General features: G+C 46.0%; 5 protein-coding genes and 1 pseudogene across 8 annotated transcripts; 2 read left to right on the top strand and 4 right to left on the bottom strand.

Annotated features, from left to right (window-relative positions):
• Positions 1 to 11,329: 11,329 nt before the first annotated feature.
• tent5bb (terminal nucleotidyltransferase 5Bb) lies at positions 11,330 to 18,415 on the bottom strand. The gene is made up of 2 exons (XM_076171590.1): positions 17,944 to 18,415; positions 11,330 to 12,789 (listed from the first exon to the last, which is right to left on the bottom strand). The coding sequence occupies exons 1-2, from the start codon at positions 18,097 to 18,099 to the stop codon at positions 11,764 to 11,766; spliced, it is 1,182 nt and encodes a 393-aa protein (XP_076027705.1). The 5' UTR covers positions 18,100 to 18,415; the 3' UTR covers positions 11,330 to 11,763.
• A 15,103-nt stretch (positions 18,416 to 33,518) lies between these two features.
• Positions 33,519 to 40,869, bottom strand: LOC143016961 (palmitoyltransferase ZDHHC18-B-like). The gene is made up of 9 exons (XM_076171557.1): positions 40,107 to 40,869; positions 39,278 to 39,438; positions 38,588 to 38,737; positions 38,080 to 38,217; positions 37,682 to 37,733; positions 37,492 to 37,594; positions 37,298 to 37,410; positions 37,087 to 37,189; positions 33,519 to 35,044 (listed from the first exon to the last, which is right to left on the bottom strand). The coding sequence occupies exons 1-9, from the start codon at positions 40,352 to 40,354 to the stop codon at positions 34,661 to 34,663; spliced, it is 1,452 nt and encodes a 483-aa protein (XP_076027672.1). The 5' UTR covers positions 40,355 to 40,869; the 3' UTR covers positions 33,519 to 34,660.
• A 600-nt stretch (positions 40,870 to 41,469) lies between these two features.
• kdf1b (keratinocyte differentiation factor 1b) lies at positions 41,470 to 45,897 on the top strand. Of its 3 annotated transcripts, none has more exons than XM_076171552.1 (4): positions 41,470 to 41,689; positions 42,701 to 43,758; positions 43,848 to 43,934; positions 44,181 to 45,897. In XM_076171552.1, the coding sequence occupies exons 2-4, from the start codon at positions 42,720 to 42,722 to the stop codon at positions 44,228 to 44,230; spliced, it is 1,176 nt and encodes a 391-aa protein (XP_076027667.1). In that variant the 5' UTR covers positions 41,470 to 41,689; positions 42,701 to 42,719; the 3' UTR covers positions 44,231 to 45,897. The 3 variants fall into 3 exon arrangements, with proteins under 3 accessions (XP_076027667.1, XP_076027666.1, XP_076027669.1); XM_076171551.1 differs by having other exon boundaries at positions 44,136 to 45,897; XM_076171554.1 differs by having other exon boundaries at positions 44,096 to 45,897.
• A 56-nt stretch (positions 45,898 to 45,953) lies between these two features.
• On the bottom strand, positions 45,954 to 46,921 carry LOC143016969 (nuclear receptor subfamily 0 group B member 2-like; annotated as a pseudogene).
• A 1,438-nt stretch (positions 46,922 to 48,359) lies between these two features.
• Positions 48,360 to 51,471, top strand: nudc (nudC nuclear distribution protein). Of its 2 annotated transcripts, none has more exons than XM_076171588.1 (9): positions 48,360 to 48,568; positions 49,023 to 49,100; positions 49,179 to 49,394; positions 49,490 to 49,573; positions 49,669 to 49,782; positions 49,862 to 50,056; positions 50,148 to 50,231; positions 50,368 to 50,486; positions 51,143 to 51,471. In XM_076171588.1, exons 1-9 carry the CDS (start codon positions 48,494 to 48,496, stop codon positions 51,192 to 51,194), a joined length of 1,017 nt encoding a protein of 338 aa, XP_076027703.1. In that variant the 5' UTR covers positions 48,360 to 48,493; the 3' UTR covers positions 51,195 to 51,471. The 2 variants fall into 2 exon arrangements, with proteins under 2 accessions (XP_076027703.1, XP_076027702.1); XM_076171587.1 differs by having other exon boundaries at positions 48,362 to 48,568; positions 49,487 to 49,573.
• A 6,163-nt stretch (positions 51,472 to 57,634) lies between these two features.
• tbxta (T-box transcription factor Ta) lies at positions 57,635 to 60,024 on the bottom strand. Its single transcript, XM_076171586.1, has 8 exons — positions 59,840 to 60,024; positions 59,311 to 59,575; positions 58,988 to 59,122; positions 58,797 to 58,858; positions 58,638 to 58,699; positions 58,349 to 58,522; positions 58,139 to 58,262; positions 57,635 to 57,893 (listed from the first exon to the last, which is right to left on the bottom strand). Exons 1-8 carry the CDS (start codon positions 60,022 to 60,024, stop codon positions 57,635 to 57,637), a joined length of 1,266 nt encoding a protein of 421 aa, XP_076027701.1.
• Positions 60,025 to 69,700: the final 9,676 nt, after the last annotated feature.

Raw genomic sequence — 69,700 nt, 5'->3', positions numbered from 1 at the left:
TCAAACATTCAGATGCTGTGAAAAGGTCCCAACATGTCTAAGACGTCTCTAGATTCACTCTGTGGTCATGGTGTGTGAGCTCAGTATTCTCCTGATCTCCTTCTCATTATGACAGTGAGCCATCTGTGGTCCTCCAGGTGTCGCCTCATATTCTGCTTCATTCTGCTTCATGGTTTTCTTTGGTATTTGGCACAAATGATGTCTCAGCATCTGTAAGTATTCCAGTCCATCCTGGCTCTCAAGACATGTTGGACCTCTTCAGTGCTTCTGTCTCAGCTTTGTAAGAATACAGCCTTGGTACAGTCAGGGTACCACAACACCATGGAGATCCTCCCATCTCCCATCCTGGCACGATACAGATCCTCCTGCTGTGCTGCTGATCTCCAGATGTTCCTCTCCTCCCTCACAGGGTCTTTGTTGATAGATTCTAGTTCAGGTCTGTGTGAAACCAAACCTAACCAAGAGTTGACACAAACGTGGTAACAATTGAGTCCTAAAATCAGACATCACACTCAATTCCACCTTGATTCCATCATATAGCTTGAATTCTATACAGAGGATTACAGAGGAGAAGAGACAATCTGCTCTGTCTTTAAGTGAAGCTGCCCTACATGGGAGAATGTTCCCCTCCTTTCCTCCTTTCCTCTGTCTGGCATGTGAACGTCTCATCCAACTTAGCTAAGTATCTCTTTGGAGTATAATGACAGTGTTTCTCAGCAAACGCTACACTTTATATCACAGCTAGTGGAAAGACTCCATACTGTGAGACGCAGTGTTTACACGTGCAGAGAGACAAGAGCTCATCTCTCTGCTGTTACCGTGCATTTGACGTGACACACACACACATCTATGGTCACATAAAAGAGAGCAGATGGAGAGAAATGTGTGCAATGGAATGAAGTTAACTGCCATATTGTCTTTCTGTGACATTCTTTAAAGGCTCACTGTTATGGTTGCAGGCTTGAACGCTCTACAGGTTAGAACAACACACCAACTGAGAGAGCAATAAAAGACTATAACAGATCCGGACCCAGGCTCAGGCTCAGACCCAGACCCAGACCCAGACCCAGACTCAGACTCAGACTCAGACCCAGATCCTCCACCGGCAGCAGGTTTACATGTATGTAGAAACTTCAGTCATCCAAACGCCATAATCAGATTGAAATCAGCATCATTCAAAACATTCCAGACAACAGAACTAAAATGATGGTATTCTGTCCTTGTGGAGTGTGAAAGGTTAAAAAGAAATCTACAATCTGTTTCAATTTGCCTATAGTGATGTAGAACTGGACTCAATGGGTTTGGATAGTCCCTCACTTTCCCACTGACTTCACCACTGGGCCCCTTGGTGCCTTATTGAAGTGAAACAGAGAGGAAATGTTCTGTTAAACCTGCATGTGGAGGATCTGGATGTGCTGAATGTCAACAACCTTCCAAAAAAAGCACTGTAACCTTCTTCTACTTTAGCGAGCTGGAGGGGACGTCAGTGCACGACCTCTGGGGACACAGAAAAAGCACTGACTGAGTGAAAACACCTCTGCACATGAACCTGAGAGCCCCTCCATGCCCTTTAATTAATACCTCTTCACCTATTTCTGCCTTTCAGCAACTCCAGATTTATATTCCCTTCCTGTGAGTGTGTTTCATATCCTCCCTGACCTGTAAGCTCAGATGACATTCACAGTGTGCAGTAGCTGAGTTGTTAAGTGGACACACAGTCACGCACGGCTCCGGCCAAGATTGGCTAAATTAGATCTGCAGGGATCGCGGCTCCACACGCCTCGCAGATCATGAGTCTGCATATGGCAAAACGCTTTAGACCATAAAACATCATTCCCTTCCTGTGTTCTCTGAACCGTAATGATAATGATAATACACAGTTAACAGGGACCATCACAGACCTGATTAGAGGCAAAGCCGTTTGTGCTCTCAGCCAATCAGATACTAAGATACTAAGATAGACGCTTATTTCCTCATTGCTCCCATTTATAAAGCAAAGTAGTGGAAAATAAGTTGTTAAAAATAGAAACTCCATAGATTGACTTTGTTTTGATCATCCTGGCGTACCGTCAGAGGCACGCCAAGCACAACACACAGTTTGAGACCCACTGCACTACATAATAGAAGTGCAGGATAAAGCACTTCAGAGCTTTTTGTCCTTCTTTTGTGTTGTTTATGTAACTCAACACTCTCTGCATAGCTGCTTATTATCCACGCTGAGATAAAGCTTAGTCCTTTATGTATATGCGGCCCTATAGAGTGTTTTTCTCCCATTGCTATAATTGTGAATGAGCCACTTGGGGGTGTGGGACTGGGTCAGGAAATACCAGTGGCTCTCCTTAGGATTCCTCTGGCTGGGAGGCCCTCTGACCGGCCCGACTGGAATCTGCAGGGAAGAGGAAACAGGTCTACTAATGCACCTAGTGATCCCAGTCATCAGGCTGAGAGAGGGAGAGGGGGGGGGGGGGGGGGGGCGAGAGAGAGTGAGAGAGAGAGAGAGAGAGAGAGAGAGAGAGAGAGAGAGAGAGAGAGAGAGAGAGCCAAATACCTTTTTTCCCAGAGAGGAACTAGGACTCAGCATTCCTGGCATTGCCACCACTTTTCAAACAATCCATACTCTATCCTGTGTGTGCTGGGAGGGAGAGTGAATGGCCGCACTGTGTGAGCCTCACACTCCCAGTTTGCCCAGCGAGGGAGAGCAGCCAACGTTACCGGTGCGCTCCGAGCCCCCGGACCCGGCCCAGCCTCCGTCCCTGGCCGCTAAGCTAAACACCAGGCTGTCTGAGACGGCACTGTTAAGCCACCGCCACACAGGCCTGACCGCTGCTGAAAACACACTCCAGAAAATAAACAGGCCCGGGGCCCAAGAAGAGCAAATATTTGATCCATCTGAGAAAGACGAAGAGGAGGAGGATGAATGTGTGAGAGCTTTGGAGAGGAAGAGGAGGGGGAGGGATGAATGGAGATGAAGGCTGAAGCCATTGTATGAATCAGACTTTACTGTAAAGGACCCAGACATTAGCAGCAAATAATAATAGGAAATATTTTTAAAACAGAGGAAATGGTGGAGAGTTTCAACGTTCCAGAGTGAGTTTCATAAAGATTTGTATCAGGTTGGGTTTAAAATAACTGAGATGAGGTTGAAGATAATTCAGCTGCGGAGGATAATGAATATGAGAGGAGAGATAAACAGAAAATGGGACTCCTAACATCAACATGGACTCAACTAAACAATGTGCACTTACTGCTATTTTTGAGGTCAAATATTTAAAAGAATACAGAGATAAACAGCTGAGCCTGATGGAGTGCTGTGAGCTTCACCGCTGCCTGGCTGTGTGTTCAGGGCAGCAGACTGATGCTGGAGTCTGATGTGTTCGGCCTTCAAATGGCAAAACTTCACTTCATACATTTCTTCACTACTTTACTGTACAACATCTATCCATCCACTTCAGTGAACAGTTGGACTGAATTGTGACTCACATGTCTCCTCTCTTGTTGTTTTGTTTTCCCCTTTGGTGCACCTGCAGAGCAAGCCCTCTGTTTGTGTCTGTGTGTGTGTGTCTGTGTCTCTCACTTCCAGGTCTTATTTTAAATGCAAATGAGTACAGGTCAACATGAGGATAAAGAAGCCTGGAGCCAACTTATTAGCATCACACTGTCATGTGTCCATCACATAAATCATCTAAAGTGCCGCATTGTATCAAAACAAATCATTCCTTGCTTGTTTTTCGGGCCGTTGAAATAAATGTTACAATTTCTGTCATCTTTACTCGTCAATTTCTTTCATCTTCTTTGGTTCAAATCAGCAAATTGTCCCAGTTTAGCTGTGTGTGTCACAGTTTAGCTGTGTGTGTCACAGTTTGGCTGTGTGTGTCACAGTTTGGCTGTGTGTGTCACAGTTTAGCTGTGTGTGTCCCAGTTTAGCTGTGTGTGTCTGCTTGGTTGGGCTCATTGGAGAAGTAGTTTAAGAGGTATTATTATGATTATACAGTATATTGTGATGATGAAAGTGTTTTGAATAGTAAGAGGAAGTCAGAGGAGTGTGGACAGTAAGTGGCAGAGGTTTACATGTCTGTCTAACAAAGTAAGCAGGTCAGTGACGCAGTAGAAAGCAGCGATTATGACTCAGCTGGTGTGAGTCCCTCATTGTGTGTGAGCTGCTGCTTTACAGGGAGTGTGTTACACTGCACACCTCCACCTATTCACCAGGCTGCTCCTTGTGTTCATCCTCGCTGCATTTCCTGTACGGAACTCATCCTGCAGCCAAGTTACCACGCCAACTCTGACTCTCAGCGCCCATCAGGTCTCCTGGGTCAAACCCAAACAATGCCCATCATAGGAAAATACCTGATGAGAAATGAACACTACTCACTGAAAAGGGCACACTAGAAACCAGTTTGAAATGTCACCACGGCAACAAGGATATTGTAGTGTATTTATCATAACAAAAGCATCTCTCACAATGCCTGGTCACAGCAGGATGAGCACAGGTGTAATGACACCAGGACACATGGCTCCGGTCCATTTAGATGAGTCAGCGTGCAGCAGACCCTGACACCGGCTCACCTAAAGGGAACCATAGCTTTGTTACAGTGTTACATAACTAGTTACACCTTGTTGTTGGCGCCTTTTAAACATTAACTGGTTAAACCTTTTGGATGTCAACATTCATTTCCTCAAACTAAGAGATGGAGACTTGCAGTGTGATTGTTGTCATCAGGGTTGTCATGGAGAAGAACTTCAAGATCCAACCGTCTGATTGTTCTTAGCCAATATCAATGCAGGGTTTAGTCATTATTTGTTCTTATTTACATTGAAATCCAACATAAAACATCATTTATTGTCCATAACTGTTGAACCTATGTCCGAACTGTTTGGTTCTGCTCAGTCAGCATCATCACAGCTGCTTGTTTGTGGCAGTTGCATGTTTCTGGATGTACTCATGGTGCTGCTGTGTCAGATTGTGACCCTGTTGCTGCCGTCTGGGCTCAACTGAACTGAACCTGTTGCCAGTGAATCATGCGATACTCATTGGAGATCAACTTCATCAAGATTGGTGTCATAATGATGTCAAAGAAAGAGGAAAACAAAAATCCTGATCCAATTCATTCAGCATCATTTTTGCATCTCATCAGTTTTTCCTTCCAACCCGTCTCAAAAACACCAAAACGAAATCTGCTGACAAAAGAAAATGTTACCAACCCCAATAAAACATCACTTTGGTGGAAGTAATTACAGATTAATGAACTTAATCTTGTCTGACGTGATGGAGGGGTTGAGTGTAGATTTACCTCTGCACCAGGCAGCTCCACGTCCCAGAGAGGCTTTGGGTGAAACAGAAGCAGGCTTGTCCTTTCCCACCTCCACCTCCGCACAGATCAGATGTCGTCCCCCTGCTCCAGGCCAGTCAAACCCCAGCCTGTGCCTTGTGGCCATCATCCGTCTTCCCTTCCTCCCCCTCCTCCTCCTCCCCCTCCTCCTCAGCATGGAGCCCTGATGCTATAGCCTGCTGAGACATATTTCATAAGGAAACATCAACACTGCCAGTGGAATGTGGCTTCTGTTTGCTAGTCTCACTATACAGTATGAAACTCCCTGCAGCTCCAGCGCTTGCATGCAGGAGGTGAATATCCTTAAAATAATACAGATGCTTTCATGAGATTGGATTAGCACCATGCTTCTTATACCGTTACAGTTCCATCCAGACCTTTAGACCTAAAGCTTTACATGATCGTTCCTATACCTGCATCATTTCTCTTTGACTTTCATAGTGAAAGAGATGAAGAGCTGGAAAGGTGATACATTTTTTGCAATCCAAATGTGAAGGGAAACATTCCTCAAAAATTTTCCAAATTCATATTCCCAGCTCACTGACTCATAATTGCCTTGGACCTTCTTTCTGCCCGGCCTGGCTCCTGTGTGCGTATCGTTTGGCTACGGCTGAATTCAGCAGACAACCAGATGTGCGGAGGCTTTTCTTGTGGGGGAAAAAGGGGGGGGGGCTGTGTGTACCATGGAGTATAGACCTCACGGGGAAGGAGGCAGAGGAGACACGGTATAGTTAGTCTATGCGGTTCACGTCGTTACATAATGCTGTTACATAATCTGTCTGGAACCAACGGATAAACAAGGGCCGCTATACGAGACCGACCCAGCAGGGTGCAGGCAGGACTTGGGCTGTTTGAAGAGTAATCAATCATTTAGTAGAGTAGAGAGCTGATGTGCTCCGCAATGAAAGTGTCGAGTTCACTTAAGGCCCTTTATACTGTAAATGACACAATGGAGAAGTAAAGTCAGAGAACTTGACTGGACGGTAGTTCGTGGTAGACCAGGAGAGATACAGGAATGATAGGTTTGGCCTTTGTATCAGAGCAGGAAGGAAGATGGAGAATGTTGGAGAAGTTCATTCATCATCATCACAGTATGAAGTGAATCAACCAAACTAAAACCTGCTGGCCCCTCATGGGAGGTTTGGATCAAATCTATCCGGGGGTCCCTGCAGTAGACCAGACTAACTGAACACCTTGGTGGCCTTGGAGCCTTGCATCTTCTTTTGCCCTGGATGTTCTACTTCATAAGTGGTGGTTGAACTATACTGAGCCCTTTAAGCTACAGAGCCAAAATGAATTCCAGGAGCCGTAAGCTATCAGATCTCCCGTCTCTTTGGACTAAGAAGATCCATATGTCAGGAGCGGAGGGCCGAGTTTTCCAGGTTCACTGCTCAGTTTCCCATGGTCCTGCAGTGTAGGAGCCTCTGGAAGTGTTCAAAGCAACAGCCCCCAGCCCCCAACCCCCCACCCCAACTCCCCCAATGCCCCTTGTTAACAGTCAGTGGTCCCATTTGGTACAGTGGTCATTAATATTTATGAGAGGAGAAGAGAGGAGAGGAGAGGAAAGCTCCTCATTGGGGCCCAAAGGTGACAAACAGTGTGACCTTTCAGACGGCCGGTGTTTACTGTGGCCGCCGTCAGGAAGCCGCTCGGGGTATAAGGGAGGAGAGCCCACCGACATCCCCCCCCCCACCCCCACCCTCCTTTACACCAAATGAAAGCAGGCTGGTGTTTGGCCCCAGCAGATGTTCAGTAATGGTCGTTTTAATGCCATAATCGTTTGCATTTAAGAGATTCACTGGCACGAGTTCCTGCCGCTGACTTCTTTTCATCCTATTAAAGCCTCCAGTACCGTTTCAAGACGTGACATTTCCATTCAGCGGATCCTTCCCCAAACGTGTGTCCCTCTTTGTTTATAGTCTACACCCTCAGTGGTCTGGGACTCTTTTAAAAATACAGTTCATTATTTTCAGTCTGGTAGTGACTCAACAGTTTTCAACAGTTAGTGTGCAGCCATCTGTGTCCCAACCCTTATTCGTCACCAAGAGGCAGACTGAGGCTTGTGTTCTCTGTCTGTCACGGCTGTAAATTATAGGTTCCTGGCTAATTTGTTCAAATAAAGCTGACAGCCATGGAGTCAGAGAAGAGCATTTCTGTTTGACTTGTTTTTTGGGGAAATAAATTCAGCTACTTAAGTAATTATACTGTTTGTCTTGCTTGACATTGTTGACTGACCCATCACAGAGCCAGTATGGACGAGTTTAGAGGGATTTGTACCGGTATGGTTTCATCTGATCCAGGTGTTAATGTGGACATGGAAGGTTTAGATCTGGGCTCAGACTGGGACTGAAAGGACAGAGCATAGAATGACTTTGACACATTCACACAGTTATGAAGACACAGAGGAAGATGCTGCCTCCAATACCTTTGATTTCAAGATAATGACAGTAGAATTCCAGGTTCATATTGAGCAAAAGCCCCTGTCAGAGCACTCATACCTTCTAGTTAGATTTCTTCTTCAATGTAAAGCAGAGTAAGTGAACTGACTTGTGCAGGAGCTGTGATGATGAAGATGATGATGGTGCGCATTTAGAGCAAATATTAGAGGGAAATCTACTCTAATGTATCATTCCTGCCGTTCAGTAACACATACAGTATAACTTGTGCTTGTATTGCCTGTTTGCATGTCCAGAGAACAAATAAAACACCATCACCATGGCGACGCCGCTCTGAATATCCACAGATATTACAAATAGAGATTGTGTGATATCTTGTGATGGCTTTACTAACAGCACGGTGATGGACAGAGCCACCCAGGCCTTTGAAACGGCTTTATGGGGAACAAACGTCCTTCATTCTTCAGCCGTGAAGACTGGAATTAGTATCAATATCATTGAGTCATTCTTGAATAAGATCATTTTATTAGTTTTGATTACATCTCAGTTGGGAGTTATTCTGAGCCTTTTAATTTCCACAGCTGAAGTTTAAATATTCAATCTCTCAGCCCCATATTTGGTATAAAATGTTGTTTTTGTCTGATTGGCTGATTTCCTCCTTAATCTTCCACTCCACTTCCCATGATAAATATTTCTTTGAGTTTCTCTTTCAGCGAGTTTCTCAAAAGTTCATTGCGTTTGTCTTTGAGGAGATTCAGCTGTCGCCTAACATCTCATCAGAAGTTTGTCTTGCTTGTGAAACCTCCTGAGGCTGAGGCTGCCAATCCCCCGATAGGAAGCAGAGAGTCAATGAGGCTGAACGGCTCCAGCAGCTTGGAGACCCATCTTAGTATCGCACTGATCCTGACCTCCTGCCATCATCCCACAGGTGGTCTCTGTCACGGCGAAGAAGACTCGTAATCTAATCAGTCAGCACACACGTCTGACCAAGACAACAACAAGCCACAGACAGAGAGCGGTCTCTGCAGAATACCGGCTCAAAAAGGCAGACCAACGATAACACTTTACCTATGGAGCTCCTGCGTGTGTGGTGGGAGTCTAACCCAGCGGGACCACCCATGTAGACAGGAGGAGACAGAGAGGAGGAGGAGGAGGAGGAGGCCAAGCTGCAGGGAGAACAACACAAACTGAAGCTTTTACCACGCTGTCACTCCATTCCTGCTGTTTGTTCCAGTCAAAATAAAACGAAGGTGCTCGACTGAGAAAAAACACAAACCTCATCGAGTCACGGACGGTGATGGATATTCTACGATGCTCCGCCAAGGCCCAACCGTCCTCTGATTTCACTTTTTCTTACCAATATAAATCCAGACATCACCTTGAAATGAGATCTGTAAAGAGAATGAATCACATAAATTCACTGCTGCGGGATTCTGGATCTGGATCTGTAACTGTAGGAAATGTGTCAAAAGAGTTTTTATTCATGCTGAGTGATGATCCTCTTTGTTTCAAGCCTATTTGTTACTGCTTAATGGTGCCATGAATGTTAAAGCACCAATGGGATCAGGATCTAGATCTGTGCTAAAGTAGATGTGATGATAGTCCATCACAGGAGACACCTACAAAAATGGTAACAAGCACACATTGTGCAAACTTTTCCTTCACCCAAGCCGCACCGATCAATCAATTTCCCTTCTCACTTGTTAGTACTGGAAGCATCACCTGGTCTTTGCTTTGGTTGAAGTCCCAACAAAGACCAACAAAGACTTGCGACTCACTTATTTGTGACTTTTTGTGTTGAAGACTGCTCCATGACAAAGATCCTTAAGTGTAAAAACGAACCCAGTGACTTTGCACGTGTTGTTGCTGGATGACAGATCCCGGCAACTAATAGAACGTCTTCGTCACGTTCAAAGGAGCCGGCTGGGCGACAACAACAGGCTCAGCTCTCTGCTGTGTTCAAGATAAGACAAGCTCCGTCTCACTCCTAACATTAATGCTTGTTTATTCCAGCAGAAACTCTCCCAGGGTGTCTCGTGTTTCCTCGAGTGTATCTGTAGCCATAGGGAGAAACGTCTGACAGCTAATCCAGAGAGGAAAATTTCCTTGGCTGCATTTTTATCTCGCTGCTTTAAATCACTCGGACAGGCGCGTTTGTTCCAAATGAACTTCTCTAAGGAATCATTGAGTGCATTGGTCAATGTTCCAGCTCATCGTTACGGCCAGGGACTCGCTACTCTCAAGTCATCTCTATCAGATGCAATAATCAGCAGGTGTTGACTAAATCTGAAGAATCATCCTCATGCTAAAGTGATTAGTATGAAAGGTCACGCATGGACAAATATTGCTCTAAATGAGGATGAAATACTGGACTGTTGTGATCATCCAGAAGTGTTGGAATGTAATCACTTCATCTGCAGAGAAGCCCGCAAACCCTCTTTACCACCTGGTCCTCAGCTGGCCCCCTGAGCCAAGACACACAGAGCGCAACTCATTCAAGAAAAGCCACAGCCGTCTCCTCTATCTGAACGGGGCCAAGTAGAGCCCTTGTTGGACGCACAAGTGGAATGAAACGGCTAATGTATAGGGCGGAGCACAGGGGAATCCGTTTTCGCAGGAAAACGCAGAGAGCTTTAAACAAGAAAGTGTTTGTGTCTGCCTGACCAAACGTAGACAACACACAGAGGAGTGTGTGTCCGATAGAGCGAGATAGCAAACCAGACAGAGATCATTGGAGACGGAGGATCTCCAGAGAGTCTGGGAGAAAACCGAGACTGTTTGATACAGAGATAGTTTGTCTTCATGACACACATCCCTCGACTCCCACAACTTTAAAGTGCGAACATTTGGTCCATTTAGATGGAGGCTACAACGGCCATTTCACTCCAATTAAGGGAATAAATGGATTTTTAAATGTCATATAAACAGATTAAATACTTGAACTCTGGAATAACTCAACACTAGTGTGCTCCAGATAACAGGATATTAATAATAATGATAATAAAGGTGTCTGCAGATTTTCCTCATGAGGGAAAACTCAACCTCTTTTATTTATCTGAAGGAAAGATAGAAGTAAGATAGAAGGGCGGAAAGAAATGGCTTTTATATTTTGGTAAATTCATGTGACTCACAAAGCTGCAGCACACAAGAGTCCAGCAGGTGAAGAGACGCATGCAGAGGGATCTTACTCTGATTGATAATGGATCATTTTCATGCTTGAGTGAATTCATTTACAGTAACTTAATATAATCAAAGTGATATATACAGTATATGATGTTTGAAAATCAATGCATTGTCTTAATTGGAGCGTATCTGATGGATGATGTCGTCCATTTATGACTTCATAAACCTGGATAACGTGTAAAGAAAGACCAAAGCAGGACATTTTTCAGTTTTGACACGTTTTAATGATTTAAAAACAAACCCTGACCCTGGACATAGAAAGATACAGTAACCTGATGAAAAAGATTCATAAACAGTTCTTACATAGCGACTGTTAGAGAGACGTTGCTCCGTTTCAGGCACTTGGACTTGAACCACATGTCGTCTTTGTTTAACATGCAACACAAGGAAGTAATTCTTTGGTCCTTTTCTCTCCCAGTAAGGTCGGCTGAAACCACAGACAGAACAGAAGAAAGCTTTCTGGTTCCTTATGAACTATTTACATTTCTATATAAACCCAACACAAGCTTCCATCAGACAAGAAACAGAACTGAGAGTTCCTCCGTCACATAATAATAACCCTTCATATGTTTCCATACATCACCACATTTGTTATGAACTGACAACACAAAAGGTCGCGTAATAATGGCTCCAATGAGATGTACAGCAGTAAGAAACAATATAAGTTAGTGGAATGGTCTCGATGTTAAGAAGATTTGGCAATAAAAGAGTTTTCATACATTTTTTTTTTTGTTTATGTTGGGCCTCAAACCAAGCCACTTTGCTACAGGGGCACCAAGCATTCTGCTCAGTTTACATCAATGCAAGATCAGAACTAAAAGCTCCCCGGACAAGTAAGCACCTTCAGTCTTTGCTCAGCTGCAGGGCAGCCATGTCTGATAAGAGTTACTGCAGGCAGCAATGTGTGACTGCACCTGTGCCACATAGTAATTGCTGAAGTTGAGGTCTCTGACGTAGGGAGCCGGCTGGTAGTAGCAGGTGATGTTGGACAGAGCAGGGATGGCGTTGTGTTCGGCCATTACACGCAGCGCCAGGGCGGAAATAAGCGCCAGGGTCTGTCGGCGCTCGTGGCCCATCAGACACACGGTGCTCTCGTCCACCACTCGCCTCAGCGTCAGCAGGTACTCGTAGCGCTTGTGCTCCATGCCTGTGAAGTGGTTCTGCAGATAAGCCTCCAGTTTCCTCTGCTGCTCGTTGATGTCGGGGAAGTCGATGAAGAAGCGCGAGCACATGTAGCGCTGCATCAGCTTCATCTGGGCCTCGGAGGACGGCCGGAAGCCTCGCACCAGCAGGTGGCAGTACTTGAGGAGCCCGCCGCCTCGGATCTCTTCTGGGCTGCGCGTGGCGATCGTTTTGGTGTGAAGATGAGCCAGAGCTTCCTGAAAGTCTCCGAACATGCTCTCCCCCTGCACCGTGGGGTGGAAGGTCTCAGACATGGCCGTCTCTGAGCAGCGGTCAAAGAGCAGCAAGGAGTCCAGCGTGATCTGGAAGGAGTCAACAGAGAACTCAAACTGTCTTCGCAGGGAGTCCACAAACTTCAGCTCCACATTCTTGCCGGTGTTGTTGGACAGAGAGATGAGGCTCCAGCGGTCTGTGTCGTTGCAAACTTTCACCAGTTTCTGCACGTACGCCTCCTTCAGGGCCAGAGTTGTGATTCTCTCCCTGCACACCCCCTCAGGCAGGAAGTCCACCAGGCAGTCCAGAACCACGTCCTTCACCAGCCGGAAGGTTTTGTCATCAGTGAGATCCAAGCCAAAGATCAGGTCCAGGTCTTTGTAGCCGAGGCCGTTATCCTGGTGGAGCACGTGGCTGGCCGCTGAACCGTTTAGCTTGACGTCTCGTACCGACACTCCCCGCTCCTCCAGTCGAGCCCTGACCACCTGCAGGACACAGGGACAGAAAGGAAAGACTGAGTGTATGCACACAAAGATAACAACCAGAGGAGCCTGATACTGCAAACACACAAGGTTATGTGGTTTCTACAGCGTATCTGATTCAGCTGTGAGGGAAAATAACAAATAATATTGATCACATATAGAAGTTACTGATTTAGGATTGTACATGTGAGATCCTATTTGAAGTTCATTATCCTGCTTGCAGCTGATTACATACAAATAGGTTTAATTCCGTTATTAAGAGGTTGATTACAATGTCACGGCAAAGAAAGAGGAAGGTATTTGACATAAAGGACATATGGAAGCTTTGACAAACAAACTTGGAGCCTTTGACCGTCTGATCCGTAGATGTTCTTCATACACCTGTTCAAACTTGAAGTCTAGCTTTGTCAAACGCATCTCAGTTCAGATATGAAGCCGGAGCGACAAGTCAGCACATGTCTTCATCTTCAAGCTCTAGTCTAAACTATTTCCTCTTGGTGAACTCTGGCCTGAATATCATGGAATCACCAGCAACTACAACTGTGAACTTATCAACTTTCACCATTTCAACTCGTGGCCTACAGCTTTATTGGGAGCATCTGATCTCCTCTCTGTCATATAAAAACATTTAGGCAGGGGAAAAGTTTGTCTTGTTCCTGGAACACACACAACACAATGTACTGCTATGATGCTGCAGGAAACTGCAGAGCTTCAGACAGCTGAGATGTTTCTGCTTCCTGTCTGCTTCATCACTCAAAAGACACCAAGAGGAGCAAAACAACCCAACGGGGCCAAAGTGCAGCTGTTCTGTAGCAAGAGCATGAAGCCTCAGGGATCTGATTCCATCCATTTTCTTTTACAATCTGCACAAACTGAAGCTGTGGTATTGAGGGTAAACTGCAGGATTGTGACGTGAAGAAGGAAACGCGGGGAAAAGCAAAGTGGCTCTCATGTAAAGGTCAAACTTTTATGGGTGTTTTATACGAGTGTTCCCAGGAAGCCACCTCAAACTTAATACCATATGGTAATAAAGACATAAACTCATCAGGAGTATTATTTACACTCAGATATTTATTGTATGTGAGCCGGCTGAGCAAAGGAACCATATAACTCCACACCCAAGGCAGACAAGCTCCCGGTCTGTTTGGTCTCCTCAGGACTTTCACGAGGGCCTGAACAATGCTGCATAGCTGCAAAGCCAGCGAGGGAAACCCGCAGCACTATTTACTCTGACCTCACACTTTAACAGTTGGTCTGAGTTAACAGAACGCCATTATCTGCCCGGTCTGGGGGTCCCCAAAGGAGAGAAGTAGGAAGCTGAGCTCTGCCACCCTCCGCCGTCGCAGTCGCCTGCTCGTAAAATAGTCCGGTCCATTTCCCACGTGACTCTCCAGGACCTGGCGAGCCGCGCGGGGGGAGACACTTCCGCCAACGTCGAGGCCTTGTAAAAAGAGCCACAAGCACACCAGACTGTCTGGTGTTGACAACGCCTTGGCGACACATAACAGTGGCTCCGCTCTCTCCCTCTCTTCGGCCTCAATAGTTTCCTTGAGTAGTTCATCAGAGCTGTGTTTTTATTACGGCAGCTTGAAATGACCCGGGCCAGTCCCCAGCCCAGAGTCCCCTGGACATAATGAAGGCTCTGGGCTGTGAGTCAGAACATCCCACTGCCAAGGAAATGGCAACAGAGAGCGAGGAGTTACGAGTCCCTGACCTTCACATCCACTCCAAAACTAACCCCCGACAGTCAGTCTTACAGCCGTTTGGCAGGCAGCAGGGCATGATGATGGTTTTTCCTCTGTTTTGAAAAGCTTCCTTGACTTTTCTGTGCCCGGGTGGTCAGATCACCTGTAGACTTGGAGCAGAGAGCCACGGGCTGAAACCTGACGCTGTTACGCCTCTATGAGACGGAGCTTTCAATGACTGTTTGATTCATCTACCTTAAGCTACTTAGCAAAGAAATAAATACTTTCTCTCAGAACAGTAATTTCTAATGTATGCATTACTAATTTAACGCTACCGTAGAGAAACACAGTCCCATCGCCGTTTCTCTCAACCGAGTTAGAGATCCAGTTAGGTTGCACATGTCTATTGATTGTGATCTGTAACAAACTTAATGTTTCATGTTTCAGGAAGTTGTTGTTGTTGTCTTAAGCCTTGAAGTGTTTCCTTGTCAGGTAATGACAAGAGGAGGCCGTGCCAGTTTGGAGCTCGCTAGGAATGCAACAAGAGTGGTGATAGAAATCAGGTCAGCTATGTCAAACAGCAACACCATCGTTTCCCGGAGGACCAGTCAGGTATCAGGTTGAGCAATCAGTATTAAGTACAGAGAAGTGTGTGTGCGTGGCTGTCTAATTTCCTGTTATGGAAATCAAGCTATTCTCTATTCAGGTTTGGACCCATGCAACCAGTTTAAGGGCCCACATTGCAATGCTTGAGGACCACAGGACACACTGGGGTACTGCCGTGCTCCTCCTGCTCTCCACACACCTGATCAGCTAAATCATGGGAATATAATGTGCTGCGGTGGAGGAGAACCACAGCACGAGACCATGTGGTTTAGGTGGGACAGTGTTGAATTCAGCACTGAAACGCAATCCTAATTTTTCAAGTAGACGACGTCATGCAATGAATGGCACAGTTGAATACGGTCTGCTCTAAATATTTAGTGTCTGGTCGGCGTTACGCAAGAAAAAATGCCTTTGTCACGTTCATGTGCTGCACCAGAAGAGCGCCACCTAGACAAACCAAGAATGTGTAACGTTCCCAAACAGTAAGAGAGATCAGGAGTTTGTGGAATCTTTATGTTGCTCCTTTTGAACAATAGCCTGTGTGAGGAGTTGGTGTACAATCTGGCACGGGCCGCCATTGGTCTTCACTTACCGCAGTGATACCTATTGGAGCCTGACCCAAAAGCCTGCTGTTATTAGAGGGACTAATCCACTCTAAATCCAGGCCACTCGCTACCATCCGGGAGAGTGGAGTACTACTACCAAGAAGGAAGGGGAAAAACAGGCACAGTGGTGAAACCAAACTATCTCTAACCAGTGCTGGAGACACAACAGCGTCGTCTAAACGCCACCGCCTGCAGCGCTGGAATAGGAAACCAGCGGCTCGGTGGCCAAAGACAACACAGCGGCTTCCATACGTCCGCCCCCACACGTTATGTAACCTATGACACGCGTAGATACTGTATCATAGATCTGTGTTTATCATTATGAGGGACAATACTGGGTTTGTACACAGGGACTCTGCAGATACAAATCAGGCACTATATGATGTCATCATGGGGGGATTATGGGCTGTATGTGGGCTGAAGATTGACTGTAGATATTCAATCGTACAGATAATAGAGAGGTGTAAGAGACAGTCAGTACTCCCCCGGCTCGCCCACAGCCATACCACAAACACATGTTATTTAAATGTGGCCCTTAATACAAACCCATCATTAACAAGAGCCCATTGAAGGAGGAGTGGGTTTGGTGGATTGGTTACCACAACAACAAGTCCGCTCTGTCTCTGTCACCAGGAGATGGACACCGACATCGTCTCCCAATCAGGACGGAGCTCAGCCTGCTGCCCACGTGACTGTGGCAGTAAATCATGTATGATTTATAGTATTGTCAAGCGTCTTCCAACAAATACTAGGGTGGTTCTGATTGTTTAATGTGTTTTCCTACCTTCCAGGTAGCCACAGGGTTCCTTTCATTTCCATATGGTTTGACAATCAACTTGCAGAGACATGAACTCGCTTGCTTGATCGCAGCTAACAGCACATAAGTTCACCCAAGACTTTTTTTCTTTTTTTTTACTACAATAAATACACATAAATTGTCAAAACCTTAAACAAGTTTCAAGTCTTGGCAAGATGATTGTCATGACTAATGGCTGCCAAGGAAGGAGGGAAGGAAGGAAGGAAGGAAGGATTTTATAGTTCAAAAACCAACATGAGTCTTCATCACTGTGCCTGTGAATGACTGCACAGTGACTCAATCATGTGTTTTTGATGCAGCCTTTGGCTTAATTACCTCGTCTGTCTTCCAGCTTCTCTGTTCTTTTGTTGACATTGAAGGTAAACAAAGTTCTCCTCTGCTGATTCAGACTTTTTTTTTGTTTTCTTTAGTTTTGTTGTGACTCACCATGCAAATGTCCTCTATGCTGTCAATCAAATGAGTCACAGACTAAGATGCAGGATTTTCACTTATAACATAACTGCCAGGATTAGGATCAACGCGCACACACACACACACATCAGTGACGTCATGGGGAGACAAACCGATGAGCCCAGGGTTCAAAATGTGGTCTTTGTGGAAAAACACTCTCCTAAGTGGAAATGTGAATGTTCAGGGTCTCTTTAGTGTAAAGAGGAAAAGACATTAGTGTGTGTGTGTGTGTGTGCAGCACAGATGGTGGGGGCCGCGTGATTACAGGGGGCCTTCAGATGTGTGTGCGTGTGTGCGTGTGTAAGGGTCTTCCCCCCTCCGCACACACACACACACACACACGATCACCGCAGAAAATATGAATCACACTCTTGAAATGTGAACCTGGATTACAGGCAAAGACGTTTCAATAATATCCAGGAAAATTGAAGCCTGTTCTCTTTACAGCCGCTCACTCACTCACACACACACACACACACACACACACACAGACACACTCACTCATTATCTCCAGAGCTGTGAAGAAATGAGCGAGTGGAAAACTTCACTCATCCCACTCTGCCCCACCGTGTCTGCCTTTAGACTGACTGATCGAGGGTCTGTCCACCACAGATCCTCACGTGTACAGTGAACGCACCACAGAGGCCGTTTTGATTGATATCCCCATCATCACCGTGATGCGTTTACGTGCACAGACTTCACTAAAGCGCGTCTGTGGCTAAATGAAGGAACATTCCCGCAGTGCGGCGCGTTTCCGCTGCAGTTCCACTCGAGTGTGGAACTTTATGAAGCAGATTTGATTCAAAAAGTTCGAAATGGAATCAAGAGGGAATCATTTTTATCTTTTTTGTTTATTTCTTAGAGTTTTCAACAGAAAAGCGTCAACTAACTTTATTTATGTTTGTTTTTGTACTTATACATGGTGTCAGAATCTGGTCTTTAATTTACCGTCTGCATAATAGTGACGTCATACGGCTGTGGTCTGCGGTCTTACCTGGACGATCTGCCGGGGCTGCACGGACAGCGTGGGGAAGTTTCCACGGCCGTGGATCGGGACGCTCTCCCCCAGGATGGAGTCCAAGCGCCGCACCTGATCCCAAGACAGCAAGCTGACCCTCCGATTGTGCTCCGAGACATCACCGGAGGACATGGCTGGACTCAATGGAGTGTCCAGAACGAGCGAGTGCGTGGACGTGGACGTGGACGGCGATCTCCTCCAAGAAAAAGGGTCAAAAGTGTGTGTGTGTGTGTGTGATGATCAGCTGCTGCGATTCTGTCTCTGTGGGTCTCTGTGTGTCTGTCTGTCTCTCCGGCTTTGGGATGGACTTTGTCAGAAGACCAGACGGCTCCAAAGTGAGACAAGGTGATAAAAGTTCGGATATGTCCAATAAAAACTTCCTCTCTGTTTCTCTGTCTGTCTCTCTGTCTGTCTCTCTTCTGATTAACGCTCCTCTGAGGCCACAGCGGCTTTTTAGAGAGCCGGGATTAACATGCGCGTCCCTATTGGCTGGGAGGAGACACACACACACACGCACACGCACACGCACACGCATACAGACGCACGCACACATTCACACACGCACGTCAGACGTTAGCTTCACGTGCAGTCGAAAATATGGTAATTACTAGATGAGCGCACTTTAAGGTTGAATCCTGGTCTGAGCGCCCAGACTGAAGCTTTAAGCTCTAAACTCTGTGCTCGGATGTCCTGAGTGTGGAGGAGTCTCGCACGACAGAAGAACAACATGCAGGAGGTTTTAAATGTGAGATTCCACTCCATTTTTAAGTGTTTATGGACTTCAGCTCCCACTATGCAAAGATGTAAATAACCTTATTGTAATTGTTTATGAAGATGATACAAATAATCATTCCATTTTGTCAACATTCAGCAGAACGCATGCCTCCACCAAGGCCAAACGAGGCAAATCCTTGTCCCGATCTGGATGAAACTGTAGATCTAGTTTGGATGGATGCAAGTGAAAATGTGAACATCTGTTTAATTAAACATTTTTGCTTCAATCATAACGTTAATTACATATGAATACACAGCGTGCGTTCCATCCAGCCTGAGGGAGCGTGAGGAGCACATCATGTCAGCAGCTTGAGTCAGGGATCTCATTCTTTCTGTCGTTACCCACAGCTCCTGGCCACAGGTGAAGGGTGGAATGTGGATCAAAGGGTGAACTTGAGAGCTCTGCATTCAGGTTCAGCTCCATCTTTACCCTGACAGTCTGATACAGCGTCTGCAGTCATGAGCACTAATCCGTCTCTTACCCTGACTAATGCAGAGGAACCCACTATGTTTGCATTCTGTCTCTTGGGGGAATGATCATTCAACTCAGGGGTTAATTTGATCTGCAGTATCTAATGGATTCATTTAGTTATTCCATGATTGGGGAAGTCAAAGTTATGTTTCCATCCAACAATCCTCCTATTTATGAATACTTCCTCATTAGAGTCCAAACCAAATGCCAGTCAGGTGTTTTTCCATCAGGGGATCAATTTGCTTTCATGCACTAAATCCTGTTGGGAACAAATAGCAGGAAAAATGGAAAATAATGTTGGCCTTCATGTCTTTCTCCTGGAGAGTGAGAGCTCTGATATAAAGAGTTCAACCTGCTGAGTGAGAGACAGGGGGACTTAGAATCAGGAGAAGAAGTTTTAATCAGGCATCTTGATTAGTGTAAGATGGGAAATGAGGGTGATGAAGCAACGACACACCATGGTTTTCTCTATTGTATTTCCTGTGTTGTTGTTCTTTTCTAACCAGAAGAAGTCAATATGATTCATGTTGAAGCCCAAGCATGCAAATAGAGCCCAAAGGCTAAGTGTCCCAGTGGAGCTGGAGGTGTTTACACAGTGACTCAGCGAGGGAATTAGAATTTGTTCACTATAAAATAGAGCAGGTTGTGTTTATTGGTATAAAGCATTGGCGCCATGAGAACAAACAGAAAATGGAAGTGTGTGTGTGTAGAATAAATGAATGCTTATTTTTAAATGTGATCTGTCCCATGGCGACGGATGCGTCACCCTGTCCTGCCTGCAGTCACGACGCCTCAACGTACCTGTCTGGCTTTAAAAATAACCCTATAGCTGCTGGGGACAGAGGCGTTTCACACACACACACACACACACACACACACACACACACACACACACACACACACACACACACACACACACACACACACACACACTCCCTCTGAAACTATGCCGTTTGAAGGAAAGAGGCACAGTTACAGTAAATGACATCTCTTGTTGTTTCTGTTCCGAAGAAGAGAGAGAGAAACCGTATGATTGGATACGTCAAAGTTATTTCTCTCTAAATGGAGCCGGACCTCACAGCAAACTCATAACTCATCTTTTCCTCACATTATGTATCAACACAAGTGGTATGATGCTGGTTGACGAGGTGTCCTGGCATTTTTAAAAAAAAAGGTCCAGGTGGAGGTGAAGAGTGTCAAGTAGGGCAGAGTGTTACTGTACTCTATTATTAGTCTATTCTTTTCTATTTTGGGACTTGTTAGCATGCAGCATCACACTTATATAAGGGCCATTTACTAAAGGAATCTAGATCTACAGACGTACACCAAAGCTGGAAAGGCCGGGACAAAACCTGTTCTTGCTACATACTAAAGAGACAAAACACATGAGCTGTAATAATAATGATAATAATCAGAGGACTTAAAAGCTCTGTAACAGGAGAACAGGCACAGAAGTGAAGACTCGTCTGCACCAAATGAGCAAAACTGAGACACTGAGATCGTTGTATTACTTGTGAAGAAATTGATTAAATAATTTGAGGTATTTTCATGGCATGAAATAGTTAAAAGTGTGGTTCTCAAACTGTGGAGCGTGTTCCAGCAGTGGTACTCCCATGTGGTCAACCAGATGATGGAAATTCAGTTACCATTGTAGATTGTTCATGTTTTGATGAAGAATTGTTTGAAGAAAAAGAAAAAGTTTGTCTATGTTTTGCTTTGCTCAGACTCAAGTCAAACATAAGTGAGCAGGTCAGGTGACGCTTCTTCTGCTGTCACTCAAGCTCTGAGGTGTTGTAAAAAGAGTTAATTGGCGTTTTAAATGTCATCTCAAACGCAGTTCAGTCAACTTTGCCTGGCACTTCAGTGTCGTGCGTCCCTGCACTGAATGACAACAATAAAAGAGCCTCACGCCCCAGGAGCCAAACGCGTCATTCTTACGCAACGCCACAAGGCTGACTTCATCTTTCCACTTGTCACTTTCCTCCCAGGAAGGAACGAATGTGTTCATACTGAAGGTGCGTTAATGCCTCAAACATCAGTGATTACACGCAGAGACACACACACACACACGCATGTTGCATGGCAGGAGAATTGCCGTGTTGACAGGTTGAGCAGAGACTTTTACAGGAATGGATGGAGGTTTGGTCAGGATTAACTTACTTTGTCAGACTGAAGCTTTTTGTGGTTTTTACTCCCTCAGATTTCTCCAGGACATCAGATTAGCAAATATCACTTTTCTTTCCTCTGTCAGTCATGATTTCGCCTGCATTGAGTAATCACTATCATATGTCGGCCATGCTCAGGATAATAGAGAATATTTAACACAATGGGACTCAAACCACTGGGGTTTAACACCATGATTGATTGGTTGGACATTGTCATTCCACCATGAGGCCCCTCAGTGTGATGTCGTACTCGCCGTGTCCCATAGCTCCATTACTCCCACTGTCATTCACTGCCTCTCTTATATAACTGCAGCTTTGTTTACCTCGGCAGCTCCACTGATGCTATAATACTAACCTGTAATTCCCTCAAATGTGGTGCAAAAGGGGGCGTCGGCCCAGTCCATAGGGACTTGGCGTGGGAACCGGAGGGTAGCCGGTTCAAGTTCCGTGTGGAGGCCTTAGGGGACTCGGCTTGGGAAGCGGAGGATGGCCGGTTCGAGTCCCGCCCCTTTATCTATTTATCGGAAATATGTGCAAGAATCTAAAGGAAGCCAGGTGTCAAATTGTTCTACATTGAGATCTGAACATTTAATCCTTTAAGTGCTAAGTGTTCACCTGTGTGGTTTATGGGGAAGCGTCGTTCTGAGAGAGGGCATTGTTGGAGGTATGCAGGCTAACAGCATTTTAAACATCACCTGTCCTGTGAGACGGGACAATGAGGGGAAAAAATAATAGAAAGTTCAGAGAGGGAAATCATCTGACTTCCCCTCAGCTCACTGCTGTAGGGGAATATCAGCCCACCCCCCTCTCTCCCAAGGCCGGCCTGAATGAGACACAAACACTCACATCTATGTACCTGAACGCCTCACACACCTCTGTCGCAGCTGGAAATGATCATATACTATTAATCTGCTCCAGGTTTGATTTGTCACACTGTTCTATTCTTTATTGTTCATGTAATCCTCTTGTAGATCACGCATCAGAACAAAGTGTCCGACTGGTTTGAGCTGCATTCATTAGTAATTATATCTTTGAAGTTAAAGTGGGCTTGACAAACAAAAACACAGACAATAGAGCATTTTGGCAGCCTGTCCTACTTTCATTCACCTGTTATGTTGAGTGCGTGACAAAACACCAAACTTGAAGCAGCAAAGCCTGCAGCCCTGCGACTCCACGACGTCCAGGTTCCACTCTGCTCAGATTCTGTCCTCAGCAGGTTTTTAATCAAACAGGGACGTTCAGGCGGTCTGTTTGAACGTGTTTGTTCAACTTGCAACAAACAAGTAACGTCTCATCATTTGTGACTCTATGTTGCCGCGGCAAAAGTACGGAATGTGTCTGGCACAAGTCCCACATATAAACTCTGAGTTTATTAAAGCGCAAACCACAACTTTAATTAAGAAAGAATTACAAATCCCGCCCCACATTGTTCCTGGTTCATCTTCTGCTGCTCTGTGTTTCCTCTTCACTTTCTACTTCATCTTCCCTTATATGGGTGGAAAGTTGGTTTAAACTAGAAATCCTTGTGGAATTTGGCAAAAAAAACGTCATATTTTATTGTTGAAGCCAGAGTTTGTGACCATGACACACACACACACACACTCTCAGGTTTAGAGCTGATCGTCATGGTCACAAACTCTGCATGGTGACAGAAAGAATGACATCACAGATACAAGTGGTAAGAAATACAATCATTTATTATCAACCAATGTTATTGATATTTAAAACATATAGACCTTAAACCTCATGACTTTCACTGTTATGTCATCATTATAAGGTTTTAAATGTGATATTTCATTAGAGATTTCACATTTGAGCTCCTTTCTTCCTTGTTTAACAGAGGAGGTGAACCAGTCAGTTTGAAACAAGCAGCCAGATGATTGACAGTATTTGTAACTACGGAAATCTGTAAAGTGAAGCTGCTTTATGTGTTTCATCGCCTCATATTCAGATTATTGTGATGGAAAGTCTGTTTCCCTTGTCTGTCGACCTCAGTATGAGCAGTAGGGACTTTTATATTTATTATATTTATATTTTGCTAATCAAATTGTCTATCTTTAGTTATGTATGATGTTCATAGCTCATTGTTTATTATTCATTATTCATTCTGGTTGAATATCGACCCCTTTTGATATTAAACTAGAATGAAATATAGCTTTTGACACATTTCTGACCTTTCCTTTCTCCTCCACAGCAGGAGAACATAATGAACATATTGTTTTGGATGTAAACCTTTTCTACAAGGAAGCGACTAAACAAACATCAGTAACTCTACCTGCTGAGCACAAAGTTCACACACTCCACAGGCCTCACCCTCTGCCTTCTTTCTTTCTTTCAAATCAGAGTTACTTTTTAATTAAAGCCGACCAGATGAGTAATGCTCTCTGAGAACAAAGGAGAGGATTGTTACCTAAAACATTGTCACGAATGTGCGTGTTTGTTTGAGCTTCACTGGGAGACATTTTAAGCTTACATAAGATACGAAGGGACGTCAGCGAGCTTAACAGTGTGAAATTAGATTAAATAAATAGATAATAAATGTAAAGGGACCAACCAGGCGAGCACATTTTCCCTGGAATTCCCACCGCACGATCAGCAGAGATGAAAACCTGCTTTATGGGGTGTAAAGGCAGTAAAAGGTAATGAACGCTCCATCAAACAGCTCACAGATCCAGAGACCCCTGGCAGCTCCGGCTCCACCCCAGCTGATGGAGCGGGCTGACACACACACACCAGCCTGGGCCCTTTGAAGCAGCGTGAGTGAAAACTCTCCTCAGCCACTCTGGTAGTTAAACTCTTGACTTCCATCATTAGGCATTCAAAGGTAGCGTTCCTCCACCGGACACAGGAAACGCTACGGAACTCTGTTTCCTCCAGCAGTTCAGGAGCTCTACACCCCTGCTAAGACGGGGTTAATAGGGGAGGTGCAGGAATGTCATCATTACTAGAGTATATGTTTAATTTAAAGCTCATCAACATCGCCTCTGTTGGTAATTTTACAGGCCTTACACCCAACATGGCCTCTTGTCTGTGACTCAACACTTGGATTCATGCTTTATATTCTTATCCTCCCTCATCTTTAGAGACATCACGGAGTTCATTACAGAGGCAATGACCAAAATTGTTGTTTTTCACCCCGTGTGCACAGCGGTGCCACAGCAAAGTAAGGTCACTAGAGTTGCTCCTCGCACATTGAGGCGTGGCAAAGTCTTGGTAAATGGATCCTTAAGTGAAAACATCGGACTAATAAGGAAACGTCAAACGTCTTGTGTAAATGAAACCTTTCGCTCTCTGGTCCTCCTCTACTCCTCTACTTCCTTGAGGTAGACGAAACTTTGCACGGAATGTACTCAACACTGTGTACACACATGTACACACACGTACACACACTTACACACACGCACACACGTACACACACGTACACGCGCGTACACACACACACACGCCGGCTGAAGCCAGTGCAGCTGCAGAGGAGACACCTGACAGAACTTGCTCTGTGCATTTAATTCATGATGCTCATTTGAAAGCTTTCTGTCAATATTTGAGTAATGAAGCTGCAAGCTGCCAAGGAATTTAAATATATAAAGCTTCCATAAACCGGCTTCAGCTTCAATCCTGAACACCAAACCAAGACATTCTGCTGCAACAGTTTCTTCTGCTTGATGTAGAAGAGTGTATCCCCTCTGTGACCTGCAGGTCCTCTTATGTGTGCCCTCTGGTGACCTACGCTCAGAGAGAGACGGGCCTTCCACATTTGGGAGCCCTCACAAAGGACACAGCTCTGATTCAGAGTCCCTCGCCGACCAGCAACCACCCAAGTGTGGACTGCCCTTTGGTGAAAAGGTTTATGTGAGCAGCTGCGTTCAGAGCGCCGCCGCAGCAACATGAGCTCATGATGTGAGCTGTGTGTGTGTGTGTGTGTGTGTGTGTGTGTGTGTGTGTGTGTGTGTGTGTGTGTGTGTGTGCGCAGAGGCGGACCGAATAACTGAGACGCCACATCAAGAGGGGCTTTGAGTTTGAAGCTGAGCAGACGAGCCGCAGGAAGTAAACACACATGAATATTTATGAGGAGACCAATACCAACTTCATCACCTGAATGAGTTCCAATATTCACTTCACACACTTCCTGACAGCAAGACGAGAAGGTGTGATCGTTCATTTATTGTCTGTATACTTTTATTGTCAACGACTTGTGTCACTATGACGACCGGACCATGAGTTAAGGATTATAACTGAAGATATTGGAGTGAAATGTTTAGAAGCCAAATTCTCATTAAATGGTCAAACCTCCAAAATGATAACTTCAGCTGTGGTTCACCTGACCTATTGACCTTGACCTGACCTGATCTGATGACCTTGACCTTGTCGGTTGCAACTCCTTTAGCCGCCGTAAGGTCAAGTGTTAAAAGTCGTGCATCTGTCAAGGCTGCCAGAGTGACGCTTCCATCTGTGGGATACTCACAGCTGAGCCTTGACACTCAGACCCAGGCTGCAGTGAGACCCCCGACCCACCCTAATACCTCCAAAGTGCTGCGTTACTGTTTTCCGCACGCCTTGCGGCCCGTCCACAGGCTCACCTGAGCTCCAGGCCCCCTACCTGGCTCCCTCTCTCCTCCAGGAGAGAACAAAGGCCCGGTGATCCTCATTACACGCCACAGTGAAGATTGAGCACAGATGTCAAGCTGTTTACGCTCAGACCAAAACCTTTTTTTTTTTTACGGCCACATAAATTCATCAGATTCTTTTCTTTTGATGTTAGCAGAGAGCCACATACGTCACTGGATGGACAAAGTATAGCTCTTTGAAGTCTAGCGGTGATAATGCTGGCATTTTCAAAGGTTATAGGCTCAAATATTCACAACCGAGCCAAGAATCCGATCCTCTGCGTCCACAGGGCTCACGTGTCTGTAGAAAGGATTTACTGGGCCATAGATTATTTGAACATTTGGTCAATGTCTAAGCATTTAAATTTAGCATTCCCCTATAAGACTGCACATGTCCAGTATCTATCCCACAGACGTAGAGTAGTGACCCTAGAACCTGAGCCTCCTCTGCAGAGAACACGATCAACCGTGCAGAATTCATTCACCGCCAAACTGGACGTGACAGATGGGTCCAATCAGGGAATCTGCTCTGATTGTGCCTCGGAAACAAAACACCTTTGTGTACGTTTACATATGGAAAGTTAGTTGATGGCGTTCTGGGGTCCGGGTGGTCTGCCCTCATTAGAGCCGCTCACTGATTTAGTGCAGCCCCACAAACCTCATGGGGCAGAAGATGATGATGATGATGGTCCATGGCTCCATACTGTGCATACAGGGGCAAGCAGAGGAGGAAGAGGAGGAAGAGAGTCTGACTTCATGGCCTCCTTCTATGGCTGTGAATAGCAAATGTATATCTGTGTTTATGAAGCCTTGATCCTCCTCCTATGCTTCTTCTAACCAAATAGGCCACAGTGGGAAGGAAAGAGTGAAGATCGCAGCAGCAGGAGCCAGCGGGGCTTAGTGGAGCTGTCATGAAGTCATGTCCAATCACAACAATGAAGGGATGAAGGTGAGTGAATTAAGATGCAATTTCCTAACTCTCCCTCCTCTCTGCTGACATCGTACCAAGTTGAAATAGTGAATGCTGTAATTTTCCACTCCGCAAGCAGCCACAGGTTTCTCTCTGAAGGAAATCTCAGACAGCTTCTGTTATTCCTGCTGACGAATCACATTCCATCCTGCAGAGTGTATCTTTTATTTAGACAGAGCAAACCCTAATGCACACACACACACACACATGCAGGCGTATCTCTGAAGTGTTGACATGAAAGAGCCTACATGCATGGCAAACACAATGCTGTGTGCAGCTGTGCTTTGTAGGAGCGATCAGTGAAGGAGCCTCTGATGAGAGCTGATAACCTCCGTCTGCACTCACACATGTATGACATCAATCTGAAGAAGACATCTGCCTGATCAGAAGACTCTAACTTTAAAGATGTGAGGTCACATGCGTGTGCTGACATGCAGCGTTGCGCGTTGTCGTCCATAGACAGGTGAGTTTGTTGTCAGCCAGTTCAGCTTTATTACCGCCTACAGGCTGTTTAAGGTCGCCTCAAGAGACAACAGAGGCTGGAACACGGGACAATCAACCTCTTTACACTGTTTTACCACATGCATGCTGAATATCTCTCTCTCTACATTCTACAGTATCGATGTGGAGCTTAACCACAGATTGGCTTGTGTGAGAGTGATTGTTTGTTACATGAAAGGGTTAATCCTAGGTCTAAAGAATCAGTTTGGTAGACGTTCAGGCTTTGGTTCTGCAGTGAGATCCTCTTTATTTCTGGTGCTGGGTGAGGCTCTGGTTATGCTTAGGCAACTAAAACAATACAGGCCGGGGCGAGGAAAGGCTTTGGTTAGGGTTAGAAAGATGCAAACCTTCACCTAGAAATTAAGCCTTCACTCACAGGGGTTTGGTTGCCTGGTGAATTAAAGGCTTGTGTGTCTGCTTCTTCACCATAACACCAGGACTTTCCACCGCGCCAGGCCAGTGTCAGACTACTTCCTGTTGCTGGTGCCTCCTACGCATCGTCCTCTCATGCTGGGAGCGTCTCTCTCACTCTTTGCACACAGAGAATATCTTTGCATGTTGGCTTTGATTGTGCAGTTGTAGTCGTTGTTGATTGTCTCTTTGGTTTCAGAAGTCGCTCTCAGCGGTTTGAGCTACAATCTCTATTGTGTTAAGACTATAGTTTGGTGTAATGTAATACTTTCGTCTCACAGTTGAGTCATTTTGACTTGAATGAAGTCAAATAAAGAGTAAGCGTCCCAAAGCCCTTTGATTATATTTTCCCACAGCATTATTTTTACTCACACCGCACGGCTCATTGACAGAATTGCAGTCTTTTGCTCTATTTTGGACCGCTTATTTTCTGGTGCTTGGTTCGGCCTGCGAGGCAAAGCCAACCAAACGCTCGCATCCATTTGCAGCCTGCATCCTGTTCGACAAGCGTCCAAAACATATACAGGAGGAATAACAGCGGCGCCTGGAACGCCTAAATTTAGAAAGTGACAAGATTGAATAGGAAATGTAGGGCAAAGATAAGAGGAGACGCACTGAAGGCACACCAGTGGATAGTTTGTTGTCAAATGTTATCAAATCCCAGACCCAGACCCAGACCCAGATCCTGACCAAGACCAAGACCAAGACCAAGACCAAGACCAAGACCAAGGGCCAGACCCAGAGCCAGGACTCAGAATCTGACCTACATTCAGTCCATTTCTTTGCATCTCGGTTTTTAAAATTAAATCCAAATTCCCTCACAAGGAGAACGTCTGCATGTGATTCTTGTTATGAAAGGAGAGACGGCTCCTCTCTACCTGCACACTCAGTGTGTTTAGCAGAGTTCCATGCTGGTGGACCCCACACAGTGTGAGAGTGGTTGAGGGAATACCAGCAGAGACCATAAAGCACAACAGGCTTTAGACTAATGGTTCCACAAAGGCCTGACACAGTGATTCAGTCACAGGGAGGGAGGAGGCACAGACCTGAACGCAGCAGAAAGGAGCGTTCATCCTGCAGAGACTCTCAGTGGACCTGGAGGACTCCTGTCACGCAAACAGGAGTGTGTCAACTGTCAAGTTATAGATCAAAGGATCTGGACTGGGAACGGCAGCGGGGCGGCGGCTGCAGTGCCTGATTTGGAAAATGACAATCAGGTCCCAACAAAGCTGAACTACAAACAGAGTAAACAGAAAGTTTACCAGTTGTTTGTTACCACAGTAACCATGAGGTAGTGTTAGTAGGGTGGGGTGGAGAGACGAGTGACGTGCTTCACAGGCTCGTTAAGAATCCAGATCAAGTCACACGAGTCCTGTACAGTACTGGAGTGTGTGTGTGTGTGTGTGTGTGTGTGTGTGTGTGTGTGTGTGTGTGTGAGTGTGTGAGTGTGTGTTGACTAATCTTCTAAACATGTAGGACCTTTCCATGGGGGAGCGAGCTGGACCCCCCTGGACCCTGACTCATCCCCCTGCCTGAGAGCTCCCTCTGTCTCTCTCTCCCTCTCCCTCTCGCCCTCTCTCTCTCTCCCCCCCCCCCCCCCCCCTCTCTCTCTCTCTCTCTATTGGACTTGTTGGGTCTGAGCCTCCACATGACAGCAGAACATAATGACCAACAATAATTTACCTCAGCAGCGTTTTGGCTGCGTTGATGCTCATGATGAATCTTGTGAGATGCGGGGGACTTCATTTTCCTCACGGGATCAATAAAGTAAACAAAATAAATGGGAATGATGGAGGTCCAGGCCTCAGTGACCTCATCGCTGGCTACAGCCATGAACGCTACAACACATTTAGTTTCTTCAGGGTGTTCCAGTTTCCTCCAACATGCAGTTTAGATGAAGTGGAGGTGATAGATTACCAATAGACATGAAGGAGTGTGTTTATCTGTGTGTGATAGAGCTGTGGTGACATGGCAACAGACTCTGTGCACACACACAGTGGGTGTGGAGACGGATGGTACACATGTGTGGACGGTGTATCTATCATTGGTGGCTGGATGGAGAGCAATCCAAGAGAACTGAACGAGCTGCAGCCTCCTGGCCTGGATATTCATCAGATATACACTTAGAGAAACGGGATTTGCTGATTTGCTTCTTTCCTCTGCTGGTGTTTGGCAGATTTTCTCCTGGAGAGATGAGGAGAAAGAGAAAGAGGGCAGCTCAGACTGTAGAGTCCCTGACTGTCTCTCCTAATGCTGATGTGTGTGTGTGTGTCAACCCCGCTCACACAGCAGAGGGACGTGGTGGGATTTTGCCATCACAGTACAGCAACCATAACATTCCCATGCCGTGTGTGTGTGTGTGATTTGGTTTATTTGAGTGTGAGGGCATGGGAGTGTGTGGGATTGAGCAGGCAGGATGTAAATACAGGATGTCACAATAACACAGAGTTCAGGAAGTTGTCAGTTGTTGAAACCAGCGATGATAAAAAGAATGAAGTCCTGGCGGTGATCCCGTCTGTGCCTGTTTCTTGATCTTGACCCTGGCAGGGAAGTGTTGCAGAGGCTCAGGCCTCTAAATGAGCGTTGGTCCCAGTGTCTGATGAGACGTATCAATGCCACGGACTGAATGCAGAGTAAAAGGTGATGACAAGTTTTAACCTGAGGCCGGACACACAGACAAAGACTCCACTCATTAAGTAGAGAGGGGGATCACCATGGCAACGATGCTGTGTTTTTCTACCGCAGCCGTACAGAGCAGATTAGAAAGAGGGGACGGGCAGATCTCCATAAACATTTATTTGTTCCTCAGAGGAACTCATTAAACGCTGCAGACTCCTTTGGCCTCCAGCAAACTCATTTGTCTTAACGTTCCTGAGAGTGAACATACCAACACATTACTGCCAATCTGGAGGTATATAAGTACCTGCATCTATTAGGGGAGAGATCCTAGGACAGGTGGGAAACAACAAAGACAAAAGACAAAGGAGGAGAAGCAGCAGAGAGCCAGTGAGACCCAGGAGCTACAGAGGGTAAGCAGAAAGCTGAGCAGCTCTGTCCCCTAACAAATCTCTACCACACATGTTCCAGTGTCCCAGTGACAGGAAGAAGACACTCTGGTGCTTTTAGGGCCAAGATCAATTCATCAAGTTGAACAGATGTCATCGCCCGGTGCACTCAGCAGACACCAACGCCTTCCACACAACGTATCTGGTGTCTGTGTGTGACAGCAACACATCAGCTACACAAAGGGTCACAGGTCTCAGTTATACAGTTATACAGACCTGAGCTTCCTTCTCTCTGTAACTGATACGATGCCATAGATCATATCTGTGCAAATGCTGTCTAAAGCACTAGAAAGGAAGTACAACACAACTAGAGCATGAGGGGAAACATAAGGATCGGAGAGATTCTTCCAGAAGGGACATCCTGCTCCTCCAAGCTCCGCTGATCAAGACGAGGAGAAGATACAAGTGACTTTGAGACGGGGATCCTTGCCGCGTCACAGACGGCAGCTCGGCTCCTCTGGATCATGTTTCAGTTGGAAAAGTGACAAAGTCGTTCACTTAGTTGGTCATTACAAAGTTGTCTTGTTTATCATATCATATATTATTATTTATCATCCGCTGTGGCCTTCACAGTCACCTGATCTCAACCAATGTGACAGCTCAATCTAACAACATCATCCAAACATCAGGGATGAAGAGGGATGAGCTTTCAGAAGAATGATGACCCAACAGCATAATGTGACACTTTCCATTGTTCCCTTTATTTGTCTCTACTGTGTGTGTGTGCGTGTGTGTGTGTGTGTGTGTTATGGTGTTATGGTGTCATGGTGTCATGGTGTCATGTACATGTATGATTGCTCTTCGGTCTGTTGGCTTGAGCTCATCATTGCACTGGGTTGTAATGTGAAAGTGTGTTTTCCTTCATAAATCCTAAATCCAGATGAGTTTCTTCTTCTTTCATCAGCTTTAATGAAGTCAGTCCTCTCATTTAAAGGTAATTTATTTATTTTGATCCCCGAGGGGAAATTTACTCACAGCTTCCATGTCAGACTACAATCTGAACCTACAAAGGTTCACTCAGAGTGTTCATGTGGGCAGCAACCATCATTTGGAATCAAGATCAGAAATGTATTCAATGACAGGGGTGCCTCGGGCACAAATGAGAGCACACACACTCCATTGTTTTAACTCTTTGCCTTTAGGCGTTTCTCATTTCCTTCTTCCTTTTAACGTTTGCAGAGAATCACACCCAATTTTGGACCGGTCTGGTCTGCCTGTAGTTGGGAGTGTAACAACCACTTTGACATGTTGGCCTATACGTTTTGAACTGTCAGTCATAGAATCAAAGTTTTTTTCTTCCTGGATTTCTCGTGTCTGGACCAAACAGGATAAAAGTTGTTTAAGGACATTTGTGAACAGGTGATAACTCCATAGCAACATTAGCTATGTTTATTAGATTTCTATTACATTAAGCGGGACATAGGAGGACATGTCACTCTAGTGTCATAGCAGCGAGAGCACAGGAGAAGCTCATAAAACAAATGATGACAATGTCATCAAGCCAGCATGCAGACCCTGAAGGCAGCACACCTGTGGCCGTGGAAACACCTGTGACTGACTCAGTTACCAAAGGGACACAGAACACGCAGGCTGCAGGCATGATGATATGATTTGCACGCCATGACCCAGAACATATGACCTGAATATTGTTTTTTCTGAATCTTATCGCCAAATTCTACCCATTGTGTGCAAAACCAAATGTCAGCTGCTGAATACAGAAATGTTGTTTTCAGTAGGAATCCCTGAGTGTGTTAACCTCCCTTATCTAATGAACACTGTGATGGGTTCTATCCTCTACGACCCCGCAGAGATAAGAGGCTGTGGCATTTTCACATGCTATTTGAATGAAATAGCACAGAATGACATTTGTTATTCAGTCTGAATAATTACAGAGGGAAGAGAGCTGATAATTGGTTAATTATGATTCAGAATGTGTGGATGAAGATAAACATCAGAATGTAAGAGGTGCCTGTAATCCTGTGTGTTGGTCAGGATCATTTGCAAACTGAATGACGCGGTTACCGGACTGCAGCCATTTATGGGGAATCACTGCCCCCTAGTGGTCAGCAGTTAAAAAATGTGTTTTTGTGAGATTTGTGAGTCTTCATCACACTAAGGTAGAAACCAAGCGGAAGATTGATCACCAGCAACAGTTCATTCAGAATAAACAGTCATCACAGCCTCTATTTTACTTTATTTTCCTTTATTTTGATGGGATCATTGTCATAAATAACCTCACGACTCATACAAATACATTATATCCATCGTATAGAAATGCATCGGTTGCATTTGCTGTCACTGACATCCACAGGGTTGTGATATGTATGTGCATGTGTGTGTGTGTGTGTGTGTGTGTGTGTGTGTGTGTGTGTGTGTGTCCATGATTGTTAAGCATTTCTGTGCAGCTATTGCCGTCACATAACAACGTGGACAAACACAATATACATCACATTTAACTTGCATATTGAATCTGCTATGTGTTCAAGCGTTCCACCTGAGAACAGACCGACACTGTCGCCCTCACAGGCCGATATGTAGATTCATCAAAGCGCACAGAAAAACAACAGGAGCGTTGCCTTTTGTGAGCCCAACTGAACGTTAGCAGGGAATCTTTCTGTGATTGTGATGAGAGTTCATGCAGAGAGTGGACGCAGGCAATGCAACAATACGGACTGAGCTCAGGGGCACAACAGGGCGGCTGTGTGCGGGATTCAAACACAAAGCCCACCTAAAACTAACATCTCATGGGTGTACGATGGGGTTTAAGGATTTCTGAGGTATTTAATGTGATCAAAATAAAGTAAATCACCACAGGATCAAACTGTTTTCATCGTCATGCAGTTGCATTCAATGACATTTTTACAGCACAGTCATACATGGGCATGTGAACACACACTGAGTACACACTGATATCACTACTCCACGCTGAGACAACTGGGTCATTGCATAAATTCAAAATGTACATGATTCTATTGGACAGTAGAGTCAGTATCTAGTATCAGCTGTGATGTATTGATACTTAATAGGTGACTAATAGGTGATTGATTCTGTCTGCAGGCTTGTGTTTGAGATCGTCCATCCGCTCACTTTACTTCACCAGCTGCAGATCCCAAACTGTGCTCACGATGTCTACATCCCAGTCAAATCCCCATAACTAACACAGATTCCCATCAGTTGTTCCATTATTCAGTTTCTGCTAAGCTGCTCCAACGTTTGAATGTGGGTGACATCATCACTCCAGCCGCTCACCCCGCCGTTTAGGAGAAGCAACATCTGCTCATTCGATTTTCAAATGGATTTTCCCAAATGTTCTGCTTTACAGCTTCATGCCAGCTCTAACCCTACAGAGAAAGGCTCTAAAGTTACTAATGTCACCAAGCTCCCAGAGTGGAACCACATAATGCAGCAAAGCCAGCGGTGGAGCCAACATGCTGGTTCATTGTGTGTTTTATGCCAGAATCATCAGAAAGGGCAGCAAAACAGTTTCTTTTGTCATTTCATGTGCTTTTAATTCGTCACCATAGTGCAGGGTGCAGCCTTCAACCAACCACCCTGCAAGGTTGATCACATCAATGGAAAGATCCGTACTCGTCTTTGTGACAGTCAGTCCCTCAGATAATCCCTCAACCCAGGAAATCATAAAGGCAAACTCATTTCAGTCTTACCGATGCTTTCTGACTGTATTACAGCGTTCGAGCTTCAGACGGTGTGCGTTCGCTAGAAAAAGCTGTCTATCGCGCCAATCGGTGCAATGGCGTGAAGCTGGACCCTTGGTGGTCCGGGTCTGGAGAGGTGGGGGAGGTGGAGGAGGTGGGGGAGGTGGGGGAGGTCGGCGAGGTCGGGGAGGTGGAGACATCAAATGCAGGCTCGGGTTTACGCAGCGCTGCTCTTTTACTTCTCTTTGAGCGAGCCTTGGTGTGACGCATGGGCGTGCTGCCTGGGGAGCTGGCGGTGTGGCGGACAGCACAGGGGCGCTCAGCGGAGGGGTCAGAGTTCACCGCCGGGACGTTGTCTGCGCTGATATGAGCCGTCTGCGGTTTCCCCTGAGGACAGGAGGAGGACAGGAGCGGAGATCGGGTGGCTGAATCCAGCAGCCCTTTAGTTCCCTGTGTGCACTGAGGAAGCACAACGCAGAGGAAGGGGGTTTAAAGACAAGAAAGCATAAGATGATGTAAGATAAGAGTGAGGAGAGGAATGAGCAGGAGAGAACAGCAGGGGGCCAAATCATCACAACACTTCAGTGAACGCAGCAACAGATGTGTACAGGGAGGAGAGAGGAGAGAGGAGAGAGGAGAGAGGAGAGGAGTCCACATAGAGCAGACAGAGGGTCAGGCTCTGGAGGAGACTAGATTGTTATTTAATACCTCCACCAAGGGGTTAAGGGGTCATTGTTGTCTGTGAGATCGGGCATCTTGGCGTCAATCTCGAAAACTAAGGCGTGACAGACGATTGATCAGTAGCTCAGATTATATTAAAGTCTAAACTGTGACACAAATGTTGGTGAAGTTTGAGCCTCCACTCCTTTCATCGTGTAAATATAGAAATCAAAGTGTCGAGCCAGAAGAAATCTGTAAAGCCCGGAGTGTGTTCATCATGACGGCAAATAACGATGAGGTCATGCAGGCAGCCAGCAGCAGCAGCAGCATGCACACTGAGTGTCTCTCTGCTCTCTCTCCTCTCTATGGGCTTACAACGCTCAACTGTCATGTTTGCTCCTCTAAGAGGCTCTAATCATCCAGAGCAGCACAGAGCAGAGTCCAGGTGTTGATGTTAGGGGACACGGGGCGAGACGAGAGACAGACAGGTGGACAGACAGGTGGACACAGCAGCAGGTTAACAAAGGGAGGACAGAGACAGACACGGGGACGAGCTGAGCTGAGCTTCTGTTGGCTTGGAAGAGAGAGAGAGATAAGTGGAGGAAGGAAGGAAGGAAGGGTGGGCAAAGGAAAGAGGACGAGTCGAGGACGCAGCTGATGAATGAAATAGACAAAGGGGATGTTTATTAAAGTTGTGTTCTTTTAATACTTGAGAAAATACAAATCTGCATAAAAATAGGATGGAGAAAAGGCACAGCATCGACAAATGAGACAAAACAACATGAAGGGGGTGTGAGGGGTGAAGATGAGGGGTGAAGATGAGGGGTGAAGAAGAGGAACAAGGTGAGAGAATAATAATAACGTGTCAGTGTCGTCGGGCAGAACAAGGAGGCGTCTCTCTCCCTCAGCAGCTCAACCAGAGCTCACAGTAAAACACACTTAAAGCCCAAAAACACTTGAGCTCCTACTGGGTCCCTCTTTTATAGCCGTCTTGTTCTTTTGATGTAAACAATAGAGCGGTGTGTGTGTGTGTGTGGACCTGAGGCTGGTGGTGGCGGTGTGTGTGTGTGTGGATCTGAGGCTGGTGGCGGTGTGTGTGTGGATGTGAGGCTGGTGGCGGTGTGTGTGTGGAGATCTGTGTGAGTGTTGTTAGAGTCAGACTGAGACTTCTGTCCTCTAAACTCCACTCACAGGCTCCAGGCTTCCTTTAGCTGTGAGCAGAACAGAGCAGTGAGACTTCTGTAACAAACACCCAGAGCCAACCTACTAGGAAGGAAACACAATACTGACGCGTCAAACTGTAACAAAAGGAGGTCAAAACGCCATAATTTATAAAGTAAACACTGATGGATGGCACTGAATCCTGCTCAGAGGTTTACTGAGTCCAGGCTTCACTTCTGTCTCCAGAGGCTAACGCTAATAAATGAGCTGCAATCAAGTCATCAGACTAACAAGGCAACAGTAACCACCTGCACCTGATTACATCATAAATTGTAACGGGGGGGGGGGGGGGGTTAACTCTTCCCTCTGGAGCCAGATTCACAGCATGCCAGCCTTAAGGACGGCTTTTAAAAAGGCTTGTTTGCATCCTGGCACTGCTAAATTATAAATGTAGCCGCAGTAAACCTGTCGGCGGCGATGTAAATCTGCGGCGGGATTAACCGGCACGTAACAGTGGGGCGAGTGGAGCGAGTAGAGCGAGTGGAGCGAGTGGAACGCCGGGTTTGGGGGGCTACAGCAGGCAATAGAGGGGTCTGTCAGGCAGAGGAGGAGTCGGGGGGTGCAGGCACAGGAGGGGGGGGTTCCTGCAAGCCAAGAGCCGGCCGGGAAGACCCTCCTACCACGTTTATCTCGTTCTTGGCGGCCGGGGCGGCCAGCTCGATGTCCGCGTCGCCGGTCTGGGCGGACGCCTCTGTGGGCAGGAGGCCTCGTCTGTCAATCAAGCTGAAAGAGGGGAGGATAGAGGGGGAGCGTCTCAGTACAGACACAGGGACGTCCGGGGGTTAAACAGCTGTGAGTGAGTTTGATGTTGTGTGGTGTTTGTGTAGTAACCTGGGGGGCATGGGTCCACACAGCACAGAGCAACAGTTGATGAAGATGTTTCTATGGCTGTATGGGTTGGTGGCGTCTTCTGCTCCACTCTTCCCCGACCAGGAGCCTTTAATCTGTGAAGGAGAAGAGACGCTGACGTCTGACGCTGACTTATAAACATCCTGCAGCCATCGCTCCGCTCAGACGTTACTCACGTCTTCGTTAGTGGTCAGGTTGGAAGCGACGAGGTAAGTATGGAAGCCTGAGAGGCCCAGGATGGACCAGACGGAGAAGAAGCAGATCACCAGCTCCACCGCAGTGCAGAGGGGGAGGAGTCAAGGAGAGCAAAAACCTGCTCATTGATCTTTACTACGCAACGACTCTGGCATAATGAGTAAAGGATATCTGCCGGGACTTTCCTGGAGAGCAAACACAAGGCCTCTCCCACCCTGCGCTCCTGAGAGAAGACAAGAGAAGAAGAAGAGGAGGAGGAAATGGAGACAAATCCACTTAGAACTACCAGTAAAGCTTGTGATCGTGTTAGAGCAGCTCGGTCACGTTTCCTCCTGAGGACGCAGAGCGACCAGCATCACGCTCTGCTTTAGGTTTGGTTCATTTAAATCTAAAGAATCCCTGAACAGGAAACACCAGAACACTTTTCTTATCAGATATCATAAACCCCACCCGTCTGGAACTTCAAATACAGAAAAACAAACACAGGTGAGTTCCTGTCTGAGCCTGCTGAGGTCAGGTAATGTAAACAGTGAGAGAGGCTGAGTGAGGCTGAGTGAGGCGTGACGTACTCAGGGCCAGGTGTGTGGTCACACAGCCGAAGATGAAGGCCGTGAGGAAGGCCAGCGACACGATGAAGGTGTAGAAGAAGCGGTAGTTGCGCTTGCCTACGCAGTTTCCCACCCAGGGACAGTGATGGTCAAAGCGCTCTGAGGAGAAGAGAGAGAAAATGAGACTTTAACAGGGATTTGTGATTGTTTACATTTAAGGGGAAGTTTATACTGACGTGTTCTTATCTCTCTATGCCTCTAAACTCAGATGATTGAGCTCCTAAATCCCTATAAAGCAGTGAGATTGATCCTGAAGACAACTGAGAATAATCATCTTCCTCTTTTCTTGGCCTTCACACCTGTGCAGATGAAGTTAGGTCTGTTTGCTGAGTTAACTTATTAGCATCGTAAGGTTTGACTGATATGAACCCTTGAAGGTCTGCAGGAGAGCTCAGTCTGTACTGGTTCTGGTTCTGTGGAGCTCTGCGTCTTCTCCAGGTTGTTAAATGTGTGTGTGTCCCGTACGTACCCACACAGTTGTCACACAGGCTGCAGTGGGAGGTGCGTGGAGGCCGGAACATCTTGCAGGTGAAGCAGTACTTCAGTTTGACCACCTGCTGGTTGATCAGGACCTCCTTGGTGCGTGGAGGAGGCCGGTAGCTGGTGTTTCCTGTGTTGTCTGCAAAGGGGGCAGAGAGACATTCATCTGATACACAGATCCAACAGGAAGTGAGGTGTGTGACCTCACTACATGAGGGCCTTTGATCCTGATGTGTTAGTGATGTCACAGCGTGTTTGACTGAGGACAAAGCTCCTGACTGAAGCTGACTGAAGAACCTCTAACGGCGGACTGGAGCCCAGAATGCCTGCTCGGAGCATTCAGAGCGTTAATACCTCCTCCAGGGGGGATGGTTTTCCTGGCTTAAGTGTCTTTGTTTGAAAGAACAGCTGAAGCAGCAGTCCTAACTTTGAGGGAATTGATTGTGGAGCATCTTACATCATCGCTGCCTCAACTTCTGCCTGAGTGGGAGTGCTGCACAAGAGCAACCTTACATAACAGAGATCCATCGAAGGGAGAATGGATCATGAATCAAGTTTAAACCACTGACAGACTGAAATAGAGCAGTCAGCTGTTCAGGGAAGTCCCCTGAACTGTTTAAGGACCAGAATAATAATAACACTGACTGGAGCATTGTTGTCTAAACGCTCTGCTCCTCACCGATCTGCTTCTCGATGTCTGCAGCTTCCTCCGGCGTGGCTCTGGGCAGGATGCCCGGGTCGCTGAAGCTGGTCTGGAGCAGCGTGATGACCACAAACACAAAGAGGACTCCTCCAATCACAGGGATGCAGCTGGTCAGGTGCTGGACCAGGAAGGGACAGCTGTGACGTGGGGACAAGCAGAGAGACGGGGAGGGACAAACACACACTCAGGTTATCAAAGTGCTGGTCTGGAAACATCTCAGACCTACTGGGACAAAGCCTCACGGCACTGAGACACACAGGGGATCTGAGCTTAATCACCATCCTGAGCTATTAAACACAAGCTTCATCCCTGGAGACAGAACACACACTTCACCACACAGGGAAGAAGAAGGAGTTCATACACTGGCACTTCTCCTGACTCATGACATCACCACAGCAGAGAGCAACATAAATCTTCTGTAGAGCCTAAACGTTTTACTGTGTTGACATTTACACGCACAGAATCACAGATCACAAATCAGCTAGAGAAACATGCAGATGTGCATTTAGGAGCTATTCTAGACAAACAATCCTCAATCAAAAGTTACTGTTATGATTCTGTAGAGACATTTAGACATAGAGTGGCACCACACACACCACCAGGGGGCGCTTTGCGGAGCAATAGTGGCACATAACCCCCCAGTTTGAGAACCACCACTGTGATAAAGCATCACCTAGACTTCAAAACAACACTAAAGCTCGAACCTTCACAGCCCCTGACGTCACCTTCCGGCCCACAGGAAGTTTCTAGATGATTGTTTGGAGTTCAGAATCAAACAACAATTACATATTTAAACTAGACTCACTCGAAGATGAAGAAGAGTCCGCTTGTGACGAGGATGAGGCCCAGGGTGAGCGGTAGGACTCCGCTCTGCCGGGCCATGATGACCCGGCCATCGCAGTAAAAGCGATTCTTCCCGGGGAAAACTTCCCACTTTCTCTTCCGTCTGTCCTCCGCCTGGTCCCCGCCGCTGGCCGGCTGAGGCGCAAGGGTTAAGGGGGTCGGGGTCTTCAGGGCCAGCGGGTCTATTTGCTGGTACTCGCAGTTCTTCATGGTTTTAGATCGTGATGTCTCTTCTCGGTCCTCCGTGTCTGAGCCGCCCCTCCGTCCCCCCGCTAGCTGCTCCGCTGTGGCCGCACGGCGGTAAGTAACGGAGCGGCTCCATCCCCACTCACCGCCCCGCGGCTCCTCGTCCACTGGTCTCTCTCTGTCTATCTGTCGTCTATGTAAACATGGAGGCGTCGCGTAAACACAACATACACAGACCTGTTAGCCACAGTAAGCTTGTTAGCTGTGCTGTCCAGCTGCAGGAGCGCTAAACATCTGGAAAAGTCTCCTAATAGTGGCTAGTTAGCTTGTTAGCTTGCTTCATTTGCACATTCTTATTCTTCTACGCTGCAGAGAACACTCGCCCCAATGCCCGGGACTTTAAAAAGAACACACATCCCTGATTTCAGAGCCTTTTGCCTTCACATTTAGACTATAACACATTCGTGACCGCGTATCGAACTCGCCATCAAACGCATCTTCAGGCAAATCTAATGTGTCAAGACGTCTGTACTGCAACACCACGGACTTCCGGTTATGTTCCTTTCAAAATAAATAAAATATTAGGTTCACGCGCCTTTGCGCAGTGGTACTTTGAATTAAATGAACAATTTTAAGGAATAATCAAACACACACCGGTGCCTATTCTGCTCTCAAAGTACACCCCATAATTTTATTTTGATGCTACACCATACAACCCTCACCAACTTCGAACTGTTTTATCTAATTCGCAAATTTACCCTAAAAGTAAAAGCCTAAACCCTGTCACTTAAACCCTGTTGTACAAAGATGGTACAAATGTAAATACTGTTTCGTTACAGTAAACAGATCCTGATCTCCATTAAGGATTTGATCCCCATGCTGTCCATTTGTTCAGTTAATAACTAACAAAAAAACTCTAAACACAGTTTTGGGGGGGATTTAAAGTGGATTCTTTTCCCCTGAATGTGAGTTCATGTCGACTGGAAAGATTTGTAAATACGTGTATTGTTTTAATAGACGTCACTATAAACAACGGTAATTGTATTTTCCTCCAGATCATCTTCTCTTCCTTTATTGGCGGTTTTATTTATTTTTTCAGTCCTGACCGGAAATGACACTTCCCCTTCCCCTCACGGTGCGCTTCCTGCACCTTGTCGCGCAGGTAGACCGACAGACAGACAAACAGTCAGTCAGACAGACAGATTTGGTGAGTGAACCTGTTGGCACTTTACGGCGCGGTGACCATTGTGGAGGAAGACGGCGGGTCGAGACTCAACATGTTGCCCGTGTGGCGCTGAGCGAAGCGGGCGACGTTGATCCTGGAGTTGTCCGGTGGTCGAACCGTGACCGCTGCGTGTTGTGAGTAATGTTGAAAAGTCGTCAGTCGAGTTCTCTAATGGAGGAAAGTGAAGCCCGGTGACGAGTCGCCATGAAAGCAGAAATCATTCCAGACTGAAATCGCTTTAAAAGTGCACGAAAAGTTAAAATAACAATTACGTCACTGCTTTATCTTGGAAGTTATGTTTCTTAATTTCCTCCTTTTTATTATAAAGTGTGATTACTGCAAACAGGACGCTGCGAAACGAAACCGTCACGACACGGAAGGACACACTTCGATTAGTTATCTGTCAAATGTAACTTGGTTTGTTTATGAATGAATGTATTTGTACAGGAAAACACGAATATTTACAATTTTCGCATTTATATCGTGATTTCCTTCCACCTAAACCTCTCCCCCGGTCTCAGATGTGTCTTTGTAGCGCGTCTCATCAATCAGCAGCTCACATTGCACCTCTAAAACTGAGGGAAAAGATCCTACCATGTGGTTAATTGGACTTATTCAGAAGTTTAACTCATCTAGTTATCAGCATTTGCCCGCAAATAAGCAGAACATTACATTCCAGCAGTTGGGAGTCATGTTGTGTTTGTCCTTCCCTCAGAGTGGCCCAGTGTAAACACAGCAGGCCGAGTTTGCATGCGGCTGTTTGCTTGTGTTGCTTGTGTCCGAATTAGATCCTCTGGAAACTTAAACATAAATGTTTCTGTCCCTTTCTAATCCGTGTCACTGCAGCGTTTAACCTTGAGATCAATCCTAACGCTGTGCAGGCCTCTATACACTCTGTTTAATGTCTGAATGTTGATATGACTTTATTGCTGACACATCATTAAAAGAACCAGTTTGGTGACTTTGCCTGCCACCTGGAGATACGAGTTTCATTTCAGTTTAAGATGACAAGTGATCAGCTGATCAGGAGCGAAGCCTCCAGCCTGTCTGTCTGTCAGACTGGATTCATCCTCCCTCAGTGTGTCCGCTGACGTCTGACCGTGACATTTACATTTCAAATGACTCCCGTCTTCTGGTTTTTGCAGACGTTGGCAGCAGTCAGCCATGTCTGCCGGCAGCACAGGGAGTCAGAGACGCAGCACGGGGCACGGCGGCGGCTCCAGGCACGGGCCGAGCCGCAGCGGCAGCCAGAGGTCGTCCTATGAGGAGCGCTGTGTGGACCCGGTGGAGGACACGACCTTCAGCCAGGAGGCCAAGCCCGTCCACAGAGCTCAACCAAAAGATCCCAACGGGAAGGAGTCTGAAACCATCGGCTTCATCCCCGGCTCGGCCGACCCCGCACCTGGGACTCAAATCTGCAACCCCTGCGCCCCTCCGAGTAGCTGCCGCAGCTTTGTGTGCAGCGTCCTGACCTGCGGCCTGTACCGGGTCTGCCAGCGCTCCGGCTTCGCTCCCTGTCTGGCGCCTGTTGAGAGCTCGCCAGATGAACCGGAGAAGGTGAGCCTGCGAGCCGTGAAGACGGGAGATGAGGCGGAAGAGGACGAAGGAGACTGGCTGGAGGACGTCTGCATCGCCGGAGTCAAAGTGGAAGTGGAAAGACAGTCTCTGGATCTGGACACCAAAGTTCCATCGTACGCCGTTCCATCGTACGCCGTTCCAACGTACGCCGTTCCATCGTACGCCGTTCCATCGTACGCAGTCTCACCTGGAGGCCAGACGCTGCCCAGCCACGTGTCCTTCCACGAGTCTATGGTGCTTGATGACTGGGAGGGCTGTGATGAAAATGTGGACTCTCTGATAACTAAGAAGCTGCTGGAGCTCTACTCTGAGTACCAGATAGAAGAGTTGGCCCGCTGCACCTCGGACTCTGTGTTCCTGAAGAAGAGCAAGGCCATCAACCAGCTCATCAACTCGCTGGCTGAGGAGCACAAGCTGGACGAGCAGGAGGCCGAGTGCAGGCTGGTGCGCGGCATCATCCGCATCAGCACCCGCAAGAGCTCCAAGAAACGGCCCCCCGTCACCAAGACGGAGAGGACAGAGAGGACCGAGAGGACAGAGAGGACCGAGAGGACCGAGAGGACGCTGTCGGACAGCGGGAACGACACCATGAGGGACAGCGGCTCCTTCTCATACAGCAACAACAGTACGTCTGAACTCTAATCTGCCTGAGTGAGAACATCCAGCTCCTTTCTGTCTGTTTACATCACTGCTGTGTCTCTCTTCTCCCTCCAGATGACTACAAATCCAAACCAAACATCCAAATATCAGAGCTGACCTCGTCTGACATGTGTGCCAGGGAGCTGTGGAGGAACAATGGAGGTAGGACCTGTGAAGTGAGGCCACACTGTCGCACTGCAGCGTCTTCATTTAAGCTTTAATAAAGAATGAATCCAGACTGAAGGTGCAGGAGGACAGAGCGACAGTCTGCTTATTAAATATGAAGAGGCTGCATGGATTTTATGTTTCCTCTGTGTCCCCAGCGTCTCTTCCCACGGTGTGATTGTCTTCCTCCTCCTGCAGGTCCCACCTCCAGCGCTCTGACGGCCTTCTCGCCCTCTCACACAGAGACCGACTCCTCAGGTGTCCCGTCCAGTCGCACGTACGTGAGAACATGATTCCTCGCTCAGCTCTGTCCATTTATGCTTGAATTTCCCCGAGCCGAGGGCACGAGGTCACGAGGTCACACACACGGGAACATCAGCTCGCACAGGGGCGTCTGGGCCGGCGCTGTGGAGGAGAACGGGACGCATCAGACAGGAACTCAGGGCCGTATTTATGCTTGATTCATACTTTTTGAAGGATTCCCTAGAAGAGATCAGCTGTAGCCTGGTGATGATGTCATGATCAGAGCTGATCACCAAACCTGTCTCTGGTTTCTTCTACTTCTACTTCTTCTTCCCTTCAGAAGTCGTTCACTCAGTGGTTCTGATTCTGTCAAACCCAGCTCCAGCCTGTCTCTGTGTGTTCCAGCTTTAATGATGTCATTGAAGTTTAAAGGCCATCTCACACTCTTTATTTCCTGTATATATCTGAGTGATTTCTGTCACTGAAGGATCTTTTATTCTACATTTTCCAATCTTGACCCCATAATTTAATCTGAATGATGATGAAGAAGAAGATGAATTTCTCTTAAATGCGTTTTAATATGAAGAAAGGCAGAGTAAGGAATCTGTTGATACACCTGTAATGATGTCATTGTTTGGAAGTGTGTGTTGTGTTCCTGTTAGTGTGTGAGGTTCCAGGAAGCGTTTGGAATTCTTAGTTTATTTAAAATGTGAGGAAAGGATGTAGTTTGTGTCCAATATGGAATGTGACCATGTAAAGCAGGTTATTGTTTATGTGATGAAGGTAATATGAAGCAGGTTTGTTTAACTTTAGGCCTTAATGCAGCTCGTGGCCGTTTGCGGCTCAGCTCTGAGTTCAGGGAGACGCTGGACGCTGCAATGTGAGAGCAGTGACAGAGACTCATAGAGGAAATGTTGTTCTGGTTGTGTTTGCTCCTGGGTCCTGATGGGAATTCTGCCAGCTGACTGTGAGGAAGTGGCTCAGCTCTGTTCTTCCCTCCTTATCAGCACGGGCACATGGATGCTGTGTTGTGTTGCTCATGGACGCCTTTGTAACCACACACAGGCAGCTGATACGTCTGTGTACGATCAGGCCCCGGACACTTCTTCTTCTTTTTCTTCTTCTTCTTCCTCAAGTTTGTCAGGAATTTGTCAGCTTCATCATGGCTGTTAAAGTGAAATGGTGTGTAACTGGTTCTTCTGGTTGGGACTTGAGAAATGGAAAGCGCTGCTTGTTGTTATTGTTATTAACTGTTTAGGAAGAGATGAGTGTTTGTGTCTCTGATAGGTAATGTGAAATATCTTAATGCGTGCGTCTTTAACAACACAGGTTCGCGTTCACATTCTATATTTTCCAACAGCATCATTTGCCCTGCAGGTCCACTTTTGTCTTTCATTCCATTGTAGCTTACATTTTGAGTTTATGTGCATTTGGCCTTTTTCCTCAGAGCGTTTTCATCTCTTTACAGGCACAAATGAAGCAAAAACCCGGTTATTATCTGTCTGTTGTTGGCCATATGTGTGTTTATACTGTATATGCTCTACGGCCACATGAGGGAGGCAAAGTTTGAGACAGTGTGAGGTCTGACTCGTCCTCACTGTCCGTCCCCTCACCTGTCTCATGATATGACACACATGAAGCTTCCACAGGCTTGTTGATATTGTTGCTACACTCAGTGGTCAAATAATTCTCCAAACTCTAATAAAACTCTATCAAACATGGAAAGGACTTGTGGTTGTTTATATAAGTAGCTTTATTACATAGATTCACTGTACAAAATTCCATAAAAAGTCTTCAGAGTCTCTATCACTTTGATCTGTAGTCTTGGATGAAGAGCATCTCTGTCAGTAAGTGTGACAGATCTGTGCTGCCCATGGCCGGCGTGAAGAAGAGCTGTGTGACCAGGCTCTGACTGACAGTCTGAGCGGAGGAAGCTGCTAGAAGGAGCCGACTGAAGCGAGTGGAGTCGTGCGGGTGCAGCAGTCGGGTGACTTCCTGCAGAGCTCGCTGAGCTTCCAGCTGGAGTCCTTCCACCAACAACAGAGCTCTCAGGTGTGCGACAGCTGCAGGACAGGTGACACTTCAGATTAGGCTCATATTCCAGCGTAGCATCTTTATAGCAACAAAGCTGTGTGTGTGTGTGTGTGTGTGTGCTTTACCTAGGTTAAACAGCAGAGCACCCTATAGGTACGCATATTCCTTTGGACTCAGATCCAAATTCCAGAGATGATGTAAGCAAGTTTTCGGTCTGTAAACCCTAGCGAGTGTTGGCTGTGCCGTCTTCAGGCCCGAGTGTCTCTGTCCCAGCAGGATCTGTCTCAGGATGCTTGAATATCGCATATCTGTCACTTCAAATGTTATCTTTTCTTGAGCGAGCCCCAAAACAAAGACTGGAACCCAGCAGTCTCTCAGTAACAGAGCCTGATCTCCAGGTGGAAGCTGACTAAAGGACGGTAGACTCCTCATGAAGCAGATGGTTCTGAGCAGCACGTTGGAGGCGACTTGGCCGGTGATCTTAGGGTTCTTCAGGCAAACGGCCCTCCTCTGCTGGCAGTGACAGCTGTGCACTGCTGCATGATGGTTGTGTTTGTTTTGGAGGTAGCTCCGGTCCCCACAGCTCAGTATGTTGTAGAGGATAGTCTGAGGATGTTCTGAGCAGCTACAGTGGTTCTTCTCGTCTGAAGGAAACATGCTGGATGAAGAATCCTGTGAGAGAGAGACAGACGGTAAAGCAGGTGTGCCAGGATCCAAACTGGATGAAGACTGTAAATGAGTTTCTACACCCAACAAGCTCAGGGCCTATCTATACAGAATGTCACCTGCTCATGATGAGCCAGCCTTGACCCCTCCCTCCCTCCAGCCTGACCCTGGAACTGCCCCTGCAGACTGAAATGGTTTGGTCCACGTAGAGGCGATAAGGCTCGTTAAACTTAGCAGCTGCACAGGGCAGAGAAATACAGAAGCCAGCGGGGTGAATGACATTTATCATGTTTGCCTCAGTCATTAACTCAGTCTGTGCCAGTGTATCAAGGACTGGAGGGGTCAACACACAGGCTGCCTCCTGACCTGTGCCCCACTTACACCTGGGACCTGCAGGAAAAGCCTCAAAATGATGGACCGGGGCCAAGGATCAGAACGCTGAGCATTTGTTTCAATAATGGTAACTGATACAAATTTGTAGCATCTGTGTCTAAGTACAGATTTGAGCAAACATGAAGTAAAACAGATCAAGACAGAAGCAGGAGAGCTCAAAGAGGCCAAACCACAGAACTCTGCCTGACACAGTAACCACTTTGTCAGGTCATTTATGCTCCTGCAGATAAGTTATCTAGGATACACACACAGAGCTGGGCACTTTCATTTCATTCATACAGTGTATCACTTTTCACTAACTGTAACAAGAGAGGATCAAAGATTGTCCTTCAGATATTATTCATGAAACTGCTGTAATGTTAACATTTAGTTGCAATTTTCTAAATAGATTAAATAGAGGGTCAAGGATGCTTCATCTCTTTCTCTCGTGCTTTGGTGCTGTTTTAGTGTTTGTGATGTGGGGAAAGATTGAGGATAAACATCCACCAGCTACGGAAAATGAGAAGTTAAACACACACAAGAGAGAAGGAATCAGATACTGCATTCAAACTACAGTATTTATACATGAGTGTTTCTGAATCTGAATCTGAATCGTTTTTTATTGCAAAGTAGGTTTTCACTTACAAGGAATCTGCTTTGGTGTTTGATGCAGTAACGATATTTCGAGAAAAATAAATATGAATATTAAGAGACAAATAGATATCTATATTACGAGAAAAAGAAATCAGTTATTTTACAGTACTATATATAATAAAAATAAAGAGCTTATCAAGTTAATATGGAAGGAGGAGTATGCATATAACTATGTATTTATTGTCATTCCATATATATTTCCTATATTCATTAATTAACTCCATATTTATTGTTAGATAGCATTACATGATATATATGTGTCAATTAGTAATTATCAACCGGTTTGTGTTGTTTTTAATGGTGTTTCTATGATATTTTGAATCCTTTTTCTTCTCTAGTCTAGAAGATTCTCCCGTTTCCAAGGCGCCATAGCCCCGCCTTCTTTTCATTTTATTGGTTGTACTTTATGTCACTCAAAACAAACGCCACCAACCAAAGGAAACGACGGATGTGGGCGTAGTGTGTTTCCAGGAAGTGGCCAGCGTGACTGAACTAAACTGCTCTCACGTTGTTGCTAACGCGGACCGTTAGCTTCTGTCCTCCGCGGCCGACAGCTTCTTTAACGTTTACTTGACGTTGACTCCAAAATGGGCAATGATGAAGAGAAGTATGACGGGATGTTGCTCGGCATGGCGCAGCAGCACGAAGGAGGAGTGCAGGAGGTAATTCATTGTGATGCTAACACGCCTTAGCGTCCGTGCTAACGCCGAAGCTAATGCAGTTAGCCTAGCCAGCCGGAGTGCATGTGTGGATTTTAGAAACAGCTAATTATTGAGACCTCTGATGATGTAAAATAGTTATCGACGTTATTAAAGGTGTAATTGAGAATGGAACGTGTGTATGTCCTGACGCGTGACGCCTTTACTTCGTGTTCTCAGCGGTTTGTTGTTGTTAGTTCACCAAATGAAGAGAAGATTTTTAAACTATAACAGTCTAAGAACAATAATCACAACAATATCTACGAGAACTACACGAGGAACTTGGGTGCAGTGTGCTGTTGTCATGATAATAAAGCATTAAGCCTCGTGTTCTTTCAGCATCTCGTTACAGCCACAGTACTCCTATAAAATATAAACAATAAGAGTCTTAAACTTTCATTTTCTTTTCTTCCTTCAGTTAGTAAACACATTCTTCAGCTTCCTCCGACGTAAAACTGACTTCTTCACTGGAGGCGATGAAGGAGCTCCAGAGAAGGTGAGCCATGTTTCTCTCACAGGCTTCAGTCACTAAACTAAACCTTCATCAATAACCTGACCCTCCTCTTCGTCTCAGCTGGTGATGGACATCGTGGCCCAACACAGCAAGATGGCGCTGAAGGTCCGTAAAGAGAGGCAGGCCAGGCAGGAGAAGGAGAAGAAAGAGAAGGCAGAGAAAGCCGCCAAGCTGGAGGAGGAGAGGAACAAGAAGAAGAAGAAGGAAGAGGACGGCCCCCGAATCCAGGAGCTGACTGATGAAGAGGCAGAGAAGCTTCAGTCAGAGCTGGACATGGTGAGTCAGACGCAGACGCTCTTGAGATCTCTGAAGCATGATGTTGTAACTGTTTCATGACTGCGATGTGTTTGTGCCTCTGTTTGCTTCAGAAGAAAGAAGTAGAGGAAGAGAAGAAGGAGAAGAACATGACAACGAAGGAGGAGAAGTCGTCTGAGCAGTCAGAGAAAGAGAAGGGGGTGAGTGTGTGTGTGTGTGTGGAGGAGTGAAACATGAGGGTGATGTCAGCCGCGTTTCATGTCTGAGGGATGATTGACGCCTCTGTTTCCTTCAGTCTGAGTCAGAAGGAGAAGAAGACGAGAAAGACAAAGACAAACTGAAGCCCAATGCAGGAAATGGAGCCGACCTGCCCGCCTACAAGTGGACGCAGAGCCTCTCTGAGCTCGACGTGAGTTTGTTTCCTTATTTGTAGCTTTGGCGTGTTTCTGCCTCCCTGACATTCCCGTAACGTTCCCATCCCCCCACAGCTGGTCGTGCCTTTCGACGTGAAGTTCCGCATCAAGAGCCGAGACGTGGTGGTGGACATCCAGCGACGCACCCTGAAGGTGGGGCTGAAGGGCCACGCCCCCATCATCCAGGGCGAGATGTACAGCGAGGTGAAGGTGGAGGAGAGCAACTGGCTCATCGACGACGGGAAGGTCGTCACCGTCCATCTGGAGAAGGTAGGGAGCGGCGACAGGAAGTGAAGCTTGTGCATGTGGTTGATGAAGGAAACGCAGAGCTAATCTGGTTCTGTTTTTTCTTCACCCTCAGATTAATAAGATGGAGTGGTGGAGTCGGATCGTCACCACAGATCCTGAGATCAACACCAAGAAAGTCTGTCCAGAGAACTCTAAGGTAAAGGAAGGAGGCGGGACTTAGAGAGACGGCGCTCGTGTTTCATCAACTTCTTTAAAATGGACTACTGGAAACCTGTCCTCCATCTTGTTCTCTTTGCTTCATCTTCGCTGTGTGTGTGTGTGTGGCTGAGCAGCTCTCAGACTTGGATGGAGAGACGCGCGGCATGGTGGAGAAGATGATGTACGACCAGAGGCAGAAGTCCATGGGTCTGCCCACGTCTGAAGAGCAGAAGAAGCAGGACATCCTCAAAAAGTAAGTCCCTCCCCCTCGGGTTCTAGACCTCCTTGTTCTGGTCCCTGGGTTCTGTCTCTGTCAGTCGGGTCTTTAAGGAAAGCAGCTGGTTCAGTTTTATAAGAGCGGTACATCAGAGAGTTGTTGTAGCGTTTCTCTGCGATGCGTTCAGGAACAAATCCAGTGAGGGAATTATCTGTGTCAAGCACGTTTGTGTTCATGGTGTGATTAAGCTCCAGCAGCGATCTAAAACATTGTGTCGTGTTTAAACTGGCAGTTTGATGAAGAAACTTGATCCTCCTTGATACTTTGCAAGCCGGAGTTTATATTTAAACACTGTTGCCATGGCTACATGTGTTAAAATGTGGTGTGGCGTCATGTTTCTGGGAAGGGCGATCTCTCATCACCTCACTCTCCTCAGTCGGACCTTAAAGCCTTCAGTTAATGTGGAGTCCAGCTTCCTCTCCTTGTTAAACTCGCCTATAAAGGTCTTGTATAGTTTTGTTAGAGTTAAACGATGCCTGTAAGGGGCCAGCAGTCTGTCTGTCCGTCTGTCTGTCAGTCAGTCAGTCACAGCTGAGGTCCCTCTGTCCCCTCACACCTGCTGATCTGATGTATGATGCGTTTAAGCACTGTCATGATGTCACAATGACATCATTCCCCCTCTGTGTCTGCAGGTTCATGGCTCAGCACCCAGAGATGGACTTCTCCAAAGCCAAATTCAGCTGAGAGATGATGACATCACCCTCAGACCTAGAGTCCACATCCATTTTGCCTGTGCTTCAGATCAAACACCATCAGAATCATCACACACACGCACACACGCACACACACACAATCTGATCCTCTCTGCGTCTCTCTTGTTCCGCAGACATTCAGGTCTCTGTTGTTTCCATTTCCCTCTCTCCTCACCCTGATCCCTGTAGTTCCCATCTCTCTGCATGTATTCTGAATATTTAAGGAAATGTCTGGATTTTTTTAAATAAAAAAAACTTAAAAAATTAAACCTTGTGATCTGATTGGTGGAAAACAAATCCTCTCAACCCCACACACATGAGCAGCAGAGTGTGAGGGTGAGTGTGAGGTCAGTGAATGTAGAGGTGAGGGTCAGACGAGCTGCCAGTCACTGAACTGAGGGATGTGATGTTTGGGAACATGATGTCATTACGCAGGGTGATTGTGTAATATGACCTCATTCTCTACGGCGTGTTGATTAAAACCTTATTTCAGACAAGGAGCTCAAATGTCAAACATGGTGCAAAACTTAAGCATGACGTAGTTTAATGTTATTAGTATAAAAGTTTAGCTCTTATGACTGAAATCTGATCTTTACGTAACTCAACGTGTTTCTAGCAAAAAGAATCAAATGTCTTTTCAGTTTTAGCCACAAGGGGGCAGTGTTCCACTTACTGTGTAGAAGCTGGGTGCGGTTTTCCACGGTGAAGTGTGTGTGTTGTTGGCGAACAATTAACACTCACACACTATATTATATCTTCCTATATTTAGACGGCCAAGTGAAGGTGTGTGTGCTGCAGACTGCTGAGGTTCTTAAATACGTCATAATTTAAATTCTTTGCTGTTAAAAAAAACAGGAAACGAACTCTGAAATCAAAACAAACTAATTTTTCTTTTCTTTAGCACTCTTGATTGTGACTCATGTGACCCGGTGATGCTGCTCTCTTTACTGTGTTTAGTTGTGTTTTGTGGTTCTTCCTGTTGTGTTGTTGAGTTTTGTTGTTATGGCCTCATTGCAAATTAAACCTTGCTCTTTCTAAAATCTTGGACAAAGGTTTTCTCTTTGTTTTAGATTTCTTACTTGGGTGGCAAAGATGAGAGGTCATAGGTCATTCTTCAAAATTGTGAACAAATTTGATGGACGTGTGCACTCGTTACTTGTTGCTGTGCTCTGTACCTCTGAAGTGGAGATGCTGGGGATTGAACCCAGTTAAAGCAAAGATGAGCTACAGTGTGTGGCTGCATAGAGTGGAGTCAGTGTCAGGAGTCAGTGCTCCACTCTACAGGGCTGATCGGGACAATGATAGGAGAGTGATGAGACACCAACAGGCCCACTTTGGTCCGATCCAGTTCATATCAAACACTGTGTTAGGGTCAGAACCTGAGTACTCTGTCCTCTGCAGAGCTGTGATGTCCCCTGGGTAATACACTGATTCTGCTACAAGCGTGAGGCTAATCAGCTGCTACACCGTTTCTCACTCCGACCACACTGGATATCATGCATCTCTGCTAAATGTCCCTTCAGTGAGGAGCAGTTTGCTTACAAGCCTTCATCAGCCGGTGTGAGCGTCTGCAGCTCTCTGGCCTGCAGTGTCAGGATGGTGAGAGTCTGTCGCCGTCACTGTGGCGGCTGTAGGCGACATGCATTAGCTTATGCTGCCCAGCGACTCCACCTCGTGTGTGAAATAGCTCACAGAGTTCAAAAACGCCGCTCGGACGTCTGTGTCGTCTGGTTTGGTATATAGACTTTCTGATTTCAGCTCTTTGAAGCTGAGGAGGATTTAAGAGCCACAGCTGATTTTACATTTGTTCTCATTTTGATATTATTACATTTAGCCATTGATATCAATTGCTATTTAAATACAATTAAGTCTGTAGATATGGGTGTATAGATATATATATATACAGTTTATATCTTACATAGATACTGTATGCATTTCTCTGCATTTGTGTTATTTATGTAACTAATAGAAAACAATCATGGAGCTTCTCTTGACTGTAAGAACAGAATCAGAGAGTTTATTAGCTTTACTACTTCCTGCTGCTTTCCATATTTGTCTCATTTAAACATGGACAGGATCATAAAATGTAACCTATGATAATTATATCAACGTGTGCCTGTTTCAGTCTCATTCTGCTGTTTATGTGAGACAGAAAGTGATTAACCGTCTTCACTATGATGAATGTTTTATGCGTGTAAACATGAGAGTTGAAGGATTCTGGAACAATTTGTTCCTGCAAGCTGCCTGGAAACTCACATTTGTAATATTATGACATCATCAACCACAGAGTATGTGGTCGGTCGTTGCTCCTCACCTTGTTTGTCCTCAGACAGTTTATCAGAGCAGCGTTTTAAGAACATTTGTCCATAGTTTGTTGGTGATGTGTGCTGCGGTGGAGCCACAGGCCTGATGGGAGGAGCGGGGTGGGGAGGAGCAGGGTGGGGAGGGAGGAGCAGGGTGGGGAGGAGCGGGGTGGGGCGGCTGGGTGACTGTGCGGCTCTGAGGGCAGGGAAGAGGCAGTCTGCTCAGCTGAGAGCAATGTCTCACCCAGGTACCAGAATTTCTTCATTAACGAAGACACACAGACATCAGAGGGCCGAGGTTGGGGCTTCTGGGCGGACGAGGGGGCGGTCTGCAAACACACAGCCCTGACTTGCTGTTCCAGACTTGACGACTTGTTTTTTGGCAGAGCACCCCCCCCCCCCCCCCCTTGTAAATCACCCACAAGGCATTGCTCACTGTGACTCACCGTCATGGGCCCGGTGTTTGCAGAGGCCGCTCCGTCCTTCTCTCTTCCTCCGTCGGGCTGGGGAAGCATTTTCCTGGAAGCGGAGGGAGACGTGAGGGGACGGGCAAAGACGGGCCCGGGGCGCCGTGTTCCCCTCAGCTGCCAGATTGAGATATAAGAGCTATATGAGCCCTTTACAGTGTTATTGTGGCGTCTGATTGGATGAGATGACCGCAGTCACTGCAGATCAACCAGTCCATCAGAACAGTTCATCAGTTTGATAATACTTCCTGTCGTGTTGACAGATGTGCTTGTGTTGAACTAAATCTGCAGTAAAAGAGAAACTAATCATGGAAACCAAACACAGGCCCTCTGCAACCTCAGCTGCATCTGTTGTTTGAGCACTCAGCGTCTTTAGTGTCTCATCTCCACACCTGGGTGATGAGCACACTCTGTAATGCGTATTTGGAACCCACACACACTCACACACACACACACTTCCAGGGGAGGAGAGGAGAGGAGGCCAGTGTGCAAAGTCATATTGTCACTTACTGAAGGCCAACAGAGGCTGCAGGTTTGGGTGTGCAGAGCAGATCAGCGTCATGGAGGACAAAGACTTCAGTCACTTTAGGGTCCTCACGTCCACACACACACACACACACACACACACACACACACACACACACATGTACACACTGGTGGGGCAGAGGTGGTCCCGGCCCAGCAGGACCTGTTTACAGCTACAGACTGAGCAAAGACCACCAGCAAACATCCTCCATACTGAGACTGGAAACTGCTCATAAAGACACACACACACACACACACACACACACACTTTGCTTTCAACCCATCTTGAAACTTTATACTGTTTGTTAGCAGGCTTTAGTCCCTGGTCTGTATCAGGTAGAGATGATAGAGATTCATTTGTTTATATTCATTATGCATTGGTTTCAAAGGAATATGTTACATATCTGCATACAAACATGTCATTCTGACCTTTTATGTAGATTTAAGATTACATCATCTTTACATCCTCTTCTATACTTTGATCCTCTCCATCTTCAGCCTCTTCCTCTCCGTTCTGTCACACACCATCCGTATCTGTCATACATACACTGATTGATGTTACGTCTCTGACCTTTGACCTTCTACCGGTCGCTTGCAATTGTTGTGCTCGTGTGTAAATTTAAGCAAAATACTGTTGTTGTGAGATATGAGTAGTTTATTTCCTTTGATGATTTATGAAGTCATGTAAAGAGACTTAATACAGAAAAATGTTCCTGTATTTTGGAAATTCTGATCTCCAACATCTAGAGAGAAGTTTTAGAAGGCCAAGTGGAGTAAAATTGCAAAAATGAGTGTAGATTTAAAGATTTAATGCCTTAAAGATCATATCCTCATTAGTGTCACTGTATACAAAACAAATCATAAATAGAATCTGTAGACAAAAAGTGTTATTTGTATAAATCTGCGTGAGTAAAATTGTCTTTTCCCTGTTTGTCATGAGATTGAACAAAGACTTCTCCTGTATTTTCTGGCCTCATTTTGCAGAAGCAGTAAAGGTTTAAAGGTTTGGATGAGTGAACCTTTGCTCCTGTCAGCCGCCCTGCCAGCTGCAGGTCACATTGCTCCTTCATTACTGTTTGCCTGTGGCCCTGTGACCCTCCAGCCTTCATTTACACCTTGGTGAGGACCAGTCCATCACTGCTCTGGGCCTGACACGCACACACACACACACACACACACACACACATCACACCACTGACATCATGAATACGCAGCCAGGCCTCTGCTCTGAGGGCCAAGCAGGGAATGCATCTGACTCAAGCAGTTATTTTCTACCCGATCTTCATTTTCTCTCCTGTCTCTCACAGACTTTGCTGCATGGAGACACACGCAGAATAAATTCATGCCATGAAGCTAAAAAGGAGGTTAAACTCCTACTTTGTGGTGGATTTGTGTTTCCCCCGGCCCTGTGTGCGATGTGATCTCTGCTCTGGCCTCAGACTCTTAGCTGGAGGCCTTCTCCCCTCTTAATTCTATCCCAGGGGAGAGCGTTTTGGGTCCATATACGTTTGAATTTCACAACATGGAGATCTGAACTTGTTAGCCGTATGTCGCACCATAACGCAGATTGTAACAAAGGGGTGCCAGTGATGGAAAAGACCCCAGTGGATTCCTTAAACTGGACACTTCTCCATCACCTCCTCGTTTCAATTGCATGTCAGAAAAGCCACATTCACTTAGCGAAGGTGTGCGGAGCCTGTTATTTAAGGAAACACACTCCTGCACGCTCGGCCAGGAGCAGGTGGAGGTTTGGGGCACGAGGGCGAAGTGGGAGTCTCACCCACAGCCCACATCTGGGGGCTTCACTGTCAGACTGAGGGAAATGTGACTTCAGACTGTCTGCAGCGTAGAAAATACGGCAGAAGAATTCAATTCTCTTCAAATTGTAAAAAAACATTTTAAAACACACCTTTCCTCAAAATCTTAGAAAAGTCTTAAAAGATTATTTTTTATATTTTCTGTAATATTATATTTTTTTCTGACATATTGTTAGAAACATCTCTCTTAACTGAAATGTCACAAAAACATCAAAATCTCTGACGCCTGGATTCATTTTAAACAAATGTAGCACGTTTGTTGAATTACTTCACTATCTTTAACACTTTAAAAATAGATCCTTAATATAGTGGAAAGAACTATTTTTCACTATCATTGTCAGAAAGAAATTAGATAGGTAGAAAGCTTTGATATTCAGTTTACTTTTGAAAAAGCTCTGACCTCTGTTTGCTTCCAGCTCAGCGTTACACTTTGGATTGTTCTGCGTTCCGTTTTGGGTTTGGAATGTTTGGTCTTTTCATTTCTGGACTGACATGTTTGCTTTAAATGGCCGAGATTTCATTTTGTTTTAATTAATTTACAAAGTTAAACAGTAATGTGTGTATTGTGGTGATCCCTCTCCTTCTGTCACCTCAGATTATAAATGAACACCAGACTGTGTTTTGTGCTGATGACATCATTCATCATCTTTATAAATGATTGAGAGAAGTGAAACATAATTTGAGAAAAACAGACATTTTTAATTTATTATTAAATGACATAAATAAAACTCACAGTGAGTTCAGATACAAATAGATAGATAGGTATGTACATGTGTTGTTGCTGAGGGGAGGAAGGCACTTTGTCTCTCAGTCCCATCATGGAAGGCACACATTTGTATTGCAATCAAAAAGGCACATTTATAAGGCAGAACAACGGCGTTAATTTACTCTATATACACACATATACATATTTATGTTAGGAGAACAGAGGCTTTCATCTTATATAATATCAAAAACACTGTGATTGGTCAGAATATGGCTGTGGTGGAAATGTGTAGAGGTGGGCGGAGCTAAGAGCAAAATTCAACAAAATATTTGACTGCATCTGAGCTTCTGATTGTCTTTAGCATTTCATCTTTACACATCAACTCTACATTGTATGGGTTTTTAATTACAGCAGTCTGGAATGATGGGCTAAGATCGTTCACACACACACACAGGAACCAGACAGGAACCTTGAGTCTCGTGACATCTCCGTCTCCTCAGTCACCTCCGGGATTTCAATTCATGTCTTTGTCCTCCAGCCTTTGTGGAAGACTACCAGGAGGAAGAGCAGGAGGAGGAAGAGGAGGAGGAGGAGGAAGGGACCTCGTCTGAGGATCAGTAGCTCTGAGCCACAGGTGCCCAGGATGCGGTCAGCCTGGCGATGGAGCTCTCAAACTGGGCCTCCCCGACCCCCACTTCAGTCAGGCTGGGGTCATACATGGAGGAAGGCGAGGACACGGGCAGCGAGGAGGTCAGGCCCGTGTAGGAGGAGCCCCTCAGGAACTGGGAGGTCAGACCCCCGGCGATGGAGCCTGAGGCCGAGCCTGAAGGAGTGAGGGTCGTCCCGGCTACGGACCATAGGCTGGGATACTGACTGATGACGGGGGAGACAACACACAATCAGACTTCAGAACATAAAACCCTGATGAAACTAAGAACTGCCTGATTTAAGACTGGGTGCATAAAGATGGTGACCTCCTACTCAACCTCATCCTCTCTGTCCACAAGAGAAGACTTTGAGTTCTGCGCCATCGAACCGCCGTAATGACAGGAAACCAGGAGGCCACCATGTTTGACACAATCCCACTCTCTCTGCCTTCAGAGTACAGACGGACTCACCTGGAGTTAGACGTGGAGTTGGTGGAGTGGGACAGAGTGCCCATGCCTGTGGAGTTGGGGATCTGGAGAGCAGACCAGCTGTCATGAGTGGACAGAGTCCCTGAGCTGTTGTCCATGTAGTTATCTGGAAATACAACAAGGGTTACTAACGAACCAAACACACGTCTTTGGCCCTGATGATGGGATGTGCAGGAGGTCTGAGGGTCTCACTTGTGCTGGGGGTGCGGTGCGGATAGTGGCTGGGGTACGGAGCGGCCCTGTGGCTCCTCAGGCTGGAGTAACGCTCGCAGTAGGAGCCGGAGGAGTGACCGGCCGTCCCACTGAACTGAGGGGGGCTGCTGCTGGGGCAGATGGGACTCTGGCCCGGGAGGAACCAACCGCCAACTGTGGGGAAGAGGGAGAACTGTTAAAACATATTCTTGTGGGCCATGAACAGGAAGAGCCTCATCTTGTCTCTGATCTCGGCTGCTGACATCATTCCTAAATGAGTGAGACTCACGCTGAGAGTATCCAGACTGTTGGCTTTCAGCGCTGTGATCGGGGATTTCCTTATGGTCACTTCTGCAAACAAACGCCATCACCGTTAGACGCCACAATATAACATCAGTATCTCTGTATAAATGTTATTATTGTTACAGCTCTAAGGTGATCCTCATACCTTTCTTTGGCATCCAGGAAGGCTTTGGCGAAGGGATTGTGCTTTATCTTCAGAGCAGTGATCTGTGAGGAGGACAGAGCTGTTAGTGTCTCAGCCTGAAGTCTGTGTGTGTGTGTGTGTGTATGTGTGTGTGTGTGTGAGTGTGTGTGTGTCTGAATGAAAGATGGAGGGGTTTCGTGCGGTAAGCTGACCTCTTCGTTCTGGTAAGCGGTGACGGCGATGAACTGTGTTTCGGGGAAGGATTGACTGCTGATCATCTTCTGGATCCCTCCGACCTTCACAATGTGAATCCTGGGCTCATATTTGTGCAGAGAGTTCAGCATGATCTGTAAGAAACCAATCACATGTGAGGTTCATATCTATAATACTGTTTTCTTTATTTATATTCAATAAATAAATGTTAAAGTCATGAAATTCGTTCACTGACAACAGTGAACGAATTGCGTTCACTGACAACAGTCAGTGAACGCAACATTGACGTCAATTGTGATAATCAAACTTCCGGCCTCCTCACCTGGCCGCCGCCGTTCAGTTTGTTGGACAGTTTGACTTTGCTGAAGGAAACCGGCGCTTTCATCCAATGCGCGCCGAAGTTAGGCGAGTCCGGGTGGATGTAGACGCAGCTGGGGCTCTGCGGCTCCGGTTTGCCGCCGGGCACCCACTCCCCGTTCACGTACTTCCACCGGTTGTTGTCTGCGGCCACGAAGTCCAACAGCACCGAGTACATGGCGTTCGGGTCCAGTCCAGACACGCTGGCCCTCAGAACCGGAAACATCCTCCTGAACGCAACAAGAGCAGAAGAGATTTGGAGTTAATTTGGGGAATTTAAACACAGAATTCCACTTTTGACTTCTTTGGGCAGAGGTATTAATTTCCCAGCACCTGTCAGTCATCCGGTAAGAACACAACATTTATCTACAAACGAATTCAACCCCACAAATGTGTTTTAGAAGCCCCCGTGCGTAAATGGAGCTTCAGGCCCGTGCGCAAAGGTCGCCAACGCGGCCTTTGAACGCCTCTTCAGCTCTGTGTTCTGTACCTACCGTCCTGTTTTGGTGACAATCATCTCGTTGGTTAACTCTTTGAACTTGTTCCACAGGTCTGCGTCCTCCAGTGTCAGTTTAATATCCCTCTCCGAGGCGTCTCCCTTCTCGCTGCCCTTCTGGAACTCGCTCTCCACGGCGCTCAGGAGATGCTCCAGGCGCTGGTCGGGGTTGGAAGAAGTCATATTTCCAAAAAAAACAAGTGTAAGAGGACACAATCCCTTTTCCCCAGACGCAAACGAAGGACTGGCTGACGTTGAGACAGAGATAAGGCCCGAGTGCTACAAGCTTCCAAACCCTCAGACCTGATCCTTTAAGGGCCCTCAGGGACCTCATGGGGATACGGGGGCGTGGTTTGTGCGCACACACCTCGCCTCTTTGACCGGGTCTTCAGGCTCCGCCCCGAGAACTTGGCTGGATTAGTGTCCACAATTTAGCAGAGCCACTTCAGAATGATTATTGTAAAAAGTATAATTAAGTCTTTTGGGTGCCGTTTGGATTAAGGGAACCTGTAAGTCAACGGTTCTTATAGGGGTCAAAGAATGGTTTAATACGCAGCAGAGGGGCGTCACTGATCCAGTTTAGGGAGATTTCCAGTTGCAGTTTGATAACTAAACTGTATTAGAGTCCGTAGCTTCAGATTCAAACGTTCAAAGCTGCGCAATCAAACAAAAGAAGGGAAGCAAAGGAAGAGAGCCGTGCCTTTGAACTCAGTTGTATATTTGCAAGTTGTACTAATCTTTTGTTGTCTCAAATCCACATGGGAGAGGGCCGGTGTTTACTGAGCACGGGCCATTAGGACAGACTCTGTGTTCCTGTTGTGCTGAAGTGTGGACGGCCCACAAGTGATGCCCAGATTTGCATAATGGGCCTACACGTCTCCCTCACAGACTCTGACGTTAAATATTTCCGCCGGTGGGAAGCTGAGTGCTCTGACTTTTTTTCCGCGTCGACGCACGACAATCGATATGCAAAAAGCTCCAGCATCTGATATGATCAAGCAGCAGAACGTGGAGCAGCAACCTGTAGCTGAGCAGTTACGATTCAGAGCCGTGAATGATTAGTTTGAGGTCATGGAGCTCAGTCATCATGTGGGATCAGTACCTGTGCTCTTTCTCATATTAAGAGTTCTTGTGTTTGCTTCATCTGGGGTCGTTTCCTTAACATGAATGTCAAATAAACGTGAATGGAATAAGATCTGCTAAAAGCTTAAACTTGGATCTTTGTTTACACTGAGGAGTCTATTTACTCTCAGTGCTAATCTACTCTTTCCTGCTTAAACGCTCTCCTAGGATGAGGCGACAGGATTTGATGGTTAAATTGTCCTCATTGATCCTGACTGACTGCTCTGTGTTTTAGATCTGAGCCCTCTGTTTTATTTTTTCCTGCTTCTGATTCCTCCGTCTGTGATGTACTTGGAATTGAGTGAGGGCTTTGGAGCGTGACTCCACTTTACTACGCCACTTCCTCCACTTCTACAGACGCCGTAAATGTAAAGGGGTTCTCTCACACCTTTCCATCCCGTATCATTCAGCCGCCTCTTCCTTTTCCCCTTGTTTTTTTATTTTGAAGCCTGAGAGAAAGAGACAGAGTGTTAAAGTAGCTGCATACAGGACAAACCCCCAACAAACAGGCCTGGGCTCTGCTCCTAACCACCCTACGCATGCACACACACACACACACACACACACACACACACACACACACACACACACACACACACACACAGTCCAATGGAAGTTGGCTCATAACTCTGAACTGATTTTATTTCAATAACTATTTCTCCTTGTTCAGTCACGGATGAGTCGTCTGTGACTGCGGCAACTGAATCCGACTCCAGGCTGGATTTCAGGTGTGTGTTGCGGTTGAAAGGCCCAGACACACACAATCTTCAGTTGACTGCCTGACAGGTGAAGCCAAACCTGAGGAGCAAAGCAGAGCGGCTCAGTCGCACACAGTGAGCGAACGTCTGCTCTGAAATATAAAGTTTGCTTGAAAACCCACCTGAGGTTTCCCACTGTTTACCCCCCCCGAGTACAAACACACACGTACACACACACACACGTACACACTGCCGGGCGGCAAGGTGAGGGTTAACTGATTGGGCCGTTGCTCTGGCATCAGCACACACACACCTAGGTGGGAAATATTGCAGAGGCCTGGTGCTTCACAAAGGGACAGTTATAACGATGCATATTTTCCAGAGAGCTTCGCTGGCCTAAATAAGTAAACACAGGGAGGCGGATGAGTCAGGCCTGGGAAGAAAAAACAGACACACACACACACACACACACACACACACACACACAAAGGGTTTGACAGCTCATTTTTTCATGACTTATGACACATGATGGTTACAGGACAAAACAACACAGTAACTCAACACTGGAGCTCTAATTTCATCCTACAGTATCTTACAGATCAGTGCTGCTATATTTACTGTATAAATACATACAGTATATATGTATATAAACTGTATATCTTATCTACCTTATTTATACAGTTTACATTAGAGATATATAGATGAGATCAGTGTGAAGGCGTTCATATGGGAAATATCTTTACCTTGTTTGGATTCAGAAATGAATAGCAAACCTGACGTTTCCTCTTTTAATTCTTGAGGGATTTTCTGCTGATGGGTATAATTTTACTTTTACTTCCTATTTTCCTTTTACTATGCGTTTCAATCGTTTTTATTTTTTTACTTATTTTTATTAGTAAGTTCATAAATATACTAATACTAATAAGCACTTTCTATTTCTCTGCTTATTAGTATTAGTATATTTATGAACTTACTAAGTTTGTTGTTACATACTTAAACCAATCTGAAGAAATTATTTTTATTTAATTTTATTCAATTTTATTTTATTTTATTTTATTTTATTTTATTTTATTTTATTTTAATTGTATGGTTGAGATGAGTCCTTTTCCTCCTCTGCCTCTTTATTCTCACTGCTCTTCACACACATTATCAGATCAGTCAGGGCTTTATAACCTACTGTATAATCTGAATCTAAAAAATGTAATGGAAGTCTTAATATAATTTAATGTTCTTCTGTGTTTATAGCTAATAAACACATTCACTCTCACTCACTGTGTTTTAATGTTTCTCTATCACCGCAACACTGCGTGCATTTAAAGACAGTCAAACCCTCCCCACACACACACACACACACACACACACACACACACACACACACACACACACACACACACACACACACACACACACACACACACACAGCCTTCCCAGATGTGGATTGAGCCTTGAGCTTCGTCTGTCACTTTTGCGTTTCCACTTCAAGTTCAGGAAATCTAAACTTTCCTCTTCTAATCACCCGTCCCTTTGAAAGGGATAAAAAGAATTAGCGGGGACAGTAATTGCCCCCCCTCGGCCCCCCCGGCCTCATCTGGGTGCCCTAGAGTGGACCCTGGGACCTTTGGCATGCTAATGATAGGAGGCTCAGGGGCTTTGACACTCGCGGCTGCAGAAGGAGCTCAGCTGAGGAGAGCAGAGGAGACAATTTGTTACATCGGCTTATAAAAGGAAAAACCTGCTGCTGTGACTGAAGAGCACAACAAACATCAGTACGACCGCATACACAACCCTTTATAAAGTAGTTTAATTAGTGCTTTCCACAGTTAATATGTGATTGTATTGTCACATAGATGTGCAGAGACATGATCTGCTTCCTCCTCTTTAAACAGAGAAAATGTATTAGTTGTTAGGTTTATGGTATATTTGTATATTTATATGCCTTTTTAACTCTTTGATCTGTTATTTTAATGTCTTCATGTCTTTGTAAATCACTTTTAAATTGCCTTTGTGTCTGAATGCTGCTATAGGAATAAACTGGCCTTGCCTAGACTCATATTCACATTCATTTACTGCTTCCAAGACACGTAAATACATTTAGCAGTGGAAGCAGCAGATCCAGAACGTCACACTCACTCTACATACGGTGCAGAACATTACGTGGGATACCAACCAGGAGGGGTTAAGTGGGAGGAGATCAGAGTGATTTTCAGATGGAGTTGTGTAGGTGCGTCTCAGAGGTGGTGGGTGGGTTCAGATCTGATCTTCCTCAGCCTGGCCGGTGTGCGTTTGGGATTGAAGTGCAGCAGAGAGAAGGAAATCACAAGCAAACACCAAAGGGAAAGAGTGTTTTCTCTTAAATATATAAAATTAAAGCACCAATATCCGTTTGGAAATGCAGATGTATATAGTCATAGTAGAATGAAATGAATGTGAGAGTTTATAATTCTGTGTGAAGGATTCTGATATAACTGGTTTGCATGAACTTAAGATCAGTAAAGTCTCACTATGTTTTTAATCTGTTTACCAGGGAAAATGTGAGCAAATGCATGAGAGAGTCCTTCAGCAACATCATAATATTGCCTTTGAATGAATGTTCAGGAACAGAAGCACATGACCTCAGAGACGCAAATGCCAATCAATCTGAATTTAACATTTCAATCATTAAATATTTAAGTGAGATTTGCTTAAAATATTCCACACGAAACATTGAAAGTTATTAGATTCTCCATTTAAAGGGACTAATAATATTCTTTAATGGAATTTTGAATCTTGAATTTTGTGCCACAGTAACATTACAGTTTACATGTATGATACTTTGGGAACTCTGACTTTAAATATCCACCGTATAATAAATGTAAGCTTTGTCTTAACTTTGCTCAGATATTGCTTCATATTTCTGTTATATTACATCAAATCCACAGAAACAGAGGAAAGTGTCTCTTCTTAGTGATTTCCCAGCTCAGTATTCTGCTGATGTCTTCAGTCTGTGCTCATTTCTTTCTTACAGGTTTGTTTTTGCCCATTTCCTTTTTTTCTCCACTGAGATTGGTCTTGCTGATGTAAATATGAGCAGCTGAGGTCAGCAGACACCAGTGTGTGAGAAAACACAGTTAAATCTCCTCACTCCAGCCTCCAGCTGTGTGCACACGCACCCACACACACACACGCACACACACACGTATTAGCAGCAGGCCCTGTGGAGTGAGATCACACTTGGGCCTATCTCAGTCTGACGTGAAGAAGGATCCAGCCCGAGCTGTGCTGGGAAGCCGTGAGAGACATTTGCAAATATTAGCAGATATTAATCACAGCTTTGGGACGGATCATCAGAACCGAGCCGGCTGTCTGCCTGGGGAGACTCTTTATAACCTCCTCTGTCCCGCTGTAGGCTGGGATGTTCTCTGTGCTGTGGCTGAGCCGGTGAGTGGGAGGGGGGGTGGTGGAGTGGGCAAGGGTGGGGGGGGGGAGATCAAAAGGAGCCAGGCCAGTTTCCACTGACAAACAGTAAGTGTTAAAGACAGAGGATTAATGATAGGTGCAGCCAGGAACATTATTTACCCACAGTCAGTGAACGTGTGACTTCAGAGCAGCTCTCTCATCACCCTCTTCCTCCAGCAGCACTTCCTCTCTCTATAAATGCACAATTAAAATGAGATGTTCACACAGCCTGGTGTCACCTTCAGATGCGTGGGCACCCTTAGCACCCGCATGTATGCAGATCAGAGCAATAACAGCAGTGACAGCAGCGGAGATGAGCCGCAGAGAGAAACAAGGAGAGAGAGAAAACATTAACATCTAACACATTTAAAAGTGATGAACTCAGAGGTTTGACTTTCTAACTTGTGTATCCTGAACCTCACTTGTCTGTGATGTTTACTGATCACAACGCACATGAAGGTGCATTGTTTTTTGCAGGTAAAGAGAAAATCTACTGAATTAATTTGGGTGAAATTGTGTGTAAAGGTAGAGGGAAGAATGCATCACAGTTTGGATCATATTTAAAACAATTACTGTTTTATTTCCTGTTTGTGACCAGCTGCTTTGAGTTGATTGTTGAGGATGATCTTCAGGGGCTGAACCACTGATTCAAAACGTAGATTGTCTAGATTTCTATCCTTGTCAGCGTAAAGAAGACGTCATTTGATGCAAAGACGTTCCCCATTCTCGCGCAGGTTGTAAGGTAGCACTCATTTCCTGCTTCTACCGGAAGGAAGTGCTGCATCATTGTCTGCAGGCCCCCGGCAGGCTGCTGTGCCTCTCCTCGTGTCCACGGGGCCCTCAGAGGCAGCCAGCGTCTGCCTGGAGAGTCTGGAGACCAGGCAGGACTCAGAGGAGGAGGAAAGAGAGGGAGGGGGGCGGGGGGGGTCCTGCTGCACCGTAAACTGTATGGGGGTAAACAAAGGGGGCCGGGCTGCTTTTACTGCCTTCCCACGCCAGCTGACTGAAGAGTGTTACCTGGAATATGCCGATCGGCCCCCTCCACCGGCACACAGCCAATGTGAGGGCAGGCACAGGGACCCAGGTGTACAAACAGCAAACAGTGGGGACACATCAAAGGATCTCATTAAAAGACAATAGACCCCCACCCCCACCCCCACCCACAGCCCTCCCTGCTCCACTTCACCCCTCTGGTTCAGGTAGACTGCCCCCTTCTGTTCAGCGTGCTGGCCTGTGAGGACGATCACAGCTCAGGTGCTGCAGACAACACCCAGGTTTAATGTGACCTGATATGTCCGCGTGTAATCTCATGTTACCGACACTCTGCTGCTGTGTTTTAGGGTTTATTAAGGTTAAAGGCCTGCACCTGTCTGATCTCTGAGAGGCTAACGACTCTCTTATGTTGTCGGTTGGTGCAAATATTCTGTTTTCTCATTTGAATAAAGTCAAAGATTGTGACTGAGGTTACATGAAGCTGACCTCCCAGCTGAGCCTGAGTGTGTGAGCTGTGTGTTCCTGCCAGCTGGCGGTGCTGAGACCTTTATTAGTATGGATTTCCCTCTACAAACTATGCTGCTATTCCTTTATGATATAAAGTATGAATATGGATCCTTCAACAGGCTAAACTATAAAGGTGGAAAAAGTTGAGGTGAGGTCGCTTATAAAGTGACAGTCAGAGCCTCCGACACACACACACACACACACACACACACACACAGAAGCATCTCTGCATGAGTCAGAAGATGTAAACCGGAGGAAGACGTCATCAGAAGTGAGTGTAAAGCTGCACCCTAAAGGCCGTGCAGCCTGGGAAAAGGCTGCTGTGGACTCCACAGACAGCGGCAGCCTCCAGCTTTGATGGCGAGGCCTCTTTGTAGTTGGCCTGGAGATGGCTTGTTAGTCAGTAAAAGTGAGGGCTAAATGGCTCCCTAACAGGAAGCAGTTTACACGGTGACGCTCAACCTGCCTGTGGCCCTCTATTGTCCCGGGCCCCATGTCCCACTTCATTACCATTTCCATAAGAAAGGAACAGTAATTGCCCCTTTTCTTCTGCTGCCCCTTCATCTTGGAGCGTCTCTTTTTCTTCAGCCCCCCCCCCCCTCCTCCTCCTCCTCTTCATCCCTCTCCCTCTCTCTGTATCGCGCCGCTCTTTCATACAGAATTCACATTCTCTCATACATAACATACACTGTCTACACTTCATATGGACATGTGTTCAACCATTCTCTTCTTGTTACGTGTGACTCCACCCCCTTCCTGTTGATCAGCATTTACTAAAGTATGTTGGAATCATTAGAATAAAGGCTGAATTAAATACTCTGTATAAATATTTAATGATAGTCAGAATTACCAAAACAACTCCCTGGAGCAGTTTGCTTGTATGGAGGAGCCTAAGCCCCCGCTGACCTTTGACCTCACGTGAGAGAGGGGGCGTGTCTGTCTGTGCATCAGTCATGATCACGAACCACAGACCACACACTCATTATACTCATAATTCATAATTTTTTTCTTTTTCTTAATAATTTTAGGTTTTTTTTACTATACAGCTATTTGGAATATAAATGTTTTAAATATCAATATATTTATGAGAAATGTGAGGAAGATTTGGACTTAAACACTGAGCTTGTCAAAGTGGCAGAATAGAGAGAAGAATGGGTCCCAAAACCTAAATATTAAATATATCAGTACGATGAATGCATGGAGGAACATATTGCTGTTTATTTAGAGAAAATGCCATCACATCATTGTAATTGTTTGTGTATCAGAGTTGTGTTATTGTTGTTATTATGACTGAAGTGAAGACGAGGGTGCAGTCGGTGAGTAATTCAAGCAGAAATCCAAGTAAAACATATGTAGGGCATCAAGAACAGAAATACCTGTATATCAAAGGATGCAATCAGCAGAGCCATGCCCCCAAACACACACACACACACACGCACACACACACACACACACACTGCCTCACTTTGAACCTCGGAGGTGACAAGAGATAAATGCAGCGACAAAGCAGGATGAATCTATGCGGAGAGAACGATCAGCAGCTTCTCTGTGTCAGTAATCCCATCAGGAGCTGTGTGGATACATGCAAACAACACAAGTCAAACACACTCTCCCACCCACGCTCGGTGGGAAACCTGCTTCCCACTGTCTCCTCTCCACTGCAGATACACTCCTTAGCCGCCATGAAGATTCAGGCCCACACGTTTTCATACAAACAGCCTGGAAATCATGAACGCTGTGTTTGTAAGAGGAATAGTTTGTTATGTTTGAAAGCTTCCCTCTGCTGGGTGATGTTCTGTATTATGTCCTCCTCTGTGCTGCCACGCTGGCCTCCTCTCTGGCTCCTCAGCTTCCTGAGGCCTTGGGAAGGCTGGAGGTGGTGCTCCTGGGGGCCAGCGGACCCCCTTGGTGAGTTGAACTATTTTAATCATGGCCCCATGTGGACCCTGACAAAAGAGCCAGGTCGGAATCACCGTCTGCTCTTTTGTTGCCGGGGTAGCCAGCGAGGCTGGGACAGGACTGGAGGCTCGGCCGCTGCTCCTATCACCACAGCAGGCCTCCTGTTTATTTGCTTTGGAGATTGTTTTATCCCAGGTGACAGTAAAGGTAGCAGATTCCCGGGATGATATATTGCACTCACCAGCTGAGTAACCGCTGTCACCGGTGTCATCTAACGTGTTGATATGCAGTGAGCAGCATACGGTTCAGATTTACATACGTGTGGTTAGACCTGCATGTCTGCGGTGATTGCTTCATAACGTGACCTCCACTGCAGCTGTGTGGAGTCTGTGCGTGTGTGTGTGTGTGTGTGTGTGTGTGTGCCTGTGTGGGTTTCTGCAGCTGCTCCATGTAGGGCGAGTGGGAAACTCTAAATTCCCAGTGCATGCAGCTGATTGATCCACCCAGGGTGTGTTTGCTCCTCAGCCAATGACTGCTGAGCTCCACTCTGTCCCTCAGAGACCTTACACACTTTACACAGGCATGGAAGCTGGATTGATTGCCTCCACAAGGGAAGTTATGTTTACACCTGTGCTGGTTTGGATGCAGTATTAGTCTGAAAGTGATGAACCTCAACAAAGAAGGGGGTGAAAGAGAACTACTATAGAACCTAGAACATTCTGGAGAGGATCCAGATTCAAGGGCAGGGCCAGAAATGATTGTAATTAATTTGTAACATTTTGAATATTTTTGATGAATTCCTTTATAAGAAATCCACCAATCTCAATGACATAACAAGCATATTTAACCCATTGATTTGATTGACGAGAACATATTATTCATATTCACTTATATTAAATATATCTTTATATTTAAAATTGTGTGTATTGAGTTTTATTTCCTGTTGTAGTTATTTATGTTTTCACTCTTTTCATTTTGATATTAACAATTGTTTATATTATAAAATTACATTATATTATATTATTTTCAGAATCCGCAATAATGTGAATTCTCCTTTAGGATCCTGGGAGAGGCGACGGAAATGGATTCTTTATTGCACTAGTTTGGATGATGTCTGGTTCTCGTATTTCATGCTGTACTGTAACTGTTGCACAGTAATTTCCCTCAGGATGATAATCAACTTTTATCTTATCTTATCTTATCTT

The sequence above is a fragment of the Genypterus blacodes genome, unplaced genomic scaffold (assembly GCF_046128005.1).
Source record: "Genypterus blacodes isolate CSIRO-AG114 ecotype Tasmania unplaced genomic scaffold, CSIRO-AGI_Gbla_v1 ptg000258l_1, whole genome shotgun sequence".
Lineage (NCBI taxonomy): Eukaryota > Metazoa > Chordata > Actinopteri > Ophidiiformes > Ophidiidae > Genypterus > Genypterus blacodes.
Note: the sequence above shows the minus strand (reverse complement) of the source record. Positions and strands in the feature narration are given on the sequence as shown.

What these genes read in the sequence shown, in the direction of transcription:
- tbxta (XM_076171586.1), bottom strand. Translation starts at nt 60,024, where the DNA reads ATGACTTCTTCCAACCCCGACCAGCGCCTGGAGCATCTCCTGAGCGCC. An exon ending in ACAGTCTGGATACTCTCAGC is followed by an intron (nt 58,523 to 58,637) that starts GTGAGTCTCACT and finishes TCTTCCCCACAG; the next exon opens with TTGGCGGTTGGTTCCTCCCG. An exon ending in GCACCGCACCCCCAGCACAA is followed by an intron (nt 58,263 to 58,348) that starts GTGAGACCCTCA and finishes TTGTATTTCCAG; the next exon opens with ATAACTACATGGACAACAGC.
- LOC143016961 (XM_076171557.1), bottom strand. Translation starts at nt 40,354, where the DNA reads ATGAAGAACTGCGAGTACCAGCAAATAGACCCGCTGGCCCTGAAGACC. An exon ending in GACCACACACCTGGCCCTGA is followed by an intron (nt 37,734 to 38,079) that starts GTACGTCACGCC and finishes GTCTTCTCTCAG; the next exon opens with GAGCGCAGGGTGGGAGAGGC. An exon ending in CTCCAGGAAAGTCCCGGCAG is followed by an intron (nt 37,595 to 37,681) that starts ATATCCTTTACT and finishes CCCCCTCTGCAC; the next exon opens with TGCGGTGGAGCTGGTGATCT.
- kdf1b (XM_076171551.1), top strand. Translation starts at nt 42,720, where the DNA reads ATGTCTGCCGGCAGCACAGGGAGTCAGAGACGCAGCACGGGGCACGGC. An exon ending in CTTCTCATACAGCAACAACA is followed by an intron (nt 43,759 to 43,847) that starts GTACGTCTGAAC and finishes TTCTCCCTCCAG; the next exon opens with ATGACTACAAATCCAAACCA. An exon ending in GCTGTGGAGGAACAATGGAG is followed by an intron (nt 43,935 to 44,135) that starts GTAGGACCTGTG and finishes CTCCTCCTGCAG; the next exon opens with GTCCCACCTCCAGCGCTCTG.
- nudc (XM_076171587.1), top strand. Translation starts at nt 48,494, where the DNA reads ATGGGCAATGATGAAGAGAAGTATGACGGGATGTTGCTCGGCATGGCG. An exon ending in AGTCAGAGAAAGAGAAGGGG is followed by an intron (nt 49,574 to 49,668) that starts GTGAGTGTGTGT and finishes TGTTTCCTTCAG; the next exon opens with TCTGAGTCAGAAGGAGAAGA. An exon ending in AGAGCCTCTCTGAGCTCGAC is followed by an intron (nt 49,783 to 49,861) that starts GTGAGTTTGTTT and finishes ATCCCCCCACAG; the next exon opens with CTGGTCGTGCCTTTCGACGT.
- tent5bb (XM_076171590.1), bottom strand. Translation starts at nt 18,099, where the DNA reads ATGTCCTCCGGTGATGTCTCGGAGCACAATCGGAGGGTCAGCTTGCTG. An exon ending in AGCCCCGGCAGATCGTCCAG is followed by an intron (nt 12,790 to 17,943) that starts GTAAGACCGCAG and finishes TGTGTCCTGCAG; the next exon opens with GTGGTCAGGGCTCGACTGGA.